Source organism: Sander lucioperca, chromosome 7 (genome assembly GCF_008315115.2).
Source record: "Sander lucioperca isolate FBNREF2018 chromosome 7, SLUC_FBN_1.2, whole genome shotgun sequence".
Lineage (NCBI taxonomy): Eukaryota > Metazoa > Chordata > Actinopteri > Perciformes > Percidae > Sander > Sander lucioperca.
In genome coordinates this window covers 14,326,627-14,398,715 of record NC_050179.1, presented here as the reverse complement: position 1 = coordinate 14,398,715, position 72,089 = coordinate 14,326,627, and the positions used below count along the sequence as shown (strand labels likewise).

Here is a 72,089-nt window from a genome sequence, read left to right as displayed (position 1 = left end):
TTTTATTAAAGCCCAAGCTAAACAGACAGAAAGCTTAGCTATCATTTAAGTCTCATTAAAAAATCACTTTATCCCTAATATATTTTTTGTTTCCTATAAGCAAGTATGTGGTCATATAAATCAAAGATTAAAGACATGACATTGCCTATATATTCTGCTCCGCTTGTTACAGCACTTAAATATAGCTAAGATACTATACTTTATAGTTGCACCCGTACATGAAATGGAATATTCTTATTCCTTGTGGATACTTTTATACACGTTTAGCAAAACTTGTAAAACCTTTGAGCAATGTTAGTCTGCACACAACAAGTTTATCGTGATGGACCCATAAAATGGTTCACAGTGCCATGGGTTCACTGCTGACCTGGCTGATCAGCATTCAGAGTGGGCAGTTACAGTATGAGTAAATTTTGAACCTTAAAGGGCAAACCACAACCTCAGCTGGCCTGAATGGGAGAGAATGGCAGAGAAGCTGAGGCAGTAATCTGGCGCCTCGTCTGTGATTAATGGGTGTAAATGTGACCCTGAACTTGATGGTGGACCTTTGTACACTGGAGGCCACATACAGAAACCAGTAAAACACACACACACACACACACACACACACACACACACACACACACACACACACACACTGCACACATACAGGAACGTGTGAAATAAATAGCTCATGTTTGAGGGAGTTGTATTTCTACTTGTGTTTGTGCTTGTGATAGCATTGCAAAATAACTTTAGTCCGTATTGCTAGAAAATGACTTATCACATACTCAGTTTTTGTTTGATATTTAATGCTAGTTTCCTACTACATAAGGCTGGTGTGTGGATAAATGTCAACTTTTTAGCTCCAGTAGTCAGACATCTCTTGTTGAACAGCCCATCCATCAGCAGGAGTCAGACTGGCTGCAAGGTTCTGGGTCACCTTACACCATGTCTCACACCACAATCCCTGTTCCTCTCTACACTTTTTTACCCTTCTCAACCTCTTTCTTCCCCATCTCATATCAATGCATAATTCCTCTCTTTCATTCTGTGAACTCTGTCCCTATCCTTACTTCTGTTCTCTCTCTCTCTCTCTCTCTCTCTCTCTCTCTCTCTCTCTCTCTCTCTCTCTCTCTCTCTTTTTCTTTCTCTGGGTTTCTGTACTTCTTTTTCCCCTCAGGCGCCATCACTCTTTCCCTTCCTCCCTCCCACAGGCTGGGCAGTAAAACAGGAGCAGGCTCATGGGAGGCTATTAACCACCAGAAATGCGGCATTAGAGCTGTGCTCTGCAGACTCTTTTACACAACCACTGAACCAAGTATGGTAGACCAGCACCTTGCAACAAATGGGACTTCTGGCCCTCCAGCTATACACTGAGAACAGTGATCAGCAATAGTAGAGACTTATGCAATTATTAATATATTTTAATGTCTCTCACCTCTGGCTAGTTTGTTGTTCTAGAATACACACAATAAAGAACAAAATTTGACTTCCTGGTTTTCTAGTTAGCATTTGCAGTTGTTTTCAGTTAAAGTGACTATATGTAACTTTCAGTTTGTGTTAATTCTAGCGGCCGATTTGGATAAAAGCGGTAGTGTTTTTACCACTTCTTTACAGTGCTGTATTGCCCACTGTATTACTGAGATAGCATTACTGGGAGGTTACATAGTTGAGATGAATGTTTTGCTCAGACAGAAAAACATTCATTTACAATATAAGAAAATAAGTTACAGATGCATTGTTGCATTTCAAGTGTTGCATACAGTAACTTAGCCTACTTTGGATGTATCATAAGCTTAAACGGGTATCACTGTCACTGTGTCACGAGCCAAAGCATTAAGCCTTTGATGTAGCAAACAATGTATTATTAATATTAAAAATAATAATAATAATAATAATAATAATAATAATAATAATAATAATAATAATTTAGATTTATATAGCGCATTTCATGAAACTCAAGGATGCTTTACACAAGTACAGGGGGACAAAAAGAAAATAGTAGGCCAACACAAACACAGACTTATAAGGAATAAAAACTTAACTTAATGTCGGCTTCTGACATACAACCACATTGCGCATTGTAAATTTATTTTATGAATGAAATAGACATATTACACCTGCAATTCTTGGTCGGTTTTGAATCATTTACAATCCCGTAATTGTCTTAATCTGTTTAAAGCCCGACCGAGATTGACTCAGGTTTTCGCCCGTTGTGTGTCACTTTCCTTTTTAGCTTTTAGTTGTTCTTTGTTTAATTTCCTTTGTTTCTCTGATGGCCTTGCAGTATCAGCCATAACTACAACAGATAACTTGTAAAATCAAATTAAAGTAGAATTAGGCATATACAAAGCAATCTCCTGCTACCTTTACCTGGCTGGATACTCATTAACACAGGCTTTTCCGGTGTTACGCCGAAATCTGTGACTGGTCAGAATGTGTTACTGTAGCCCGTCTGCCTGCTGTAAATCATTTTGTGTCTTTGTGGGAAAAATCGGACCCGGGCAAAGGCATTAATAAAAACTATAGAAAAATAGCGTTTTTTTTCACTGTTAGTCTTGTTTGCTGTTACATGTCATTTATGATCATCAGATGAAAAATTACACAGTGGGGTTTGGGTTTGATGAAAGAGCTGTTATCTGGCTGACAGATAATCACAGACCCTGATGCTGTGATCCAGTGCATCCTACATTATAGCATTATTATGGATTACTTCAAATTTGAGTCTCTTGCAAAGATTTGTTGCCAAAAGCTTTGGTAATTGACAAAGTCTCCATGACAAGAGAAGGTCATTTGATTCATCACTAGGCCTTTAAAGAGATAATATCATCAGTGAAAGGTTGCCAAATCTAATTTGGCAATAAGGCCAAATTGCTCCCTCTGCACTGCTGTTGGAAATTACAGGCAATCACATAAATAATGGGAAATTAACTTTAAAGGTGAAATGAAAAAATGTTAAGAAAAGAAACTTACTTACTACCATACTGTTAAATAGAGAACTGAGCTACAAAATGTCACAACATCCTTGGTCAGGGCACATACAGTATAAGTTCCACAAATGTCTTTAGTGCAATTTACATATCTAACTGAATTATATTTTAAACAATCTTTTATTAGAACCTGTTGCACATAGAGTGCAGTATATGTGTCAGGGTGTTCATATGTGTAATGTGTGTGAAGTTTGACTGGATGAGTGCAGAATGGCTCGGCCCTCACCCCGGTCAGGACAGCTGCACTGAGGACTAAACCAGACCTTCCTCCTCATGTCCCTTCCTCTGCCACACACAGAGACACATTGACAGGATTTTCTACCCTCTGTGAGGCTTTAGCTGGGTGCCGATCGTGCGTGTGGTCTGTAAGGCAATGCCCTTGTTATGAAGTGCTACGTGCTCAAGACGCTTACCTCAGGATTTACATGAGAGGGAAGTCTCAACTGTACTCCTGATGCAGACATGTGAACCCCCCCCCCCACACACACACACTCACGACTGTCACCAAAGGCCAGGTGGTAGTGTCTTACTAACGAACAAAGACAGGCTTATTCTCACGTAGTGTATGATGGGAGTAATACATTTGTCATAGAAAGTAAATTAAAACCACACACAGCCTGTCTAAAAGGAGGATTGAGTTACCACTATCAAGCTATCAAGGAGAGACTAGAGTTACCAAGGTTGAAAAAAGGGGCTTTTTTGTGTTGATGTGTCACATGCAGTCACCTATAGGGGCAGCTTTCTGTGTGAAGCTATAAACTAACTTTATCTTTTCTCTGCAACAGCACTGAGCAGTTTGTAGGAAGAGTGATGCTGTACAAGCACATAGATGCATTTTCACCTCATGACATAACTTACATTTCATTCACTAACTTGCCCCTCTAACCTTAAACCTTACCATCAGCACTACCACCCCAACCTAACAATATGACCCTATAGATGAGCCACAATGCTGTTGTCTTCGCTTACAAAGGCAGAGAAGAACACACACATGTTGCTACCTTACTTACATTGTCAAGCTGCAGCAGAGAAATTGGATAATTTGTTTTTTAGTGCTACTGTAGGTAATGGGTCTGCATTCTCACCTTAAATGGAAAACACAGGCTACAGAAACCTTTACAGTTTTTGCCGATTGCTTTCACACTGAAATCAAAAGTATTACACAATTATCAAAACCTTACACTCAAGGATTAAAACATTGGCCCAGATGTACACCACTATAACCACAATGTCAGCCTCACACTTTTTGCAAAACAATACACACAGTGATTTGCAAAACACTGAACACTAAACACACTCACTCAAAGTGCAAAACTACAAACCAAATCTCCAAAACCATAAGGTATTTCTCAGCCTTTCACTCAGTTTTCAATTGCATAAAACACTTTTTTCAAAACACTACACACAATTCTCTACCAAAGACACAAAAATCTAACAGGAAATGACTTGCTTTAGTTTTCCAAACACAACCAGTCAAAATGCTACACTTATTTACCAGGTCACACACATACACTCCTTACAGGTGCAAACACATTATGCTTAACTGAACACTAACCAATCACTGCTTTAGTATAAGCCTATACATAGGTCAAATGTCAGATTACCTGTTTTTAACAATGGTTGCCAACAATAGACAGAGAGCAAGGGGAGGAGGAGGGAGAGACAGGAGACGACAACGAGGAAGAGGAGGAGGAGGAGGAGAAAGAGAGAAGCCCATCTTGAGTAGCTTTACAGTGGCATCCATACTTCAAATCTTCAGAAATGAGAACAGCCATGCAACTATCTAATGACTATTTCAGCATTATAAATCAATCAGACTTTGTTTTGCCCCCCCCCCCCCACCCCCCGCCCCGACGAACAAGCACGCACACGCACACACACACACACACACACACACACATTCTTTATTCTAAAAAAATGATACCTTTGGTTTACATACAGTATATGTTTGTAGTTTTGTTTTCTTGTTTCATACTACTGTATAGAACGCTGTGCTACTCTTACAAACGTGATGTTTTGTCCAATAAATATTTTCTGTTTTACTGTAACATTACATTGTTGTTTCCAGTGCACTTTTCAGCCCCTCTCAGCAGATTACTTTCACTCTAGAACATTGTAAATGTAGATATAGGCCTATGAAAGACAAAAGAGCTTTAGATTTAGAACAACAGTGTGTACATGGTATATCCAAAAATGTCATGAAAATTTACTATTAAGAAAAAAGTGTTTGCCATTTGATGCAAATGCTTCAATTTGAGATGTGTTTATGGTATTTTGAATGCCGTGTTTCATTTTGAAGGAGATGTGAGGCATTTTGCATTTTGTGTGTGCAGTTTTGGGAATTGTGTGTAGAGTTTTTAAAAAGGAAACATAGTTTTGAAAATGTGTGTAAGCAGTTGGAAAAAACTGTAATTCAGTTGTAGTGGAACACGATCTCGTACTTAGGGGGCTGTTCTTCAAATTGGTTTCAGAGTTACAGCTTAATAATGATCAAATAGAGATGTCTCAAGACACCTGTGTGCATGTGTGTGTGTGTGTGTGTGTGTGTGTGTGTGTGTGTGTGTAATGTAACAGAGACCCCTCAACTGCCCCCCAGAGACAGGCTTGACACAGAAGCTAAGAATAGCCCTGGCTGTATTACCAGCAGGCTGGGAGAGAGGGGGTGATGAGTAGAAGAGGCAAAAAGGGGGGCAAGTGACACTATGCCGCTTGGGAGATGACTGGTAGACACAGGAGCCTCCGACCTTCATCGGACATCTCTTTTACCTGGTATGGATATATACATATGACCTAACTGATGACCCCTCCAACCTCTCAAAGAGAAACATGCACACACACACACACACACACACACACACACACACACACACACACACACACACACACACACACACACACACACACACACACACACACACACACACACACACACACACACACACACACACATGCACAAATGCTTACTGTGTCTTACATGTCAGGCATGCACGGGTTATGGCGTTTGGAGCCTAACCTATTATTTTTAGACTGAGTAAACAGTGGTGTGTGCTTGAGATGTCCATCATCACTGGGTGCGATGCCATGGATTGTAAGAGGAGGGTGGAAAAGATGAAAAGGAGGAGGTGGGAAAAGGGAAGGACAGGCGCAAGAGGAGGGAACAGGAGGAGGAGATGGATAATCATCAGGAAGTAGGATTGCCGGAGCGCTCAAACACATTCTTGACTTTAGATTCATGAAGACCTAGGGCTATTATCACTGATTAAAGGACAGAGATGCAATCTATATCACCGTTTGGTTACTGCTGTCATTTCAAAAGGATTTTTATTTCAGCATAACAGAGCCTTATTTATTGGGTTTTGTGGGGGCATGGGTTTGAGGACAGATGGATGGACAGGGAGAGGGAGAGGAGCTACAAAAACAACATACCATTGGATGTTGAACCTGTGCAACACACACGTCACATAACACACAGACACACACACACACTCACACACACACACACACACACACACACACACACACACGCACACACAGACACACAGTCTTCTCACATGTCAGGTGAAAGGTTGTGACCCTGCACTAACAGCTCTGTTTCCTTTGCCATAGAATACGAGAACTTCATCCCAGATCCCTGATTGGTTCAGAAAAGGGAAACACTGAGTGCACTGAATAACTTGTCAAAATACGCGTATGACAGCAGGCCAAGGACTAACTGCACGTGTGTGTGTGTGTTGACACAAAGAAAATAGAGACATGAATAGCTATATGCAGGCCAGCAAAACAGCTACTCTAGAGGTGGTTCTACAGCAGTATCGGTGATGATGTCTGATAATCACCCATCATTAGAAATAATTGGGTAATTGGGGTAATGGGTTTCACTGTGGTCCTCTGAGCTCATCATCACAAACAGGTATGGACTGCTATATTTATGCCATCTACACTGGCTGTCCTGTGGCATAATAGGATGAGCCAGAAGTAATTGGCTGTATTTTTAGAATACAAGACAGAGAGTGAGGCAGACAAAGACAAAACCAGGATTTTAGAAAAAGAGCAAAGAGAATGACAGACGTAAAAAACAAACCACCGAGAGGCTCTGCCAGGTGGTTAATGGTGGTTCAGGGTTGTTCAGTGTGCAACAGGGGGACAGACGGAGCGCATTACAATAGCAGCCTAACATTAAGGTCCCACTGCCATTTTAGATTTAATGACATGCTGGGTGGTGTCCAACTACATTTAATGCGCTCATCTGCATAATAGTGCTGCCCTTACAGCACTCGCAGGGGAGTAATACCCCTCTGTGATCAATCTTCCTCTCTTTATCTCTCTCTTGCACTCTTTCATTTACACACTCACACAATCACACATACAAGAACTAATGACCACTAGCATACACTTTTGCATAAACGAAGCCAGTGAAAAAGGGTACTGAGGACATTTGTGTACGTAAAATATGATCGAGCCAAATTACCAGTTGTTAAAAATTATCACTCCACCATTAAATTGTTTTTCTTTTATATTACACATTAATATCATGGGCATTTTCCTGTGACATTTTTCCTTTACACTAATAAGGAAAAAAGGCATTCACAATGTCTTGTTAAAAAATGCTAAATTGTTTGTGTGATTACAGTACAAACAGTAGTAAATTATATTCTATTAATGAGGCAAAAAAGTACAGTTGAATGAAGTTCAATTCTGTAGTCTTTTAAATTGTCACTCTCCCAACACTCCCAAAATACTGTAGATATCAGATGCCATCGACAGGAATAGTCGAGCCTTGAATCCAGCAAGCAGACCTGAACAGCTGGAAGGACTGAGACTCATGAATCTTTTGAAATGACACTTTCCACTGAGAATGTTATATCATTTATCAAGTTGATTGTGACTTTTATTTCATCTCTCTCTCCCTAACACAGACACGTGCAAGCACACACATATCTAGTGAGTAGGAATCTGAACCACCATAAAATTCACATCAGGTTGGATGTGACCTCCATGTCTAGAGTGAAATATATTCTCTGTTATTCGTTCACATATTTCAACTTTAAGCATGGCTGAAGCAGCCATAAAATGGCAGTGAGTGCGGTCATCTGTCACTTGCACAAGGCTGCTGAACATCCTCTGCCCTGATGGTAGCAGTGCCCTTCATGCTTGCCAAAAATGGTTCCTCAGTACCTCTTGCTATGCAAGCATTTCTAATGCAATCTTGTATGTCTTTGAAAATAGTTGTGAAAAAGAGTTAGTGTTGGGATAAGGGTTAAGGTTGGCATCTGCTGATCATGAGACGCTGTCCAATTCCTAATACCTGTGGCTGGATTGAAATAGCTGTAATACAATACAGTGGGATTATTATTTTTGCAAATTATGAAATTAAATAAATTAAATTGCACCAACATTTGCAAAATCCATTTAGATTTTACTGAGACATTGACTGTGTGTGTGTGTGTGTGTGTGTGTGTGTGTGTGTGTGTGTGTGTGTGTGTGTGTGTGTGTGTGTGTGTGTGTTGGGAGGCCCTCACACTGGAAGACAGGAATGCGTCTGCCATGAAACAACATGAGAACCAACATGCACATGGATTTGGGAAAGACATCAAAGACCGTGCCATATGGGTAAGCTTATCAAAACCACAGGAAGGAAGAAGGGAGGAAGTAAGCAGGAACGTAAGAAAGAAACAAAATAAATAATAAAAATACAGTCCATTTCACAGTCTATTATAAATAATAATCATAATTTACTACCATGTGTCTGGTGACGATTAAGGAAAGTAATTAGCTAGCAATGAATGTAGAATGAGTTCATTAAGACAAATGCTAGCAGACTGGGGCTTATCACACTCAAAGAAGCACAGGCAGCTTCTCCTTTATGACAGCACTGAATCATCTGTCATAAAAATCAGTTTAAAATACAAGAAGGAACTGCTGTGATCACCAGGCCATGGCATCAGTTTTATGAAAGATGATGCAGTGTGAGCCCATGGATGTCATTTTTCATTTCCAGCTGTACACAATAGGCCTCGCAAACTGGACAGTTTCTCTTCTGATGACTGGCATTCATTACTGGGACATCTGAATGACCCTGAATCTGAAAAGGAATTTCACTCAATAGGAGCATGGCCCTTCCATTTATCATTTCAGCTGAAACTGATTAATACTGAGAATACCAATACTCCCTGCATTTGCACTGCTATGCTGCCGTTTCTCCCTGTGGTGCCAGCACCAAATGTTGTTAGCAATCGTAAATAGAAATGTGACACGTAAAATGCCCGTCTATATATATCTTAGTCTGGGGATGATATTGCACTTTGCATGCAGTGGGGATAGAACCTAAGGTCACTACAAATCTGCCTTTAATTTAAGGCAAGGTTTATGTTGTTATTCAGCCTGTTTCCCTTTGTTTTGCTTCTTCTGGAAGTAAACTTTGTCCAGATTTTGTCTTATGTAATGTTGTTGTGAGTGTGGCGAGGCACCTGGGGACTTAAATCAAATACCCCTTGGTCTCCATAAAATAGTTCTGTTTGGACTTTATCCACAGTAAAACAGAGAGGAACATTGTGTGTATTATTGCAAAAGAACAACAGAAAGTTTTTGCAAACAGCCAATGTGTATCTTGTAAAACAGAAGTGACGAACCAGGGTAAACATGCAGAAATGTCTTAAGTTTTCCAGCAAATGTTTTGAGTTAAACGAAACAAGCTCTGCAAATGCTTATTCACTCAACAGAGACATAAGATTAGAGGTGCATGCAGTCTTGCCTGTGCCAGTATCAACTGGAAACCCACAGTGCTGCAGCTGTTATAGTGACAAACATTTCATCTAAGCTTTTGATCTCAGAAGCTGGCAACTCATCACCATTCACACCTCTGGAAAATACTTAGAGCATACCAAGTGTGCGCACACACACACACACACACACACACACACACACACACACACACACACACACACACACACACACACAGTTACACACATACAGTCCTAAAAGCACTCACAAGTCTCTACACCATCTTGTTTGTTAATGTGTTAAACAGGCTATGATACCTTTCCTAGGTTACACAGCTAAAGTCCCTGTTCTCTGAGCCAGCCATGAGTGTTTGAGCTTGATCACACCTTCTTATATGATATTATATTTTCAGAAATGTGAAGATCTGTTTATGTCATTACCACTGTCAATACTGCAGCTGATAATTGGAAATGGTTAAACACAACAGATTTAACTGAAGCTATTAAAAGGGACAATATTTGTATCAAGCACAAAGCCCATCCAGGCAAACAGCACGTGTCTTTTGACAGACCATGTCTTTTGACAGCATAGATAGGTATTTATGCATTTTCTCCTTAAATAAAATGCAAATTAAAGTCGAAATAACGTAATTTTCAAGCACCAGAAATTAGCTTATGAAATCAGTTTTTTGGCTAAATGCACTGCAATGTACTGAACAGTTAAGAATGACCCACAGTTAAATTCATCAAAGCATGTCAAACATTTGTGATATTGTTCCTTGTACATTACCTCATTCTAGTAAAACAAAACAACATAAACTGCTACTTCATGCCATAGTGTGGTATCTAACATGTGTAAGTAGTGAAAGAATCACAATCAATGTCAATAAAAATACAAGAAATATACTCAGTCATCAACCAAAATAAGGCAAAACACAGGAAAAACACCCTCACCTCACACACCCTCAGCTCAGTGTCCCGGAATGAGCAAGGTGAATTAGTGACCCCAAGAGGCAGGTATCTGAAAATGGCGGGGGAAATGCAACTCTTATACCCATTGTTAGTGGTTATAACGCATAACAAATCAGCTTTCAAAAGGAGAAGGAATTTCTCTCACCTTGGAGTCAAGCAGAGAGAGTCGAGTCTAAGGGCGGCGTTGGAGGGGTGTTTGGTTTCAGCTGACAAATCCTCAATGGTATGATGTTATGTGGTATGACTAGAGTAGAGTGATACTAATCCCAATCAAGTATCCACTTTTCTCTCTCATCCCTCTCTCCTGCACTTCTGCCTCCTTCTCCTCCCTCTCCTCACCCTAACATCTGATAGCCCTGACCACTTGCCAAGCAGCCTACTCTCAGATCAATATGATGAAAACCTCTCACTCTTTATCGCTGTATACTTTTTCAGCCCCCCTATCTTGGTGCCCCCTCTGTTTTGTTATTGCTCCCTGCATATGTTGCACAGATAAGTGACTTTATCGCCATAAATCACTATAAATTTGGTTTGGGTGGTGGGGGGAGGGGGGGTTTGGGCTGTGAAATCGGGGGACAGATGGACATTCTGATGGTTTAATCTCTCTCCAGTAACTGGACTGCTTCCGGACTCCATCAATATCAAACATTTTCAAACTGCTAGAGAATTTAAATGAAAAATGAAATATGACAATGATGATATGATGAAGAATATGTATGAAGAGATTGACATGGCATGATAGTCAGTCTGTGCTTCCTTTCCTTACAGTTGATATCTGCCACATGAATCAGGGACATATTTTCCAAATGAGATTAGTGCAGTCAATGTGTCTGCAGAGCAATGCAAGGTTACAGTAAAGATATGTGACCAATTGGAAAAACCGATTGAAAGGCTAAAGGTCAATTAGGTGTGGCATCAAACTGTACTGAAAGCCATATCCATTTCATGGATACGCACACTGCGTTCGCCCCTGGGATCTGTGGATGCCAGCAGCAATCTGAGACACACACAGGCACACACATGCAAACACACATACGCATACTGAAACACATACAGTTACTGTAGGAATGTGGTCTGTTTTGGTGTTGCGCGTGCACACACACACACACACACACACACACACACACACACACACACATTTGTTTCACTATCTTTGTGGGGACCCGTCATTGACATAACCCTAAACTTAACCATCACAACTAAATGCCTAACCTTAACCCTTACCCTAACCCTAACCATAACCTAATTCTAACCCTAATCCTAAAACCAAGTCTTAACCCTCAAACAGCCCTTTAACCTTGTGGGCCCCACAAGTATGCTGTATTCCCCGGTTTTTGGACCCCACGAATATAGCAAAACAAGCACACACACACACACACACACACACGCACGCACGCACACACACACACACACACACACACACACACACACACACACACACACACACAGCTATAGCAACACAGTGTAATCCCTAATGCAATAAGGCTCACAATGATGCAGACATTCAACTTGATATGCCAATTCATTAAGTACATTACATTAACTGTATCATTTTGACAGTGCTCTGCAGATCTGTGAATCAGTCACTCTACAGTTAACAACATTCAAATCTGCCTGTCAGCAGACACAAATTGTTTCTCAAAAGTCTCCAAAGTAAGTCCTCTGATATTTGTAACGTAATAAATATTTTATTCAAATTGTATAATTGACTACAAATTGAATTTGTACAATCGTGCAAATTACTATTATAAGCTGGGAATGTGAACTCTGTCAACCCTCATGTAAATCCCAACTGTCTGTAAAAGCTATTACTGTTTATTCTATTTTATTACTGTAATTAAAGTGTGGGACTAATGTGGGAGTAAATTGTATGATGCAGTACAGTCTCCACTAGGAAGATTAAAATGTCTGAAGTTTGTATGTTCATTATGTTGCTGAAAATACCCACATATATTGTCTAAGAATATGACTCAATTGTGTAGAGATAAAGGAGAACATTCCTCTGCAATGGAAAAATCTTAAAAGTTTCACTAACAAGCATTGGAATCCCTTTCAAATAACAGCAAGTGTATCAGGATTTACATGCGAAGTTTTGTCCATCAAATATTTGTTTAAATTTAATGGAATTTCCGTGACTTACCTGTAGCTGCACAAATACATCTTTGATCAAGTTAAACATGTCCTCTAACAGAGTGTAAAAACAACTGAAAACTGATACTTGAAAAAATTGACAAATCACCCATTTTAAGGGATGATTCTTCCATATCTAGGGAGTGAGTACTCTCCAAGATTATCTAAATTCAAACAAGCTTGAAATTTGAGTTAAATTTAAGAGCTGACCCAGGCAATAGGAAATAGCTGAAAATCCTCCCTGGCCCACAATGTTCTGGAAGATTTCCATGTTTACTGAGCTCATTACCCTTCATGGCTGAAGATATTCTCCTGTTGGGTTTGGGTTTCCACAATACATGGCAGACACAGGGACAGCCAGGTTGTTGCTAACATAGGTATAGAACAATATTCTATATCTATGGTTGCTAGTCTATATCCTTGACGTTCCCTTGCCGACGGAAATTCCACCAGGTTTCACTCATTTAGGCCGGATATCTGTTGCCTTGGATTTCCTTTGTGTTGGCATTTTAAACTCCGGTTGATTTATAAGGACTATGGTTAACCTTTTCTCAGATCTCTGCAGGGAAAATCCAGACAGCTTGCTAGACTATTTGTCCAAACTGAGTTTTCTATTGCAGGACTAAAACAACTTTCGAACATACACATGTTCCACCAAAACAAGTTCCTTCCTGAGGCTATTTTGCAGCGGCACCGAGCCAATTTTGCAGCGGCTTTTCCCGGTGCCTAGCACCGCCCAAGACGATTGTGATTGGTTTAAAGAAATGCCAATAAACCAGAGCACGTTTTTCTCCCATCCCGGAATGCTGTGCGGACTAGCCAGACCCTCCTCTGCAGCGCCGCGGTGGAGGAAGGTCTGGCAAAGTGAGACTAGGTTGTTGTTAATCATGCACAGAACTGTGCAATCTCTATCTCTACCGTCATTTACTAGGCCTACTCACCTGTCTGAAGGCATTCTGCGAGTCTTGAGCCCTGCAACGTCCTCCACCATCTGCTCCAGGTTCAACTTCTCTGCTGATCCATTCTCAAAACATGGTATAACCAGTCCACTCCACCTCTCTGTGCTCCTCAAAATGTTCAAGCTGAATGAGGCTGTGTAGTCACATCAGAGAGTATTGTCACAAACAGCAGAAAGGCTTTACACACTATAGGGAAAAGTTCCTCAGTAAACGCAGAAGATCCATCATGAGCATTTTAGCATTTAGCATGTTAGCCAGACACAAAATGTCCTAATGTCCTATAATGTTGGGTCACCTGTTGGTAATATTGCGTAAACATTATAGGTGTGTTTGATTTGCGTCACTTAGTTTGCTCGCCGGGCCGTGCAATAAATCAGTGATCAATTAACCTTTTTTTTTTTTATATGTCAAGGTACAGTAATGCTAACCATAACCCAAAAGGATGTGATCCTTAATTTGATTTGTACTGTTCACTAACTGCTAGGCCCGGCCCGGTGCTCGGCACCTCTCACCTCCTGAAACTCAGCCAGTGGATGTACAGTTTCAATGTATTTGTTTTCCAGAGAGTCACATCTCTGGACATGGCCCTTCCTAACTTATACAGATGCAACGAAAACACCAAAGTTACTATAGAAACAAGAAAATCAAGAGAGGAGAGGAGAGGTGTGGAGGCCAGAAAGGCTTATTAAAGAGTGTTTAAAGTTCATCTGTGGAACATTGGTACCCAGCAGACCTTCTATCAACCTGACCTCCTGACCAAAAGCAGCAGAGTGATAGACAATTCTTTCTTTGAGCATTTAGATTTGTAACAGTACTCTTTGACACTTGAAAATCAGATTGGATTCTAGATAGGAGCCCATTTTAATTAACATCTTGAAGACAGTAAAAAAATATATATATTTATTTAGTCTCATGACACGTAAACTACCACAAACACTGGATTTCGACGCTATGATTGCTATGCTGTTATGACTAATTAGCCCCGACTGTAGACCTGATCACTGCATGTGGATGTCTCCTCCTCAATAATTATTTTCACATGTCTGTAGCATGAGAGTTCTGTAGGCGACCACCTCCATTAATAAATGGGATGGGTCATGATACGGACATGTGAAGAAATGGACAGACTTTATTAAAAAAATTGTGGGAAAATTATGATTAGTTTCCTTTCAAAATAAACAAAACCAAATGCATTGGATGTAACCACAATATATTTCCTCATTCAATTTGCAGTGAGTCTATACATAAAACACTCCCAAGTTGTGCATTTCTGTAGTTGGTTCACTATCAAATAACAGACTTTTGGAGTGAAAACAATTATTAGATTGATCCTATATTTGGTAATACATTTTTTTTGTATTTTAATCTTTTACCTTCATTGGTATTGTATTTGTTTTTGCTTGTTTATTTTCTGTTTTGGATCCTACTGTATTTTAACAAATGTTTATTGTGTGAAGCACTTTGTGACTGTCTGTAAAAGGTGCAATATCAAATAAAATTATTATTATATTATTATTATTATAATTATTGAGTGAGTAATTGGAGTGAGAAAGGTAATTAGTTTATTGTCTCATATCTCACAGCTGTTAACAACTCAGCCATGCAAGCAGCAGTTGTGGTGTCATCACAATGAATGCATTTGCCGACCACAGACAGAACACATTCAATGGTTATATGATATGGGAGTTTTCACGTGTTTGAAAATATCTCATAATAAGAAACCTTTCCATGTCCCAGAAGGGAAAAACTGCATCCACGGGCCATATAAACTACCTTAAACTCAGTCAGACACTAGATTTAGCCATTTAAGTTAATTTGCATGTGTTTTATATTTGATTATACTTAAGACACGCATGTACAATCAGCATGGCTCATTATAACTTGCCAGTACTTTTAATACAATCTGAAAGAGTATTCCTTAAACTCTGGTACTTCGATACCAGACATGCTGAGCCCCACAGCCACCTTTGTGACCCTTGACCTCTAATGAGAAGAACATGGGCCTGATCAAAACCTGTGTGAAAGCGGATATGCATGGATGCACAACGCCAACTGACACCCGATATCCGATCAGCAGCAACGACCCCGCGGCCAAGAAATTACAACTTGCATCCCGCATCTACAAAGCATTTGCCACAGTGAACGGCGAGGCAAAGAGCTTTCAGAGGAGACATCTCATTTACATGGATTTTTTTAAAGCAGCTCTTCACATAACAAATGAACACATCTATCATTGGGTGTGTTCAGGTTATTCACTGCATCCTGCGTGTCCTGCCACAAATTCTGGAGCGAGGAGAGATCCTGTTCGTCCGTAAATCAGGCCGAGGGAGCACAGGTAGTCATTACTTCCGAGGGAACAACTGTTTGGAGCTTACACACATACCTCTTGCCTTCCAATACCCCCAGGCGGCCATCAATACCGCCAAGCCCGACAGCTGCAATACAACACTTGGCTGTCTCCACCAATCCCAGAAGTTCACTGTCAACACCTCACAAATACACACATCTGCACAGCTGTAAATACCCTGTAATATAGAACCAGAAACACCTCTGTGGTCTGACATCTCAATTCCGCTCTCTTCTCCTCTTTATCTCCCTCCAGTCTTCCTGTCATGGTGTTTGATATCTTGATTCTGGCGTGGTCCTGTGGAAGTTTGCTGTGGGACAGTGTGAAAACACATTAGCTTTGATTTCTTGCACCTGGGCACACTTGCATAAACACAAATATGTGCTCATTCATCAGAATCCTCATGAGCGGCGCTAAACTCCGCACAGAGCCGCTGCAAAATAGTTGTGCGAGAGAAAACTCAGATTGGACAGATAGTCTAGCTAGCTGTCTCTGAGTCTGAGGAGTGGACAACAATAGTCCCCGAATTTAAAATTCCAACACAAAGAAAGCAGAAGCAAACGGAAAATACATGCATCCGGCAGAATTTCCTGCGGCAATTAATCAATTAAAAAATTAGTCTTGATGAATTGTTTTTTTGAGGCATATCTTGAAGTTTGAGGCTCTCCCTTTAAATCAAAAGAGACACTGAATTGTGTCACTTGGTCATTCCTAAACTAACAAAGAATAACAAATGTTTTATTTTGATTTTAAAAAAAATAAAAAGCTCTTACTGACCTATGTACTAGTTTTAAAATGATTAAAATTATAGATTTCTGATGCAGGGGGGAAGTGTAAACCACTTGAAACAGCTTTTTAAACCAGACCCAGACAACATCAGTTAATTAGAGAGCCTCCAGCGCCAGTCCAACCTGTGCCACCTACTGGGAAGACCCCAGTCCCATGCACTGTATCTGATCTTGATGTGTCCACGTGGGTCACTGGACACGGAAAAAACACTTAAAATGGAGACAGTGAAAAAGGAGTATAATGTGTGAATGTGCCTTTGTCTGTGTATCCTGTAAGACCCCTACAGGGGTTCTAAGCAGACTGGCTTGCTCATTACACCAATCACATCAAAGTAAGCACTTCCTTCCGTTAAATCTCATTTATTTCCCTGAATTCTGGTTCCTAGTTCGACCCCCCACTGCCTCTGTCTGCCTGTCTTTCGCAGCAAGTCATCTTTACTCATTGTTTTTTCTCCAGCCAAATGTGAAGCTCATGTTAACTCACTGGCAACTGCCTGACCCCTACATTTGGGAAGAGCTTCAAATGAGGAAGCACAACATCTGACAATTGACTTCTTATGTAAGAAAGGACATGTACTTCAAAGCATGAGTGTAAATATGAGATTACTGTAAAAATAACCTGCAAAAATTGTAAAAATCTTGTAGTCACTGACTTGTTATTGACAATGTTTAAATGAGGACAAACACCACCAACAGGTACTGTAGTCCTTTTTTTTTTACTATTGCCACCCTCAGCTCAGTATGCAAAATGGTACCTTTACATTGCTAAATTGTGCTATTACTGTAACAGGGTGTGGCAACTGGTGATTTCCATGTGTATTATGAGGGACTTTTCTGTCTCTCAAAGTTTTCATCACCTCTCAAACATCTCATTTTGTAATATGTTTTTTGGAATGTTTTGCTTCTCCCCCTCACTATTTCCTTGACTATTGTCTGACCTCAGTGAACTAATTAGTTCATGGCATTGCAGACCCATGAAAGTGAGAGGCAGAGTGCGTAAATTATTGAGTTGCAGGACCACAAGAATGCAACAGCACTGGTTTTTGCCTAGAGATGACTAAAAAATAAAAAATAAAATTTAAGAAATGTATGCATTTGCTATTGTGCTTATCCAATAAATTATATTGTGATTATAGTGTACGTGGTTAAAACATTTGTTTTATATTTCTTGAGTAACGCTGTGCTAAAGCCTGTTCTAGCCCTTTCCTGGTGTCCCTTTGCGGTTTCCCTTTTTGGGGAGATGTAGTTTGTTCTTTGCAGCTGACTGATAAATAAACAATAGATAAGAATGAAGTTCTTGAAATATTTATTGTCTTTGTTACAAGAAACATGGAGAAATCACTGTGGAGACACACAGAATGGGAGACTTGAATGGTGTTAGTATGTGCATACTTATATAAAGGCCAAGTACAGTAAGCACAATGAATTGAGGTGAATGGTGGTTTCTGTAAAAGTTAAGGCAAAAACATATGTCTCACTAAGAGATAGTAACAGTCATGTATTAGGGGAGGCCTAAATATGAGATCTGTAAAATAATGAAATGGCTATTAAGATATTAAGCATTAGAATGAAGTTTTTCAATGCCTTGCAAAAGAGTACTAGAATACTTTATTCAACAAAAAGTAGTGTTCCTTTAAATGCATTTTACACAAGTAAAAGTAAAAATACTTGTGTAAAAATGTACTCAGATAAAAGTAAAAAGTAGGTTAGTTAAAACGTATTCTGAGTAAAAGTTACTGTGTTACAATTTAAAAGGTAAATATTCTTATAAGAATATACGTATGTAGGCTAATATAGATTATACCCATTTAATTAAAGAAAACATTTAGGCTACAAAACAAAGTCAATGCATCAATGTCAAACCACGGACACCTTATGTCCACACCAACACAATTGATTATCAATTATACAACACCTTACTCAGTGCAGCCTTAGAATAATTAACCAGGAAAGAGACAAAACCTAGACAATAGACAAAATGGCCGACAATAAATAAAAAGTGTAAGGACACCGTGGCGGGTGCAACAAGCAGCCACATAAAGTAAATAACCTGCCACTTCTTACAGAATCAACAGTAGAATAAAACATCACCTATAGCCAGACAACACAGAGATGTATAAACAATATAAACTCCACAGCAGCTGCAGCCAAAAAAACGCATATTAAAGCATAGGAAAGACTGCACTGGTTTTACACAACTTGTAATATAATGAACACACACGTACACAACGCTTTCTACTTTTGTACTAGTAACTTTGAAGTTCTACTCTGGAGAGTTAGAAACATTAGAATGAGTGTGTTGTTGTGCAGAATGTTTGCTCATGAAACTGATGATGATGCATTTAGAGCTTTACCAGGTTATTCTAGGAATTCTGTAAATTGCTTAGTTTGATCACAAACTTTCCTATTTTGCATGGTTTCCTGAAGATTCCCATTTTCCCTATATCTTTTAGACACACACACACCCACCCACACACACACACACACACACACACACACACACACACACACACACACACACACACAAACAAGAGACCAGCTGGTCCTGAATCATTTTGACATCTGCATACAGTGCACAGGGACTTGTGTTGCTATATCAGGAGAGGCTCATCTGAACTAACCCAAACCCATTCTCAACCTTGTCTGCTGTTTGCTTGAGAGTGCCTGTAACTGCACTTTAATAATAATAGATTGTCTGTATACTGATTCATCTCTTCACACAATGTAAGTAATTCATTGAACAGAGGCTCCAAGACAGATTTATTTAAATAACTTTCAAAAACAGCAATAAAGAAAACATCTATTGAACCTACAGTAAATAGGAGTAAAACGTTTGTACAAAAATATGTCATTTTGTCTGCCCAAACACGATACATGATTATCATTTGAGGTATAAAGATCAGTAATAAGACTAAAGACTGAGCTTGCTGTATCTCCTGTACATGGTATATAAATATTTACAGTCATTCAACATGAATGCATTGTCATCACCACAAGCAAACTCTTAGTTTTTTTGGTATTTTCTCAATCTCACTAATTCAACTATATGTTTCAATATCATCAAATGATCACCTCTAATAACTGTCAGTCTGTACTGCTGGGGAAACCACAGTATTTAGCTGGTGAAAGCTGCAGGAAAGACCTGAAGATGTGTCATGTTCCAATCCAGGAGAGATGAATGCAATTAGATATTCACAACCCAATACTACATAAAATTGCTTGTCGAAATCTTTTCAATACTTTTATTTTGACCTCTATATATTTCAGGGTTAGTCTTTCACGCCCCATTACTGTAACTCTGAGTTAGATTTTGCTTGCTCATGAATTGATCTGTGATTGCAATTTTGCAGTTATTTGTCATGTTCTGCTTCATCGTCCAACCGGTGAATATAGACAGCTAGCCCTGAATGTTTTTTTACCACACCCCTCACTGCTTTGCTGTCCTCACCACCCTCCCTCGCTCCTGTTTTTCCCACTCTTCCTCCCTCTATCTGTGTTGTCTCCTGTTCCTGCTCTTCTTCATTTCCTGTATATGTTTCCATTTGCCAGCTCCTAAGCCTCTTCCTCGCACCCTTGTTGGCCTCTTCTCCAGCCACAGTGAATCGCAGTACTCCTCCAGAGAGCCAAAGGGAGAGCTCATCACTCTCAGGTAGTCTTTATAACGCTGACGGGACTCCACGCTGTGGCGTAGCTCCACCATGGGGTCTTCACTGGGCTTGGGCTTCCCATCCAGTTGTCTATGTGTAACAAGTTGTAGCGTGAGATGGAGAAGAGTGTGGGTGAAGTGTGTGTGCTCTTGAGCTACACAGACATACACGCCAGCATCAGAGGTTTGGAGGGAGCGAATCAGGAGACCTCGATCTGTGTGTATGACACGATCATCCAGCCTGACCTAGGAGACAAAAAGAAACATACAGAGCTTCATCATAAAGAACAAGGTCATGTAACTACAGCTGCCTTCGCTTAGTACACAATACAGACTTATGTGATATATTCTCTTTATAATTTAAGATTTAAAGCTTTACTATAAAACTATAAAACTCCCAACTCCCAAACAATCAATCAGAATGACAGCACATTACAAAACTTTGGTTTGATACCTGCCTTCCTGTTTACACACATACATTTCCACGCCTGATTTATATCCAAGGTGTGTTAAACATGGTAATGACCCCTGAAACAGGAAACTTATTAAATTGGGTGTGGTGAGTGTCTGGGGCCAGGGGTCATTATCTGGTGTAGAGAGATCTATAGATGCATGATGAGTGTAAGCAGCAAGCAAAGGCTAAAGAAGGTATTTGACAAAGTGTGTGCGTGTGTGTGTGTGTGTGTGTGTGTGTGTGTGTGTGTGTGTGCATGTGCGTGTGCTTGTCGTTAAGGTGTAAGGGTAAGTGCTAACGTTTATGATCCGCTCTTTTCATTTAGCATCCACCATGATTCATCAGGTGGCATGGCTGATGTCAGGGCCTAAAACAACACAGCTGTGTTCAGAGGACAGAGAAAGAACATGACAGTGTGTGTGTGTGTGTCCGTGCATGTGTGGATGCTTCAAAAGGATACCTCCCACAGCTCCGACCCCCCAGAGGTGTAAATGATAAGAAAGCTTGAAAGCAGGCATAAACTGCATGTAGAAAGCAATACTGTTGTGTTTATTCTTCTATATACTTAAGGACATATATGTGTGTGTGTGTGTGTGTGTGTGTGTGTGTGTGTGCGTGTCTGTGCGTGTGTGTGCCTCTGTGGTGGTTTCTAGGTCTGACACTGATGATGTGTTGTCCAGCCAGAGGCAGACCCCCAGGCCTCAGAGGCTCTCTGGACCTTGACCCTTACCGACATTAGATTTACTAGTCTGACTCCCATCACATTTTCGTTTCATGACACACCTCACTGACTGTGACAAAACACATGGGATATATATATATATATATATATATTAGTGCTGTCAAACGATTAAATATTTAATCGCGATTAATCGCATTGTCATAGTTAACTCGCAATTAATCACAATAAATTTTTTATCTATTCTAAATGTCCCTAGATTTCTTTTTTGATTTCTTTTTTTTGTCCAATTATTTTTCTCATTTTAATGCTCTTATCAACATGGAAAAGTGGATCGGCTTGCTTTGTGCTTTTGTCGCCTGACTTTGACGAGGGGGCGGAGAATTCGCATCAGCTGTGTGCTTGGCCATCAAGTGGTATTTCAGACTGGACGTGCTGCGATGATAGCTCAGTTCACAATGACAAAACACACAGATCACTTTGGTCTTGTCAACGGAACAATTTGGCAACTTTTTAAAAGTAAACTTTCCATTCAGAATCTTATTGGCATCCATTTCGGCGTCTCACGCTCGCCATCCACTCAAAACGAAACGTTAGCCTACTACTCTTTGGCCGGCTCGCAAGCCCAAACAAGTGTGTGCGGCGTGCCTGTTGTTTTGTTTCCAGTCTAGCTAGATCCGGTGTGGTGTTGTAATTTTTCTAACGTTACTAGTTGTTGCAACAGCGTGTGAAAAAAACTACAAAGAACAAAAAGCTTTAACAAAAAGCACGTTAATCTTGCGATAAAAAAATGTACGCCGTTAAAATGGGTTTGCGTTAACGCCGTTAGCGTCTAGCCACCATTCAACTGTAAAATGAAGGAGGGAGACGAGAATGTGCTGCCTGGATCATTAACTGGAACATTTACTTGTAAAAATCTTCCTCCTGCCAACACTGGCTACCGAAATCTGGTGCCACTGATATGTCTGCACTTCTCTCTGATGCTCTGAAGACGATACAGGCAACACAAACACCGCTGCACGTGACGCTAGTTAACACTATCCTCAACAGCAGCTAACGTTAGCCTACCGCTAGCTAGTAGCTGGATTAAAAACGGTTAAAATGCTGACAGCTAACGCTAAACGTGTTTAACGTGTTTTACTGTAGAGGATTCAACACCGGTATGTAACAATCTGCAGCTGCCGTCGCAAAAACAACACAGACAGTTCAATGAAACTGGTAAACTACAGCCTCGTGGTGCATTTGAAGTTATTGTAAATGTCTTTCCCCATCTGGTGGTTGTTTTTGTCATTCAACAGCAATTTACTAGTGAAATAAGTTATTGTTATTGTTATACATTATTATTAAATCATTTAATTTTGACCATATGGCCTTAGCAATAAACAAGCCGTTCTTTAATGTCACCAACTGTTGTTTAGTACCCTTTGTTTTCTTTTCTTTTTTTACTTTCTTAAAAAGTATCGGTTCAGGCACCGTTAATTATGTATGCGATTAATTTCGATTAATTAATCACAGAATATGTAATTAATTAGATTACATTTTTTAATTGATTGACAGCCCTAATATATATATATAAATCTTACTTGTGCAAAGCCTCTGTGAAGACGGTGGGCAATTTTTAAAATCATTCAATCAGTATTTATGTGTTTTTGAGTGTTTCTTTAAAGCCATCCTCCCTCTGCCATCCAAAATCAAAGGCATCTGTGACTAAATGGCAATGCCAGACTTTTAAATTCACCCAGATGGTCTGTCTTTATTTGTGTACCTGTGTGTGCGTATGTGCCTGTGTGTGTCTGGGCACGTGATTAAGCCAACAAATAGCGATACAGCTTTTAAGTGTATTGTATGGAGCTCTGTGTTCATAGGGACACTTGCATGCACATTTGTGTGCATGTGGGAACACGTGTGCATGCATGTGGAGTAAGGTTAACCTAATGAAACTGCTTTTAATTGTTAAATGAAGCACAAGTAAGTGTGCTTAAGCTTTAAGCTATGTTTAAGTGTCAGGTTAAGAACTTCCCATGCTTCTAGGAAGGCTGTGCTTTGTTCTAATGAACACCATGAAATGTAACGTCATTCATGCTTTTCTTATTGCAAATTTTCTAATGGGCCTGCATTCCAGGCTCCAGGAGGTGAATACACACACAAGCACTAACAGACACAAACAAACATGCTGTGAGAAAGTCAGAGGAATCTCTTCCAGCTCAAATATTTAATAGCTGACTTTTTACAAGGGGATAAGAGGAGGGTAGTGTGTGTGTGTGTGTGTGTGAGTGTATGATGAGAATAAGTGTTGGGGGGGGGGGGTTGCAGGTGCTGCGAGCAGCTGCTCGAGGATGCCTTCATCAAAACCCATCAGAAGGCAGAACGTGTGGAGAGAGACGCAGAAGAGAAGAGACTGTGGTAAATTGTGGAGACGACAAACAAAGTAGACGGAGTAAGTAGCGTGAAGGCAGGAATAAAGTGAGGAGAGATTAAGGTGGGACTGATGAGGGAGGTTGAGGGACAGAGGAGGACAGGGGATGACAGACAGAAGTGAACAGGGTGGGAAGAAAAGCACAGGGAGTGAGAGGTTGACATGAGCCAGACACTTCAGAAATCACCTGCTCCAACATCACATTGTCCACTAGGCCACCTTGTCCTTCATGAGGGAAGCCCTAAATCACCACAATCATCTGGTCTATAAGAGCCACTCTTGTAGGGCTGTGTGATAAATTCATCTTACAACCAGATTTTTCTTTTTTTTAATATGGGTTTGATATTCTTTGCAAAAAGGTTTCATTTTGTAAAATGCAGGTAATCAGGCTGCAGTATTTTTTTTGTACTTGACACAGCTGCCAGTAAACGCAACTTTACCGAAGGATGGTGAGAAGAAAACATTGACTAAAACTGGAAAGAAAAAAAGCAACAGCAAGATGAGAAAATTGTCAAGTACCACCAATTACAAGAAAGCTATTTGAATATATTCAAAGTAACAAAGCTCAGATAAAGACACTCTGAAAAACATGCCGTGCTACACAGTTCAAACTAAGACACACACACACAAACACACACAGCTAATCTCTTCCATCACCTGAAAAGTACACAGAGTGTGTTTCTTTGACCTCCAGCTTGGTGTGGTTCACTTGGACTCCTTTACTTTGTTTTGACTGTCAGCCACATTGCTAGCGTTCAGCCAAAAAAACAATCAATCAAGTAAGTGCTTAATCCACATGAGAAAGAAGCAAAACAGAGTGAAAACTAACTAGCACTTGTTTTTATAGCTAAAGACATGTGGCTTGTAAGAGGAATAGAGATAGAACACTTATCTAAGCATTAGACTCACAGTCAGTATTAAGAAAATATTTCTCTCAAACTACTTCATATTTTTATTATTCAGTTTAAAAGCCATATAGTCTGACATGTTACTTAAATGCTAATTTATTAGCTCTTTAAAAACAATGTATTTTTCAGCCATGTGTAATTACTTAAATGTCCACTTGCTGCCCTGCCAAAGAAATACATTTGATATACGAATCATAACAGTTGCATCTGGTTTCAGTCATTATCAGGACATTCTTCAAGCACCAAAACCTCCTTTTTAAGTTATCATGATAAATATAAACATTAGCCGCTTTCCGACCAAGTAGTTACAGGAACGTAGTTATAGGAAAAGTCCACTTCTAAACAGATCTACTAACGACTCTCCCCCAAAACCGTTTTTTTCCAATTGCATTCGCACTGGCCAAGTGGCCATAGGGACTATAGGAGGGGTAAGGGAGTGATGTAAGCACGCCAACGGTCTTCATAGCGTTAAAATCAGAAAACAAATACACCAAAAAAAGTATGAACTAAATACTAAATCTAATGTATATAGCATATTTGTCATAATTTAAACAAATCTCCCGAAGAGAAACGGGTATCTTTCTCCCCCGCCTCTGCCTGCTGCGCTGTGGACGTGTGTGTGTGTGTGTGTGTGTGTGTGACGGCCGGCCAGCCGCAGGACACGCTTGTGGAGTTTAACTCCGAAAAGACAGTTAACCACAGGTTCCCGTTAATCTTATGATGGACATGTGTTGTGATATTTAAACAAACGAACCGTCAACGGCGAAATAAAAGCCTCTTATTTACGAGACCGGTCTGAGAGACCTCCAGCTTACCTCGGGGTCTCTGAGCATGACTGGCCGAGTGACGAGCTAGCAGCCGGGGCAGGCGCCTGCTGGCTGTCGCCTGCTGGCTGTCGCCTCACTTCATGGAGCTTCTCAACTCCGAAAAATTTGAAGCAAATTGTCAATTCGGCATCAATTTGACAAGACTGCCTATTCGAAATCTAAACAGTTCATTTCTCGCCTAAAACGTTGTCAGAAGTGAATTTAGTGATGAATAAGATGGCGAAAATTGTTAAAATTGTCCCGTTGTTGGTCTGTCTGTACCGGAAACCCGACCCTCGTTGACCTAGGTTCATATGCTGAAAAGGGAAAAGACCCTGCCCTGAAGTAGGAGCTGAAAGAGTTACAGGACGTGCGGCCAGAGGGACTTACAAATCCCCAAATTGGTCCAGTCGGAACACAAGAAAAAAAGGGTTCTAGGAATTTTATGTTCTAGGAACTGCAAAAATCCCTCCGGTCGGAAAGCGGCTACTGGTGTTACATGTGCCTCTGCTGTGTGTATCTTGTTTTCTCTCTCTCTCTCTCTCTCTCTCTCTCTCTCTCATCCCCCCCCTTCTCTCTCTCTGCCGGTTAAACACCTGAGTGTAATCAGTGCTCAGGTAGAGTGGGGGAGGTGATAAGAAGGCAGAGAATGAAGGGACAGTTGCACATGGAGAGCACACTAGTGAGGAGGAAACTCCTCACTTTTTTCTCCACAAGCAGGTTTGTGTTTCCCAACCTCCACGCACACTTAGGTGGTGGAGATTTGTTATTTTAGTTTATTGTGTTAGTTTGGGCTGGAGGTTATCGATAGTTCAGTTATTCGTCTCTTTTGTTTGTTTTAGGATTAGTTGATCCTTTTTAGATAATTTAGGGGGAGATGCGGGGCGCAACCTCCTTTTGGGAATATTTTTGAATAATTTAATAAAGCTTGTTGGTTAATTGTTAACCTTGTGTCTGGCATCTTTTTAATATGCTGCATCCTCCAATCCCTTTTTGAGCCTTGGTTTGATTCTTTAAATGGAGGCTGTAACAATTGGTCACTATAACAAACCTGTGTAAAAAAATTGGAGCTATAAAGCCCAGCCTTTGTCTCAATTATCATTCAATATGAATAGACATTTTAACCCCCCCCCCCCCCCAAATAAAAGGAATTGTAACCCAGTTAGTGGCTCTCTCTACCTTTTGGTAGAGAAGACCGTGAGATGAAATTTCCGTCATTTAGAAATGAATTGTATGTACGTTCTTGACACAGCCAAACCTCTTCACGTTATAATAGACACTGAACTTGCTGTTGATCTATTATATTCTATACTTTTTTGGCTTCTGTGTCTATCACATCACAGTCCTGAGGGAGGAAGAACTCTGGCATTCACTGCTTCATCACTTTGTCTAAAGTGCAATAGGTCACATATCATTGCATGCCTAGGCACACAAACACAGAAAACTCCCCATTGTGTTCATTACCCAAAAACACATGGCTGTCCCTGGGGAGCACTCTGTTATGATTTCTGCTGTAGGGGATCATAAAGAAACACACATTCACACACACACACACACACACACACACACACACACACACACCAAGGGAAACACAGGGCTTTCTGCTGTGCGGGCCTATAAAGGAACTCCTGGGTCTTTAGTGGCCTCTGCACCTGTCAGTGTGTTTACATTCACCCCTAAGAGAGAGGACAGGGGACCAGTCGTGGGAGTAAATAAGTGTAGCAGGAAGTGGGGAGGTAGAGGAGGAGTGAGTGGGTTGAGTGGTAAGAAGGCCACTCGCAGTGGGTAAAGGAAGGTTTTTATGTTTGGATAGGGGAGGGGAGAGCACTGAGGTGCTGAGTAAACAGGTCTCTGTTGTCTCATTCAGGAGACAAGCGTCCTCATCAATGAGTTCCTTTCCACACCTTCAACACATTCAACTCTCTGTCCCTATATGTCCTTCTGTCCACCACCTTGTCTCCCAGGATCTGAGTTTTAAAGTGACTTTGGTCCTGTGCAATGACAGCAAAAATGAAAAAGTACAAATTTGTTTAACAGTTCTGTAAATAAACATACATTTGCACCAAAGATATTTATTTTAACTTCTTTACAACAGCTGGAAAGTCTGCTTCCAATGTCTATACTCTGTTTTAAGTGATGCCTTGTTTAGGTCAGTATTTTATATATTTATATTTTCTGATCCACCACTTCATTTTCCTATCCAGAACATAACTGAAACAATCATAGTCTCCCTTGAACCTACGGTGTTGCACAGGGGAAAGCAGTTGCATTCCAATACTTGCAAAAAATGCAACAAAAATAAGAAGGTTAAATGTAGGGTAAAATGCAATTCGCATGTTTCTTCTCCCCCATTTTTCATATATGATAGATTATGTCCCATCCCCAGGTGGGTCTGGTTTAAGTCATTCATCAACTTCCTCAAAACCAGAGGAGCTGCAGAAAATTTCAGAAAGCCCTGGACACTCATAAACATCAATAATGACATTATTCAAGGATCTATTGAGAACCTGGATTGCTCCCTTATTACCTATAATTCTACAATGGATTTGACTTTTGGGTATTCAAGCTGTGAACAGTATCCTATAGGGTCAAGCACTGTTTTCTATCTTCCCCCAAATAAGCAGGACCTGCAGCAATGTGATTTGTGGCACAAACATTTGCTGATGGGTTCAAGGCTCAGGCCACATTGCCGGTAATGTTTAAGTCAGGTTGGATGCTTTGAATTACTTATGTAAGAAATGATTGTTGCAGTGAAAAATGTCTTTCTTTGGCCCTGTAACTTCCCTGCTTTGTGACCTGGCATGAAGAAAATGTAACCCCTCAGGTCTAGTAGGAAAAGGAAAAAGGACCACCTTCAGACTTTAGAGAGAGTGAAGAAAGAAAGGGAAGTAAGGAAAGGAAAAAGTGGGGAGATCATTCATGTTTGGGTGGTGTCTGACCTCCTCCCTGCGTTCAGATCCATGTCTCTGTATGTACCACCGGATCAAAGCCTGTTGAGATTTGGGAATACACTCGAGGAAGGTGGAGTTGCTCTGCACCCCATAGAGGACCCTCTCCTCCACCCGTCCCCCAGCAAGACCTAAAGAAAACAAGACGGTTATTGATCCAATGGTCTTTTCTCCGGTTCTAAAAAAAAGTATGTCCTGTGGGTATCCTCTAGCAACTTTTTAAGTGATTCATTTATTTGATCGCTGGCTGTGTGTTTACAGCTTGCAAAGAGAAAAACAGAGTCCTTACAAAGAGAGATAAAGGCTGAACTAGTACAAAGTCTACATACTGTCTTCTGTGTCCCAGCACTGACTGGCAGGGTCTCCATGCTTGATGTCCTGTCTTCTGGCTCGCCTGGAGAACAAACACACAAAGTTTATTAAGATTAGATTATGAAATGTCACCAAGGTGTTTTCTCTGATTTGGTTCAAATCTAGAATTGATTATTATATTTAGGAATTCACATTTTAGCTTCAGTAATACCGCCATCAGGGTTCAAACACAAAAATAGCCAAACTGAATGTAACACTGGACAAGCTGAAAATAATAGCTTATGTAAAATTATATTTTAAATATATGAATACCATTATAAGGACAGTGCCAATAACCATATTTTCTCATACAAAACATCATTCAAATTTCTTTTCTGTGCTTTTCAACTGGGCCAGAAGTTAATAAAAAGAACACATCTCAAACTGGGATATGTTTTCTCAAATGTCAGATTTGCATATTGGGAAAATAAATAACATAAATAACGTTTCTTTGGTCTCTAGTTTGGGGTTGCTCACTTGGGCTTCTACAGTTTGTATTGATTTCACCTCTTCCACCTCCTGTTAGTCTTGGGCGATTGGACATCTGTAGCCTACACTCACTAATATCAGCTTTCAAAAAGATGTGGAGACCAAACGCAGGGGCTCCACTTTTCCACAAACCATAACAGCTTCCCCACTGGCAAATAATATGGCAGTGTGACCTCTAACTGTAGGGTCTAGATTCTGTAGAGCCTTAGTTCGTGCAAGCAAGCACACAAACAAAAAACACAGATACACAGGCAGTACGCACACACATGCATTTCCCCTCTCAAGGACTTCACTCTATGTAGAGGTGTGAAATGACAGCAGCAATATCCGCTGAGGAACGGCATCTCTAATCAAACCCTCACATGGGCTAATACCCTCTGGCATGGAATAAATGCTGAAAACGTGACGAGAACTAACAGTTCCAAAATAAAGAACCAGCCCCGGGAACAAACACACACACACGCGCACGCGCACACACACACACACACACACACACACACACACACACACACACACACACCATGGAGAAGCAGGGCAAGGTTCAGTAGATACTAGATATTACTAGATATTCTAGTCTTTGCTTTTTTTAAATCCCACATATTTTCAGGCTTATTGCTGTAAAACATGCTATGCCGCAACAAAATAATTAAAAAATCCTAATCGCCATGACATTAATGTGCACCAGCTCTGCACACATAAGAGCAGGGTTCTTCAACGTTTTTTAAGCCAAGGACCCCTTAACTAAGAGAGACAGAGCAGGGACCCCCTACTGCATATATTGTAAAAAAAATAAGTTGCATATTAAACTGGACCAACAATAACGTGTAGGGCGGCCTAAAGCCTTCATACATAAAATACATAAAATAGCCTAATAATTGTTGGCATAATTTTATAAATCATGTTTTAATGTTAAACATACATGTGGCAGAGTGAATCCTTAGGATTAACTGTATCTGTGGATGGTCTTAGTGACTACCTTACCTATAGGCCGGTAAGCAGTGGGGATTTATATTTGCTAATAATATGTTGGATTCATGTTAAGACTTTTTAATTTTTGAAATTGCTTAAAAAAAATTAACAATAGTTTGGAGGCCCCCCTGCATTGACTCTGAGGACCCCCTACGGGTCCCGGACCCCCTGCATAAGAGAAAGTAAATGTAATAGTAAATTTAAAGTAGTACATTTTGAATTTGCATTGTGTGTTTTGTGGTTACATATGTACACATGAGTGTATGCATGTTTGTGTACAGGTTACAAATGCATATGTTTGATTTTGTAATTTCCAATCCAAATTTGTGTGAAAAATGTAACTTCTTAACATTTAACTTACAGTGCTTACTGTACTTGTTTCTAAGTGTATATTGGGTGGTGTTAAGCAGTGTACAACTGACTAACTCTGTACAATGAACTGACATGACCTGTTACCTTAAATATTTAAAAAGAATTAAACATTCTAATATAATGATTATGACTTGAAATTATTCTTGATATATTTTTCATCTGTATGTTGGAGTGTGGTCTTGTTGATAATGCCAGTACTGTGTAACTTCATCATCTCCATTCAGGAAACATTTGAGCACAAGTTGCATGGGCTGTCATTAGTATCATTGGTATGTGTTATGATCACATTATTATCACATTATATTATGAGTAAAACAATTAAATAAATTAAAAATCAACACTAGACACTCCATCCTCTACCTTATCAATGTGCAGATATAGTTACAGATTTGAGCTGCATTTTTACTGTGAATGTATGCATCTACAGGCTCTGAACAAAAAATAAATAAGTAGGTTGATTATCATGCTACATGTTCGGCAAAGTGAATTTTCAAGAGTTTAGCATACCTCTTCGATGCAGGGACGTATCGTGAGCATGTGTGTCCGTCCCATGCACAGTAAGGGTCTCGTGCCAGGCAGCATTCAGCACAGGCTTGGCCATACAGGTGACATCTACTGAGTGAAACCTGGGCTAGCCCTTCATTTGAACCCACGTAGAGCTGTTGCTATAGTGAAACACACACCACACTCTGCTTTAGGGAAGGTAAACATACAGATCAATTTCAAGTTCCAATGTATTATCCATAAAGGAAATTCCTTTGGTTAGAAGAGCAAAAATGACATGCAGTCCATAAAACTGTACATTGTGTGGTCTGTGCTAAAACAATATTACACATATACTCTTCATATATCAAAAGTCCTCAGGGTTCCTACTGTTAATTTAAGCTCAAGAATAACTGGGGGTCAAGGCTTTATAACAACAAGACTCATTTAAAATGTCAAAACCTTAAAAAGACACATGAAACAAACCACAGAGATGTAAGGATTTCTCAATGTGAGGACTTTTGGACTGAGGATCTGCTCTGACTTGTCTGAAGTTAACGAGAATCCCTAACAGAGTTTCCAAAGAACTTCCAAAAAACACTAGGGAGCATGCACACACAGCACACACGCACATGTCAAACACTGCTGTGGATTAATGGAAGCATTGATTGGGGTTGAAGTGTCTACTGACACCCCTGACCCTAAGATAATGAGGCAGAAAGGGGAGAGAGCGCTACAAGAACATGGGGAAGGCTAAAGAGAGAGAGAGAGAGAGCGAAATTGAATAGATGAATGATTTGGGGATAAAACGCAGTATGTCTTGTGCCACATCAGGCATATACAGTACACACAGCTGAATACATGTGGCATGAATGAAGGCAGAGAAATAGTGTGGGAAAGAGTGTGGGAATAACATGGATGAGAATGAGGTCGAACCTGTTTAGAAGACATCTCCATACTGAGGATGGGAGTGGGAACCTGCAAAAAATAAAACAAACATCACCAGCTTTAACACCTCAATAAATAAACATTTCTAGGGCACTGTTTGAGTAAAAACACAACTAGATTAGTTTGTTGATTAACAGCTCAGAAAAATCCATCGGTATTGCATAGTTTGTAACAATGTCATGATGAATATTTCACTGTCTGATGAGTCAACTTTCCCACCGAGGACAGCTCGAGAATCAACAACCCTCTATCAAAAAGCTTAGAGCGACTCAAAGTGTGTGTGCTTCTGTATCTGTATTTGTGCATGCGGCTGTGTTGCGCCCAGTACCTGGAAAACTTGAAGTTCTTCAAGCACCACTTCCTCTGTTGACCAGTTCTCCTGAGTGATGCTCACCACCTTTAGAATTGAGCCGGCATCTACGACATAGAGTGAGACAGGAGGCAGGAGGGGTGATTGGGATAAACCAAGCAAACCACACAACATGATTTTTTTCTGTCAGAAGTGAATAATGTAGCCAGGTATGAGTGCTGTGCTGTTTTCGTATCCAATGAAAATGAGCACTTAGGGTCCGTACACTCATTCACACTCTAGTTCTCAGACTGTGGTTTGAGAATTTCTGTGTTAAAATGAAGGCCTACAAAAGTCCTAAAGACAGGATAGTTTTTTGTTTTTTTTTTATGTAAAAGGGACAACGCACATTAATTAACATGAGCACAGAGTCCAACATGTAAATGTGCCAGATTTAGCCATTCAGGGTAATTTTCATCTGCAGTCCCTAGCAGGTTGATGGCTTAAAACAATAGATAATACACCAATACAACACATAAACATAAAACAAGAACACATAGGCATAGACAAGCAAAATGGCATGACCACTATACCAGATCACGACAGCTGGTAGGTTGATGGCAAAGACAGGATAGTAGACCCAAATGCAACCTTACATGTTTTCATCTTTCCAACTTCAAGACCATAACAGCATCGGCAAAATCTGTCTCAGGCCAAGGACAACTCATAGTGATCTACTGCCCTCTGCTGGTTAAATATGGAATTTCAAGAGACAACAGAGAGGAGGGGTGTTTGTCTCACCTGTTCCCAGAAACATGACCTCATATTGTCCATCCTCCGCCAAAACTCTGTCCACCACGATCTGAGTCAGGGTGTAGTCCACTCGGACGCGCGTGAACACGGGTCGACCAGTCAGAGGGTAGACAGAGCGATACATAAGAGGGTGGAATCGAATAAAACTGACCACCTCATCTGGGAAGTCTTTGGTGGTCTTGATCCTTGGATCATATGTCTTGCTGGGACACTAAAGGGCAAGATAAAAAATGTTGATCTTGTGCAAAAGTCTCACAGTCACAGACGATTTCACTCCCTGAATGTTTTTCCCATATTTCTTTTCAGATAACTTGACTAGTGGTTTCTATCTAACAATGTAATGGTGCATGTCTCCCTCTGGTGGTCAAATGAAGGAAAGCAGGAGACAAAGCACATCTGGAACATCTGTGTCTCTCCAGCTTTCCCTTTCTGCGTATACTATAGCTCAAACAGCTGTACACCTGAAGCATACTTTGAATTCTCTATCCGCCCCTTTCGCTCCCTTGATTACATTTTTAAAACAAAATGAAACAAGAATCTGATTAGCATGCCGAGTAACCTCATTGAAGCCAAGGTTATGTCATATATCATGTGCAGATGTGAGCATGCATACCCTACAGCATCTTGAACATTTCACCCTTGAATCCACCACTTTTAAATTAGGCCATGTTTATTATTCTGTAATTAGCAAGAAAGTTGAGGATCTAAAATCATCTTAAGCTCGGAGCTATCAAGTATGAGCTGTCGGTTTTTCTCTGTGGGAAACGCACCGTTCCAGGACGGGGATATGGTATCCTCCCCTCGTATTCTACCCATTGGTGGTCGGGCCCCTCCTTGTGGGCGTAAGGTCCGTTAAACACGGCCCTTATGTCCGCCATGCTGTACACACACACTGCTGAGCCACGGAAAATTGAGCTGAGAGGAAGGAGAAAACAAGAGACCAGGTTAAAGCTAGGAAAGAAAAGGGAGAGACCATGGGTGGTGTTGATGACGATGATAGTGTGATGAATAATAAACTTACCTGGAGGTGGTGAAGACTGCATACACTTTGGGGTTTTTGTCATCTCTGGTAGGGAGCACAAATATGTCCTCTATAAGAGAGGGGAAGCAAAACAAAGGTTATTTGTTTTTATTACGTCTATCTGCACAGAAGAAATATGTCTACCACTGTGCCACTGCTGGCATAATTGGAAAGTCTGTGCCTTTCTAAAGTAAACCCAGAAGGTTGATTCTGACAAAAATAAAACTCAGTTTATTGGCCCAGATTTTCTTTTTATTCTCACAATCACTTACGGAGCTCATCAAAGTGTGTGTCCACTCCATCTGGTCCAGGGATAGAACACACAAGTCTGGTTTTGAGGAAGGTGGTCCATTTATTGGTCAAACTTCTCAGCCCACCCACATCATTCTGAAACACAGCCACATACAGTGTAACAAAACCACAGTCAGCATAGTGTAGCTGTCCAACATGACCAAAAGAAAAACACAATTAATAACACACACTTAACCACAATCCGACTGTAATCTATCTAACGGACTTACACACAAAGACAACACACAGCATCACAGCCTGACTCCGATTCCCTGCACTAATTAGGAAAATAAACAGGTGAAGCACATGCCTCTAGTATGAATCTGCTTATTTAACCAGCACAAAGGAGGCCTTCTTGTTAGTATAATGACAGTCAGGAGTAATTGAAAAGGGAGAGGAAACAGAGAGAGAGACGGCGGAAAAACATTAAAGGAGAAGAGAAACAAATGTTAGTGCAGCATGTTGGAAGAGAGTACTAAAATCAAGTGAGGCTGCAGACAGTGCATAATGCAGGGTTTATCTTTGCATATGAATTGCTGTTTTAAGTAGCAGCCTTTGATTGAACTATGGTAAGAGCATTCAAGTGCACCTCTTTGTAACGCAGAGAAAACTTAAGAGATCCTCCCTATTTAAGTTGGCCAGTGCACTAACCTAGTGATAATAGAAAAGACTGTTATGGTTCAACACACACAAAAACACACTCGTGTTTAAGGGACAGAAAAAATGTAAGCACTTAATGAGGATGTTTCACAGTGGTAATAATCTTCAAAGAGGATTGAAGTGAAGTGCCCTCTCTCCTTTTACATGCAGGGGAAAAGACACAGATAATGAAGGAAAAATACAAAGACCAAAAGAGAGAGATGGCAGAAAGAGAGGGCTGTAATCCAGAGGAATCTCCTTCCAGTCTGCTTTACAGCTTACTCTTAAGTCATAAATATGCTGAAAGCTTTTCTCTTAGAATGTAGCAATAGGCCACTGAATGCTAATGGCAAACTGCTGTGTGGGCTAGTCCCATTTGGAATGACTTATGGCACACTGTATGGTATACAAAATGTCCCAATAATGAATCTATTCGGCCCTCAGTCAGCTGTGCAGCGCCATCAAATAGAACTTAATAGGCACTGAAACATGATACGTTTCTTAAATGTCTTGCAGCATCTAACAACTGAACAGAGAGAACGTTTGTATTACCAAAATGGTTCGGTTTGGTTATGAATTTGAAGTTTGGCATTTTGCTTCAAGCATAGACCTTTGAATGATGACTTGTAGTTCCAGTAGAGGTTCTAGTAAAGGCTGAATGCTCTCACTGTAAGTCTCATTGGACAAAATCTGCCAAACTAACATAGTCTCATGTAATGTAATGGTAATGGTACCACACAAAATATGTCAAAATATGTTTTCTTTATCACCCTTTTAATAGAGAATACATGCAAAAACAATGAGAATGAGATGGCGCGAAGATCTATATCAATCTCAGCGACAGTGTAGGCAGCAGCCCTAAGATTGCCCTGTCAGCAGGCCACAAAGGGGCTAAAACCATGATTCACTGCCCCAGACAGACTCTTTCAGATGACAACAAAAGAAGAATGTATCAGAGAGGCCTCCTTCTGGGGTACATAAAACACTCTTGTAGTGGCCGACACAATGATCTTTAGCCGATCAAATCACTGTAGGAGTTATGACTCCCTCACACTCTGTAAGAGGTATTGCACTCCTACTGTCTTTCTCTATAGTCCCACTATGTTGCACCTATCTATCTTCCAAGGATCATTTCTCTCATTACCAACTGGGTCTTGAAGTCCATGTACAAGTATCTTACAGTAGTTGGGGCTTTCATTCTTCCAACCCCTTCTTTCTCCCCTACCTATCCAACCATCTGTCATATCCTCACCTCCATTCCTCTGTATAGCTCCTACTTTTTACAGTACACTTCTGTTGTGTAATATCTCACCTTGCACACACGAGCCACTCGGGACAGGATGCTCTTGCCGTTGCCTTCCCACGACACCTCGCGGAAGAAAAAGTATATCTTATCATCATCTGGATTGTAGGTGTCTGCAATGGGATGAGCAGATATAAACCTGGCCTCTGAAGACACGGTGAGGAAAAGAGAGAGAGGGGAGAGTGTTAAAATAAGTCAGGTAATGGATTCGCCATGCGCTGCAGCCTTGAGGTGGCATTAACACTACACCTAGCACATGTTTATTTACAATCTTGTTCTATTTCTACAGAAAGGTCTGATATATTGCCTTTTCTATTTTCTAAACTAAAGCTCGGGCCGCACACTTAACCTGCCGTACAGTTTGATGTATGGATAGACAAAGTGATTGCCAGGATTTTTAGGTTAGTTTAAAAGCAGTCTTGTTTACTTTTCTGTGATTTTCAGCCTGTCTGGCAGTATCTGTTAGGCAGCAATGTGGCATAGAGATCATCTTGAGCTGGAACCAGAGGTGTCAAAAGTATTCACATTCATTCCTCAGGTAGAAGTATAGAAGACTTCTGTAGAAGTTGAAGTATCAACTCTTTACTCAAGTAAAAGTGTAAAAGTACTGGTTTCAAAACTACTTAAAAGTATAAAAGTAAAAGTAATGTAAGGGAAACAAAATAATATCAATATGCTTTTTCAAATTAGACGGTGAGTTTTGGAAACAATTAGCTTGTGGTACTTGGTGCGCAGAGCTTGCAGCGCATTCAAAAGGAGTTGTTTTTGCATCCAACCATTTCGAAAAATTCTTTCCAAGGGTTGGCTGGTCTTCCTGGCTACCAACTTCCTCGCTGGTGCTTGGTTGGGACATTTTGCTCGAGTTCTCTCGAGTCTCTGCCACGGACATCTTCGTACTAGGCTACATACGTCTGCTATTTCCTTGCTGGAGTGTGACTTGATTTGTGTCATGTGCAAGTGCGATGGATCGCGTACAAACCAATAGGGTGTCGGAATGGTATATGTTTATACTTCTCACCCAACCACAATCAAATTCACTCTATCCGGATGGCGCGATTTATCTGGATACGTTTTTTTGAATGATGACAAGCCGGAATGAAAACAAGCCGAACTGAAATAGGAGCTAGTAAGCCTATTTTTAAAATGTAAGGAGTAGAAAGTACAGATAATTGCGTGAAAATGTAAGGAGTAGAAGTAAAAAGTCTGCTGTAAAATAATTACTCCAGTAAAGTATAGATACCCAAAATTTCTACTTAAGTAAGGTAACGAAGTATTTGTACTTCGTTACTTGACACCTCTGGCTGGAACACCCAGGCTTAAACATCTACCCTAATCATGTGTCCTCTGAGTTTGACACAGTATTCAGATCCTTTAATTAAAAGTAGTCACTTAGAGGCAGCAGAACAAGCTGTAAATACAATATTGACATATTACCACCTTATAAAGCTGAACATGTTGGCAAACCGTTGCCCATTTACACTTTGAGCAGACACAGAGAAACATTAGCTTAGGAGTTGTGTTTCTTGACACACAATAAATGTAAGACCAATATAAACTCTCCGTCTTGCTCTGTTCTGATCTCCACCGATAACGAGGGGAAATGTTCCATTATGCTCACCAGGTAGTTTCTAACTTTGTCTGCTCTTTGTTGCTGGACAGTTAGCAAACAGTGGGTTTATCAGAATGTTTTTGCTAGGAACAGCTGCCTGCTGCAGCTGTAAATAAGGTTGATTAAAATGGTTTAGAGTGAACAAAAACAGTAAAGTTCCTGAAAAACTAAAACAAGGAGCTAAACGATGATAAAACATTCTGTATAGCTGAGGAGAACTGCAGCGATGGGTGATCATTTTCTGTGGTTCACTATGAGTGACATGTTACACACAATCATTTGACCTGTTGTTTAATATAAACAAGTAATAGCATTGGAATCTATCATATATATAAAAATGTATCATATTTTATAAGATGATCCTATGGTTGTCATGCTGTCAAATGCATAATAAATTAATGTGGTGCAGTTACTATTACTAATAGCAATACTATCAAAGGGTTTCTGGGCTGATCTTATGTGAATTACAGTAAGACATCAAAAAAAAACAAATACTAAGAATGATTAGTAATTACTATTTTATAATGTTGAACAGTGTGACACGAAGAACATGGACAATAAAACATGACGTAGGAAAAAGCCTGTGGGGATCAACAGCATGTTGCCATCAGTGTCTTGATTCAGGCGGGGACTACAGTCTACAGGCTTAAGTGTTGCAGTGACATTACATCAACATTAGCTCAACCTCTAGAAGCCGAGCCAAACACCAGGGTGATTCCCCAACTGGAACAGCTTAATGTACGACTGCTAACACACTCGACAGAAGGTCATTGTTAGTCCTACAGCACTGGAAAGATGTTCCACGAGGCTCACAGGAATAGAAAGACTGCAAGACGGGAAGTGCTCTTTCTCTCTGCCTGCCCTGTACCAACACGTGCACTCTATACACATACTTAGAGAGAGAGAGAGAGACATAATTACTCCAAACATCTCTGACTGTGTGGTTGTGAAATGTGGCGACCATGTGTAAGGATTTAGATCCCGGTGACAACTGTTGATACACGACAACCCATCAGTGGCTGTAAAACACTCGAGACTGGAGATGTATACAGAGAGAGTCGACTCCCTCTTCAGTGATGACTGTGCATGCCTGTGTGTGCGTGCGTGCATGCGTGCGTGCGTCCGTCCGTGCGTGTGTGTGTGTGTAAATGTGTGTGTGGCTATGGGGTTGTGTGACTAAGACCCTGCATTTTGTGGAACACTGTAAATTCCCCTGTAGGTGTGGTCCCTGTTCAGCTATGGCATTCATATAAAAGTTCCAGCTAAATGAATAAGTGGGCTGTTTCCTCCGTACTGGAATGTCAATAACCATCCTGAGGGCACAGAGGGGCTCTTTGTATCAGTAGAGAGGCTGGAAGTTTGGAGAAAAAGCAATAACAGGTTTTGAGGGCACTCAGCGTGCTAATGTGGATATGTGCAAGCATGTGTGTACCATTGATCCAGTATTCTTCAGACATGTCTGTGCGTATGTAGTGCTGGTCAGGTGGAGGGCCAAGGGAGCGTGTGAAAGTTGTGTCTTTGCCCAGGAAGTCTGATGATGTGCCCGCATACAGGTACTGATCTGGACCAATTACAGACACAGGTCAATCAGTCATGACATTACAATATGCAATAGTAAAATCAGCACATATAGAACATTATTGTACATAAAAGGTCAAATAGCAGTAGCATCTTACAATCCTATTCAACATGTACACCACAAAAACAAAAAACAGATATTATTTTTTAGCTTTTAGCATTACATAGGCTTACCTCAGTGAACCTACATAGAAAAATACAGACTGAGAAACATTTCAAGAAACAAACATATGAAAGACAGATAAGGCTCCAAAGCACTTGTGTTTACAAGGCTCTGCCAAGTGAATGTGTTGCTGACTGAAAACTGTCTGCTCGCCTCTTTCTTGAGCAAATCATTTGCAGAAAAGTGCTGGGAAAACAGACACATGAATACAAATTCACTCAAACAACTGAGTGGAAACTTGAGGAGAAGCATCATTTATTTAGCAATAACATGCTGCACAACAGATAAGGCAGGCAGAGGATTGCCATGTTGTGTGAGTGTTGTGTGATGGCTCGTATTACCTGTGAGGACTGAGGTGAATGGCTGCGAGGGATCAAAAGGACATTTCAATCTGCCAGACTCCACTGTCCTAGACAGCAGTTGAAACACGCCATCCTGGGAGACGAAAAAAGAGATAATGTGAAACTAGCTAATTTAAAGCCAACTCCTGAACTTGTGTCAAAATTATCCCTGCTGAGATTCACTCGCTCATATCTACTTTACCTCTCTGCGGCCAGTGATTTCAATGAAAGCACAGTTGGGATGGAAGGATCCTGTCCCACAGGCATAGACATGTGTTCGATTGTAGTTGTGGAGGACCCTGACAAAGTTAGCACACTCCAACTAGGACAAGCAGGGGCAGAAAAAGCAAGGATGAACAATTATAAGATGTCTGATTGAACAGGTATACTGTATATTACAACACACAGATATACTTAGAATCTAAATGACTTTTTTATAAAGAAGTGACTTTCTTTGGAAGCACTTACATTTGCATTTTTGCCTGCCAGTTTGCACATATCCACTCGGTCCCGGGGAGCAGGCCAGTGAATCTAATGACAGGTAAATAAGAAGAGAAAACATTTTACATTTCATAATGTCGTATGTGAGCTGTCACTCAATCAAAGAACTTGAACACTGCCATTTCATTAAATATCCGTCAATCTCTGCTATTGCAAAGCGCTATAACCCTTTAAGCCAATAAAATAACAATGTAATGTGTTTGAGCTGCAGTAGGTTTAGAATACAGCAGCCAGACTTCACACAACATCTGGAAGGAGAGTGCATAATACTCCTGTTTCAGCATCTCTACACTGGCTACCTGTGCACTTTAGAGTAGAATATAAGATTTTATGGATCACTTTAAAGGGTACTACTGAGTAAGCTCCTGACCCCCTAACCAGATATGAGCCTAAGTGCAGCCCAAGAGTGGCTCTTAAAAGCTAAAAACCAAAGGAGGCCAGGAATTTGCCATCGGGGCCCCTTTAACTCAGAAACCAACTGCCAGAGAAGTTCAGGCAAGCCAGGTCTTTATTCTGTATCAAATCCCTTTAAGAGACACAATATTTAGCTTTTACTGTAAATATTCATTTTCTGTTTCCCGGTTATTTCCATGTTGTATTTTAATTCCCTTTAATCTATACATTTTCCACTGTTATGTTATAAAGTTGTGATATAAATCGGAAAATGTTCGCTCCTCGACTTTATCTGTAACATTTTAAGAGATTATTGTACAATTGATCTCAGTTGTACAATAATTAACACCTACATGTGCTGGTACGAGAGAGCAATGGACGTATAACATCCATTGTCCCTGCAATGTATTCCGCCATGTTCACACATGTGTTATAACAGGCTTATGTGCTTAGCGTGTTACCTCCCTTAAATCCTACCAAGGAGAGCTATCGCCAAACTTATTCATGGGTCTACAGAGCCTGAATACGCATGCAAACACACCGGCAAAAATATCAAAACATCTCATGATTCCAAATCAGTGCATGCCACCTAGGAATTCATACAGAAAACTAGTGTTACAACGTGATGTGTTGACTGAGTACGGTGTGGGGCCTGTGAAGGGCTTAAACTGGTTTTGAAACTCAGAATATGAAGTGATCAGTGGTCTAGTTTTACCCCAGCATATGGGAATATATTAAAGACAGTGGAAAAAAGTTTATGACATAGCAGATATCTCCTGAAAATCAAGGTAGAAACAACTGGAACGTTTGTTTGCAGAATATTTGGTCGTGTTTTAGTGCCTGATGGTCCATTTTTCGAGGTATGCCTCATCATTAACTGATGAACACCAATATTGCTTTTCTAGATCAAATTCACTGTCAAGAGCTGGTCCCAGAGGGCAGAGGGAATTGGACCTTTGGTGCATATCTCCCCGGCATCAGTATCAGTAACCAGAGAGGTAACAAAAAGGCAACGCTTTAAGAGTCAGACTAAGAGTTAAAACAACCAGATAAAAATCTAATAAACACTCTGTCATCCCACTTGCAGATCAACCTCAGCTGCATAAACACACACTCAGTCCTACAAATTTGAACATATGGCATCCTTCTAAATGCATTTGTGTGTTTGTGTATTTGCATAAGGGTGAACCTGCATACTCCATAAATATGTATATACTTGTGTGAGTGCCCTATAACATGATGACCCTGACCTCGCCAGACAGACAGTTTTAGACTGCTGTTGACTGAAAGGTGAGCTCTTCTCTAAAACAATACACAGTTGAGTACATTTCAGCTTAGCAACACATGGGGGAAAAAATACCTTACACACCCCAATTAATGGCAAGACATGTATAAGTGTCAAGAGCTGAAGCGTGGGCTGTCTCTATAATAATGAGCTGCTCACAGGAAATAACAGAGGTTATTAGGGTATCTCAAGGGACTCCAAGCATGAGTTTGCACACCTGGGGATTGGGACCTTTACAGTGTGTGGAGGAGATACTTCATTCACTACTTTATTTTAATTTCTTACAGCACTATCCTCCTGTCACAGGGTGTGGAGATTCTTAAAACTGCTGTAAACACTTCGAAGTCTACCTAAACAACCTTAAAGTGCTCATATTATGCTCATTTTCAGGTTCATACTGTAAATGTATTTAGAGGATGTACCAGAAAAGGTTTATGTGGTTTAATTTTCAAAAAACACCATATTTTTGTTGTACTGCACATTGCTGCAGCTCCTCTTTTCACCCTGTGTGTTGAGCTCTCTGTTTTAGCTATCGAGTGAGGCATCTCACTTCTGTTCCATCTTTGTTGGAAGTTGCACATGCGCAATAGCTAGGTAAGGACTACCAGCCAGTCAGAAGCAGAGTATGAGGGCGTGCCACGCTAGCAGCTAGGCGAGCATTATAACGTGTGTTACAAAGTGACGAGTTTGTCATGGAAGTAAAGGCTGGACTACAATAGAGCTGTTTGGAGCAGTTTGTGAACAGTGTTTTCTCTGGAAGATGGTAAGTCCCTTTGGGGTGGACTTTGGGCTTTTTCACTTTGTAAACCTATAATGTGCACAAAAAGATATATAACACAATAAAGGAAAGGGAAAAGCCAAAAAGCATAACATGAGCACTTATAGCAAATGGCCTGAAAAGCTACAAACCCAAAAGCTGCTGTCTATTTATTGCACTAAATTCATTCTTGGCCTTGTTTTTCTGTCTGAGTTTGGATCGTTCTATATCATTATATATATATATATATAACTTGCACATTCTGTGCTCTTCACAGCATAGCGTACCTTTCTGGGGGCTCTGGCCAGATTGTCAGTGTCAAGCAGGTAGATGTGATCTCTGGCTCCCAACAGAAGACGACCTCTCTCCTCATCCAGCAGCAGTGAGTGGGAGTGGAGGCCATCGGAGGGGCCCAAAAACAGAGATACACTGCCGGCTTGCAGCAGTTCTGGCCCAGAGAGAGCGACAGACAGAGAGACAAACAAAGAGATTAATAAATCCCTGCAGTACAGTGTATGCATAGAGCTTACTTTTAAAAACACACCATCTAGAATTGAATTACAGTACATTGGAAAAAATTATGTCAGCAGGATTACACTGTTAAATTGAACTTATTCTCTTCAGTTCACTGATACAGAAATCCCAAAGACAAGCACTGGGTTTCCTCTTATAAAAAAAACCAAATGTGTCTTGGCTTGACTTGAAACTTGCCTAATCCTCTGTGGTTCAACACCTTAGCTTTACATGCTGATAGAGATGAGATACAGTAGCAGAAAAATTCAATGGCACACTACTTCAGTAGATGCATTATCAAATATCTTTATCAGGGTATTTTCATAGCTACTTCATTAACCATGAAGACATCTCTCAGTTTAAAAACAGCTGTTTAAAAGGAGGCAGGGGTTTATTTATTGTAAAACTACCTGTCTCTCTACCAGTACTTTCCTGACTAGACCTCATTTGCAGATGACTGAACATCTTCATAAACATGAGCTGTGGCTGCACGGTATGCCTGTCATGGGCAACGTGAGATTAGATCATGAAAAGGGCAGGTGGAAAATCTGTTGCTCACTTATAAGACGATGGTATCGTTTGCTGTTGACTTCAATAAGATTTATAGTGGTAACACCATAAAGGACAAATATCATGCTCATTTTCAGGTTCATACTGTTGGGGTTCTACTAGAACATGTTTACATGGTTTTATGTTAGAAAAACACATTATTTTTTTCATACTGTCTGTCTCATTACACCTGTATTCACCCTTTGTTCGAAATGCTTCTTTTTAGCGGCTGTCTCTTTAAGGCTGGCTTGTTGAATCTGATGTTTTGTGACCTAGGCAGCCCACTGGGTTGTCTTATTTCATTTGTTGGTTGGTAGGCACTCCAGGTGTACTGCACTGACAATTTGAGTTTTTCACGACATCTCAACCTTTAAATAAACTGTATATAAAGAGTTAAAATATACTGTATATAGGCTGTGTTTGCGTTGGTATCGTTTGGTCTCCCAGCTTCCATGGTCCATTTCTGGGAGCTGACACTGACTACATTCTCAGCTCAGTACTGTGTCCTTGATCTATTTGATCTAAGGAAATCTCTTCTATCACCAGGCTCTTTTCAGTGCGCCAGTATAGCAACATGCCTTGAATAAACACTGGCTCAATGTGGGGGAGTCCTGTGGGAGTCACTCTGAAAGGATTGACATTGTGATTACCCTCTTGGTGTGAAGGATTGGAGAGGTTACCAACCCTCAATATTTGAACTTCTAGGACCCCTCCACACCACGCAATCCTGCTTAATACCTCCTCCTATACAGCAGCTCACACACAAAGCACCCCCACATGCTCATATCTCTCACCCCTATACATACATCATGCCCCCAGAAAACTCACAGAGAGATTAGGCCTGCTAGCCCTTGGCTAATGCTAATCTGCTCTGTAAACACATAGCACTATGAGCCCACTGAAACAGCCTGCTTATCTGTTGCCGCTTAGCATAGTGCTCCACACATTTCTCCAGAGAAGAAAGCCCTCATCTTCCTTAACAGCTCAATTAGTTCCTCAGCTGGAGCTCTGAGGCACTCTCCTCCACACATTTATTTGAGTAAGACATCACCATGTTGGCTTGCTGCCACCAGGTTTAGGCTGATGAACTATTTAAGTTCTATAATACTATGACGTCTGCCGTTGTAGAAGTGCAGACCACCTTACACAGCTGCATCATTGCCTTTTGTCTGAATGTTGAATATAAGAGGATTAGGTCGAAAAGATACACTGCTGTAATGATGCTGTTAATGAATCTGCCATATGGGCTGGAAGAAGAGTCACATCTTTTAAGCATGAATTAGAACAATATTCATTAGAAGAACCTATCGATTGTTTTACCCTGCATTAAGCTAGCTGAAATAAGGCCGCTGTTTTCATGTTGCATGATCATAGCCCCGGCCTGCGATTATTAATATGCAGCGTAGGAGTCACATCACAGCTAGGATTGTTGATAAGAACTTATAAACAAAGAAACCAATAAAGATGAGCTCAAGAACAGCCAAAATTATTCACTAAATTGAGGTTAGGTTTGGATCAACTGTTAACAGTAAGGAAATTGTCCCTAAAATTGTCTTCTTACTGTAACTAATGAACTAGCTTTTGAGTAATACAGGCCACAAGACTAAGGATAGAATGCATGTGGTGAAACTTAGTCCCTTTGGGCACGCATTAGAAACAAAGGCATACCAACAATATGAATGTGCAGCGTATTAAAAATATTTAAACCAGATGACTTTACGTCTCATTTGGCAGAAGGCCACAATGTCTATGTTGTGACTCTGGATGAAACTTAAACTTGTCCCTCGAGATGTGTTTTTTTTAGAGGAAAGCTTATAAGTTTGGAGTAGAAGGCAGTTGTTTTTTAGGCGTTCACTCAATCAGGGATGATTTCACTTTGATCGTTTCACCCTTCACTCATTGAAGCCGTGCTTTTCACAGGAGGGCGATGCGATGTTTGAAGAGTGATCTCTGCTGGGTGGTGTTGCTTTTGAAGAGTGTGCACTGATGAAATGATGACAAGATGTGTGCATGATGTGCACACTGGGTTGGAGATGGGTTTGCTTCTGATAGATTCTTCTTTGCTTCAGTCATTCTGACTGAGAGAGCCAAAAATGGGCATTGTTCTACTGATGTTAATCTGAGGTCCAAAGGAAACCACTGCAGATTCACCTCTTGACTGAAAAGTAAAGTTTACTCAGCCGTGCTCAAAGTCAAAGCCAAGAGACACACCCTGATAGAGTATCAAAGTTGTGGTGATGGCGCAGTGGATATGACACATGCCTTTGGTGTACATACATCAACCAATGTGTCCCAGAGCAAGACACTTAACCCCTAGTTGCTCCAGAGGCGTGCAACCTCTGACATATATAGCAATTTTAAGTCGCTTTGGATAAAAGCGTCAGCTAAATGACATGTAATGTAATGTAATGTAATGTAATATAATGTCTCAGATATATGGCCCCATTAAAATCCAATCATATATGAAATGATGAACAGATTTATTTTGGTTGGTTTGGAACAAACATTAAATGAGATAAACTGTAGAGATAAATACTAGCCTAACTGCTGAGTAAACACTGTCCCTAGCAATTATTATTCCTTCAGCTACTTACATATATTTATTTTGGACACTCAAGACATACACAGGTCTCTATTTCCAGCCATAGGTTTTGGAAGCCTTTGACCAGAAGAGAGCTTTTGGAGGCTGAAGACAGAGGGAGTTTACTTTTAGGTCACAGTAGGGATTCAATTTTATGGAGCAAGACTGAAGTTCATTTGTGTGGTTTCTTGTAGCTGATACATAGCATGAGGGATGGAGACTTTGAAGTAAAGTTTGTACTGGAGTCTAGAATGGGTTTTAAAGGGAGCAATAATTCAGCTTTCCCCCCGGTGGCACAAAGTAAACAGCTGACGCAAAACTAAACACATGAACGCAGTGCACAGTTTGAACGACAGTCTGTTATGAACCAAGAGCATCCACATGAAATGTATGTTCTGCATGTGAATTAAACATATAGGACTGGACTGCAACAACATTGTATTTTATTAAGTGATTGCAAGTTTATGAAATAAAGATATGTCAATGAGTGGATTTATAGGTTGTGTTCATGTTTAAGGAAAAAGTGAGAAGGGAACATTCTTGTGCCCATCAAACATGACAAACAGAAAATTATGAGGTTGGCAAATGGATCAGCAAGTGAGTCTTAGATCTCTCTTTACAGTGTTGTTTTAAAGACCATTTACTTTAACAGTGCAACTGAGTGTACTAATCTCTCTTTTCACTTTTCCTCTTGGCTGTGTGCACAAAGCCACATGAGAAATAGAGACAAGGGAAGACAAAATGTTACAGGAAGAGAGAAAGATAAAGCGAGACATAGCCTTTGAAGATGCACACTCAATGGCTGAAAACAACAACAAATGCAAGGGCTTCATAGGTATGAGTCAACAGAGTCATAATCTCATGTAGCTATAACTATAACTCCATCTAGGTGCCAGTGCACATGCTGACGAAAGTTGTTGGCATGAGGTAAAATATCCTCAAACCTCGAATTACCCAAAATTGTATTTAGCTTTAAGACTGCCCTGGACACATACTGTAATAATACAAAAGTATCAAAGTAAATGTAAATATGTAACAACAATACAATTAACAGACAAATCAACAATATTTCAGTTCTTACCTCTGTGGCTGAGTTTAACCCTGGGGACACTTTGTTTGATGCTTGCTCCAAAAGGGAGGGTGGCCAACAAGATCAATACCACCAATGGGACCCCTGGATGGGATGGTACCTTAATTCTCTTCCCTTTGCCCTCATAATTACTGCCAGACATGCAGTGCAGAGCCCCAACTTCATTCAGACTCTGATTACCAGAGTCCCCTTTCTTCATGGTGTGTGGAGTGGTCTTGTTCAGTTTTCACTCTGTCCTTTTCTGCAACCCTGGAAAGAGACGGGAGTGAAGAGTCAAGCTAGGGAGGAGCAATCATAAGTGTGTGCGTGTGTGTGTGTGTGTGTGTGTGTGTGTGTGTGTGTGTGTGTGTGTGTGTGTGTGTGTGTGTGTGTGCACGTGTGTGTGCGTGTGTGTGCGTGTGTGTGTGTGTGTGTGTGTGTGTGTGTGTGTGTGTGTGTGTGTGTGTGTCTGCATGATTGTGTGTCTCATCTAACTTTGTGCAGGATATGTACACAGGATTCTGTTGTGACTATTCAGTCGTTTCACCATGGAGCCCTACAGGCATGTCCCCTCTCTTTACCCGTCCTACATCAGCTGTTGCCTGTCACTGGCTTCCCTTTTGTGTCTCCTTTAAATCTGTTTGCCCAAAACAAAGGTCAGGCTAACAAAACAGTCACATTCTACTATCTTTCACTCGGCCATGCCTTTTTCAGTTTCTCTCTCTCCTCTGTCTTATTTTGACCTGGATAACTCATTTAATTCTTTAGCTAAATGATACTTGCCAATAGTTTTAGCATTGGCCGATGACCCTGTCAGCTCCTCCTTTAAGTCCTGTAAAAAATGGGCCACGTCCTGTCTGGGACTTCACAGTGCATTAAAGAGGCCTGTAGCACAATCATTAGTTCACACTCAATGGAAAGTGAGACGTATGAGTTAACAGTCATGGGAATGCTCGCAAGGAGAACTTGAGCGATGTGCACTAATTGAACACGGGACAAAGTAAATTCATTCTGTAAGAAACTGGACATTTTATTGGTTATATTCTGTGGGGAACTCTAACATTTAAACATTAGAAATATGCAAATGTGACAATGTTTCAATCGCAGTCATTTGGAAATGACAAAAATCCAACTGGAATTGAAAAATTGTCCATTTAAATAGATTTGTGGTTTGGTTACTCTCTGATTTCCAATAGCCTTGCACTGTATATGTGATGAGCATATACAGTAACTACGCTCTTTCAAACATGCAAATGTGATCATAACAGGACATAGGTTTTAAAGGACGTATGAAGGAAGAATGCAACTGCCGGTTATGAGTCTGCAGAGTGGATGTTTTTTTTTTGGTAACATTTAATATCAAGAGACAAGTTAGAATAAAATCAAGAACAAAGTGCTAATTAACGAGTATCAAATTATCTATAGGTATCTATGAATATTCACTGTGATTACTTTCTTAACTTATTGTTACTGATTTACTTTGATTCAGGTGCTAATCAGCATAATTACACACACATATTGGTTGTGTGTTGTGCCACCTCAAGAAAAGTGGTGCACTCTACTACATTGGAATGCATTGTTACCTCATGTAACCTTACCCTTAATCAGAATTGTTGTGGATATAGTGCAACACTCTACCCAAAGAGCAACTGAGTATGAACAGTCTTTTTAAACCTGCATTCCTGCACATTCCACAGCCATCTAGCTACTAATTAACCAAACAATCAATGAAGAAATTAATGAATGCATCAAAAGAATGCCTCCCCCCTAAGGCCTTATTGCTACATCTCCCTTATTACTTTCCTTCCACCCCGATTTCAGATAACACACATCAACCTGTCTAGTGACAACATAAACAATGTCAACCTAAATTAATAGATCTGATGTGGCAAATTCACACATCTCAAATACTGAAACCAAGCATGTTGCTTCCTGTTGGAAGAATTGAACAGATAGAGAGAAGATCACCTTTTGGGACAAATATATTGGGACAATATTGTCTACGCAGTGCCAAGAAAATTATATACTGTAAGTTGACATTCTGAGAACATACATGCATTCATGCCTACGCACACAGATTTGCATGGCATGTTGGCAGACAGATACAAGCTGTAAAAGTAATTTCACTTTATTTATTTTCCTTGTCCAGTTTTGGCATCTGGTGTTTGAAACTTGAGTTCATTACGGAGCATCAGGACAGAGTGGCACCCATTCAAACGCCCCGTAGCTTTAAACTGGAGAGGATTAGACCCTGATAAACAGACTGCTCTTTACTTAAGATGACAAATTGAGGCACCTTCACACCTTCAGGGTTAGAAATACAGATAAAGAGCTGTGTGTGATGGATGGGCAATCGGCAAAGACAGTGAGAAAGTGAGCAGGTTTAAATCTGTGCGTTCTTTGCACACTGCGAGTGTGAGCGACAGTGATAGTGCTGGGGGTGGTGCTCATCCTCCCTGCAGTATCTTCAGGGGAGCAGTGACACGATCTCACCCATGTGAGTAGCATTCGAGTAATGTATCTCTCTTTACCGCTTGAGTGCCTACATCTATCAGCAGTACAGGCCTGTTTAGCACAAGAATACATCCCAAACAAAGAAGAAAGCTCAAATCTTAGAAGAGGAGCATTAAAAACTCTCCATCTGTTGAGAAAAGGATGTCAACAGGAGATCGTCATGCGATATAGCATGGAAGGACATAATGTGTTGCCAGTCAGTCAATACTTCGGAAAGGCTGAATAATAGAGATGAAAAGAGAGATAGAGGAAAAAGAGTGAGAGAGAGTGAGAGGTGCGAAAGAGAAGAAACAGACAGCTTGTGCCATGTGGGTTAAGCTAACACCCCTGTTTCCTGGCGGCTAGAGTCCCTGTTGTCTTTGGCAGCATGGCCGGCACACGGTGCAGGGGGTGATGGGAAACAATCCTGATGGTGATGGTGACAGATTTAAAGCTAGCAGCCAATTATGAGCTGCTGGCATCTGATCTCAGCCCAAAATATAGCATTTTATAGATGACACATCCTCAAATATACAGGCTTTTCCGATTTGGGATCAACATCAAACACTTACGGTGTACATTTGCCATAAAACAACCATTTCACCAGCAGCTGTTAATTAACAATGATCCAAAATATATTATTCAGATGCTATATAAAGTACTGTAGCTAAACTTTAAATGAAACAATATTCCCAGCAGAAGTTGTCAGCCGATCTGAGGAAGGAGCAGATGGTGAAGAAGTGCTCTGGCCATGGGCATTCTCACACAGAGACCACCCCTAATGAGGCATTTAGCAACACCCGGCTGCCCTGTAGAGTACACTATTATCAAACCCCTCCATCTCCACAGGACAGAGTGCATTAGCACAGCTATTTGTCTTTATTCCCCGACCACAGGCACTGACCTGGCAGAACAACATAGGTAATTGTTTCTAGCTCTCAAGACATTGGTTGTTTTTCTTGGCAACAGTCAATCATCTTTTTTTTTTTTGTTTAACCTTGCATTTAAGCAAGCATGTAACTCTCCTGTGAGTCTGTGTGAGTTTATGTCTCAAAGGGAAAATGCAGGACAGCCACCAGGGCAAACGTGTGTTTGTTTGTTTGTTTGTGTGTTCACTAAACACAAACTATAAAGCATATGTGTACTGTGCAAGGAGCATTAAAGTTGTTCTGTTGGCTATAACTCCAGTTATAGATGGCAGTAAAGAAGGAAACAAAACACTGTTCAAATACAGACAAGCGCAGTCTTTTGATTTCTGTCTTGGCACTGACATATACGGTATATTTTATTTCCATCACAAGCTAATAGACTTCTAGAAACAAGGTAAAATAGAAACGTCAGCACTGTTCAAAATTCTGTGAATAACAACTTTTAATATTGATCTGAAGGGTCCAACATCAATGCCTTCTAACTTCTGTTTAAAATATTTTGCCTTAATAATGTTAACACATGACACACTTGGTGCAGCTCTCATGGTGTTTAACTGTACGCAGAGAATTAACTGTTGCCAGACAGCAAGTAAATATTAAACATGTGATCCTTGTGGCGATGTAATTTTTTTCTGGACTGAGATCAAAAACCTCAACCTACATACTGTTACACTAAAGCTTTTTGGCAACTTTTATTGTATCACTTACAATTTTTTTTCTCAAATTTGTTTACCCAAGTCATAAAGTAAATATCTGGGCAGCAAGCTGTGATTCTTTTTACATTTTATCCGAAAAAATCAATTCTCCACCTTATCTGAGGAAAACACCGTATCTATCAGCATAGCATGTGTATCTCTTGGGAAATTACATATCACTCCAAAAAATGAATGCAAAATAAATTGCCGAAATATCCCCTTGCGAACAAAATGTAATCATCCAAATACAGTGATACAGACAGAGATGGGCTTTGAAGTTGAAAATGCAGCGGTAAATTATCCCTAAATAATGAATGAACGCATAGTACAAAAAGGATATCTAATACCTCTCCATGGACTAGAACAGGGATCATTTGATCCCTTGCCATTAGGAAAGTCTGTATTTCCTGCAACCGTTTACCTGCTAATAAATCCTATATATCAGAATTCCATAAGCTGTCTGATTACAGAATGCCCCTCACAAGACTAAACAACTCTGACAGTTAACTCCACTGCCCTAATAAAAGAGTTTACGTGAGGTTTTCTCAGAATGAACCATTCATGCCCTGTTCTGCATCATATAAACACATTCACAACACCACATTCAAAATAACAGACATCTCATGAAAATCACACTTTGCTTGAAACCTCTATGCATGAAATCAGTGAATGGTTTTGCCCATATGAGACAACATTCCAGTGGAATTTCTTCCGTTTTAGAGGTGAAGAGTATGTCTGTGGAGAAAATCCTAAGGATATGGATAAAATTCCAGCCCTGAGGTCCTGTCTTTCCACATGTTGTCCCTCTCTAAGCTGTTATCAGGAAGAAAAAAAACTGGTAAGAGAATGCTCTGTACAAATACACCAAAGACACATTATAGTGCTTGTGCTGCCTTTGTTAAAGACTCGCTTTATGTTCAATGTTGCTGTTTTATCCTTCAATCTTTGTAAGGGGACGACTGAGCCCACAGCTCTGGGACGGTGTCAGCTCTGGTCTGCTGTTCACACCAAGGGTGAATGGAAAGGTGGAAGAGCTGGGGCGGGAAGTGATACTGGATCTGTGGTTTAACTCATTTCAATAGAGAGGATGGTAACGGAAAACAATAAAGTGGAAACAAAGTTGAGAGGCTATTCAAGAGACAACGGCATATAGAAACACATGCCGATAGGTTTATTGATAAGGGACAACATAACAAGTAACTCTACACATGCTGAACAGGGCATGACCCGGGACTACAACTCTGAATGTGTATGAGTCTGCATGCATGAACATATGTGCGTGGGTAAGCTGATACCATCCTGAGGTAGGCAGATGGGAGCAATAAGGCATGAAAACAATGACTGACAGTTGTAAGTGCTCTCACTTGTCTCCTGATTGCCTGAGGATACAGGTACACCCATGTATGCTATGCAACAACTCCTCTCAAGAGCATTACTGTGTTTTCCAAATGTGGGAAGCAACTCTACTGCTCTTTCTCAGTCCTAGGCGGGCTTCTGTTAAGTGGTTATCTCTACACCAGCTCCAGTACAGTTCAGTAGAGACAAGGAAAACACGGAGACCACTCCACTGAAACACAGTGCCTCCTAAACGACCTGATGCTCCGAAACCGACGTTACAGGCAACAGAAGCATCGCTGCACATGACGCTAGTTAACACTTGGCAGCAGGTAACATTAGCCTACTGTTAGCTAGTAGCTGGAATAAACACGGTTTAAATGCTGACAGCTAACATTAAACGGTGTAAAGTAGAGGATTCCAACACCGGGACGTAACAGTCTGCAGCTGCCGTTGTCGGAAATACAACACAGACAATGCGGTGTGTTCACTGAAACTGGTAGCCTAAGCCCCGTGGTGAATTCAAAGTTTTTGTAAAATACCCTTTTCCCATCTGGTGGTTGTTTTTGTCATTTGTTGGTAAACCACAGAGCTGCAGGGCAGGCATACCCAGCCGGACTGTCTGTCTGCAAGTCATTGGCACCTAGCCGTTGTAGACTCTTTAAATCACATCACTGCTGCAGTAAAGGTGCCCTAGCTGCTTTGTCTGTGTGCACTGAAGGATCTCTGGAAACATTACCATTTAAGGTGAGGCTAGTGTGCAGCATGACTACAAGTATGTTTGAATAACACTTTCCACCGAAAAAACTGAGTTTTGAGAAAGAACTCTTTCAGTTTTTCATTTTCATCGCCGTCCAAGCCTCGGCATGAACGGCATGACGTTGTCACAGAGTGCAGGAATGGTGCTGTAGGCCATTCAAAACACAGCTGAACATTGTTGCTGTGATTTTTAGGGTAATGATCAGTCCAGACACGCATTACAGAACAGGAGTGAATAAAAGCACACAGGAGGCTCAGGGTTAGCACAGCATGGGTTTGAAGTGATTGATACAGTGAACAAAGGAACCCACATATGCTACATAAACCCTTCACCCAGACACACATTATTATGAAATCCACTTTCCCAACCATACTAGAGCTCTCACTGAAATAAGACTACAATACAGATTCAAAGTTTGCTGTCACTTTTCAAAAGTCCCTTCAAAGCCCTCAAAGATTACTAGCATACATTCACATCTTGTGATGTCAGCAGCAGTCCTTAGCCTGCCCCTATCCACAGTTGCTGTGTATACAGCAGTCTGCATTAAGTATGCCCAGCAGACACTACTTGAGTGACGTAACGATTGGACAACGTTTAAAGGAGAAAATCAGATTCAAGACTTTCTGAGTTGCCTTTCTGTGGCCTGAAGAAGAAATCATTTATTTACCCCAGTCATGCTGATCGAAAGCCCTGAAACGGCAAGAGCAATCAATAACCACACAAATTCCATCTCTTCCTCTCTCTGCCTCCCTTCAATAGTTTATTTGCCTCTCTCACAACACCCCCTCAACCCAAAGTGCCTTGTAGGGAGTTAGATAAACCTTTAGAAGTGCAGTAAGTGGAGAGTGGGTCCTTGAGACTGTTAGGTATACAGACAGGGGAAGGATGGTTTAATAACTACACCACTAAACCCACATGAGTGTTTTCTAATTCCTGTACGCTGCACAGTAAACCACAGAAATGCACACAGTGCAGTGAGCTCCAAAAGTAAAGTAAATATGTTCACTGCAGCACGTTTGATGTACTGTAGATCCGCAATGTGAATATTTTGAGTCATTGAAGAGGACCTGGCAGTTTAAGTGTGCGTCACATTCAATTTGAGGGTATTTGGAGCCCCCATATTCGCCCCCCTCCTCAAAAATAAAAATATTCCAAACACCCACACATTCGGTATCCTAACATCCTGCAACTCACAACTTAAATTTATATATACAGATTAATATCACAAATGTGCTTTTATTCATAGAAACCCATTAGTGTTAGCACTGTTAAAAACACATTACGGCTGTCTGATAAATAGCATGTATTGCAAAGATTTGTGATTTTTACAATTCAAGTAATTCAAAAGGATTACTTGTATCTTGCAGGTTGATAAAAATTCGTCATATAAGATCATAAAAAGTATCTGAAAATCCATTGTATTATGTGAAAAGTTAGTTGTCACCATGGTTTAAACAAAGCTGTTCAGAACCATTAAACTTTGACATTTTGGAGACACATGTATGAAATCCTGGTTTTTAAGGGTGAAATTACGGAAAGATGTTCTGGAGAACTTAGAGTCGGGATATGATAGATAGACACATCAACGGTAAAGGAAGATATGTAAATTTAGGGGGGGGGAGTCTAAAAATGCATACAAATATACAAACTGTACTGTGTCAAAAACATTATATTGCCTAAGATGAAGTTAAATAAAACGTGTAACGTTATTGATAGATGTCTGTATCGGCTAGGTTACTTTAATAGCCTCAAAAGTTAGGTTAATTACTATAAAGCAACAGATGGGAAAGGCAATAGCTGAGTAAACATCATAAACTGAAAAACAGTAGGCTAACTCAAAGTTATACGTTTTAAATCAACTGCACGTGATTTCCATTACCGTTGTTGTCGTTATAGCGTTTCTTCTTACCTGCGTATTCAACTCCGTGTCTTCTCACATGCAACACATGTCCTCGCTGTGGACAGCAGCGTCACTTTGCTCAATTGCCTGACGCACAGAGTAAAGTAACCAAAAGTGTGGATAGACACTTGCGAAACCTCGTCCCGACCGAAAGAAACGTGGATGGATAAACTGAATACTGCCTCAAAATATTTCCACTCCCCTTAATTGTAGTCAAACACACGCTAGCGCTCTTGAACTCTTGGTGCACTCTGGCTGTCTGTGTGTGTGTGTGTGTGTGTGTGTGTGTGTGTGTGTGTGTGTGTGTGTGTGTGCGTGTGTGTGTGTGTGTGTGTGTGTGTGTGTGTGTGTGTGTGTGTGTGTGTGTGTGTGTGTGTGTGTGTGTTGGGTGGCTTGTTACTCTGTGGCAGTTCGCTGCGGGAAAGACAGACGGTAAAGTCCCAATTATGCTGCTGCTGCGGGAGGGGAGGGGAGGGGCCCTCAGCATCTGTACCGCGGCCAGCCAGGACTGAGTTGTGCGATTCCAATGGCCACGACACACTCTCACATTTTAGAAACAATAGTATAGAAAAGCATTATTGAAGTGTGCAATAATGATTTTCCACAACCTGGCATCCCAAAAGTTTTTTTGTAATTGATGAGTTATAACTGATCTATAAAGCATTAATACATAATTGATTAAACATTAAATCATTACAGACATTTATAAAGGAGGTCTTATTACAGTTTTTTCTGAATGCTTAAACCCTAACCGTGATTGTCATAGCACAATTTCTAAAACTATTAATAGGCTACTTATAGCAAAACCACTCACTAACTTTGCAAAACTAAAAGCACAAACACTGCTTTGCACTCAGTTTGCAATTTTGTAACACACACTTTGCAAAACTGTAGGTACAATCCACTGCACAGCACTCTTTTTGCGGAACTGTAAACACAACTCACTGCTTTACACTCATTTTCCAAATGATCAACACACTCCTAGCAAAACTATACACATGTATGGCTATTATTTACACTATTTTGCCAACTGTGTGGCACACTGTCACATGTGAAAACTGTTTTAGATAATTTGTTCACTTTGCAATCAGCATAAGCACTATAAATAAGCCACAGGTGAGCTGTCCGTGTGGAGTACAATGGAGGGAGCAGGAAGAGTGAGAAGAGTGAGAATTAGAGGAGGCCGAGGAAGAGGACGTGGAGGTGAAGAAGTAGGAGGAAGAGGACGCGGAGGTGAAGAAGTAGGAGGAAGAGGAGGAGGAAGAGGACGCGGAGGTGAAGAAGCAAGAGGGAGAGGACGACAAGGACAAGGAGGTGAAGTCAGAGGAAGAGGGCAAGGAGGAGCAAGAGGAGGGGGAAGAGGAAGGGTAAGAAGAGTAAGAAATAAAATTGCTGATGACATCAGAGCTACAATAGTGGACCATGTAATCAACCATGGAATGACCCTGAGGGAAGCTGGCCAAAGTTCAGCCTAACTTGAGCCGCTACACTGTAGCAAGCATCATATGGACATTTAGAAATGAAAATCGGTTAGTACAGTCACTTTGCCCTAAGTTTTGTAGCACTGCCATACTCTAATGAGAAACACAACAATACCAGCCATGTAAAAATACTGAAATTGTTACTTTACAGAATTGCTAGACGTCCAGATGCTGGGGGCAGAGGAAGAATGTTCACTGCAGAACAAGAGACCCATATAGTCAATATGGTGATTGCAAATAATTCCATAAGGCTACGAGAAATACAGCAGCGCATAATTGAGGATGACACCAAATTCCAAAACATACACAATGTGAGCATTTCTGTATTATGTCGTGTACTTGCCCACAACAGAATCCGAATGAAACAAATTTACAGAGTCCCTTTTGAAAGAAACAGTGAATGTGTGAAACAACTGCAATATGACTATGTGCAAGTAAGCTATAGTATCATTGGTACTGAATCTGGAAGTGCATACTGTAGTGCTGTGCATGGGCCTGCTGTGCTGCATTTGTTTTGTCTTGTCCAGAGAGTGAAGGAGCTGGAGGCAGATGCCATGGGTCATGCTATTTGTGGATGAGGCAGGTTTTAACCTCACTAAAACAAGGAGACATGCCAGGAACATTATTGGACACCGTGCCATAACCAATGTCCCAGGACAATGTGGTGGTAACATAACTATGTGTGCAGCTATAAGTCAAAATGGTGTTGTTCACCATCATGCAACCCTAGGCCCACATAACACTGCACTCATCATTACATTCCTGGACACCTTACATGACATGCTCACTAATGTTCAGAGACCAGAGCAGACCACATACGTCATCATATGGGACAATGTTAGTTTCCATAGGGCTGCTTTGGTCCGCAACTGGTTTACAGATCACCCACTCTTCACTGTACTCAACCTCCCCGCATACTCTCCATTCTTGAATCCAATTGAAGTTGAGTTGAGTTCTTCTCTGCCTGGCGCTGGAAGGTCTATGACCGTTATCCCCGTCAACGCATAGCCCTTTTACAGGCAATGGAGGAGGCATGTGGGGATATTGACCAGGCATCATGTCAGGGCTGGATACGGCATTCCAGAAGATATTTTCCCTGGTGCCTTGGACTAGAGGACATTGCATGTGATGTAGACGAAATTTTGTGGCCAGACCCAGAGAGACGACACGATGTAGACTGATTTTTTTTTTCTTGTCAGTGAAATTACTATTTTGTGTTTTGACTTGGAAAAAAACACTTGTGTTTGTTTTGATGTGTGTAAATAAACACCAATACTTGAAGTTTGGATCCCTGTATGTTTACGGAACTATGACAAAAGTATGACCTCAAACTGACATAGCCTACCTTGTGCACAGAGAAAGCAAAAGCCAGATGTGTTCTTTATTCATGCCATCAGTGTGTAGTTGGCGCAATGTGTGCTTATTAATGTGATGGCTTGTGTTAACTGTTTACTGAAGGTTTGAAGAGTTAAGCAAGGTTTATTAGCTTTTGCAAGAGAACTACAATGTTTTGCTGATTTGGTGAAAGGTTTTCTTATTTGTGCGTAGAGTTTTGCAAAAAATGTGCCTAAGCCATCAGAAAAAACTGTAAAAGGAGGTACTAGGACATATGATGTGATAAATGTGATATATATTATAAAATACGAGCTGATTGATTTTAGTAGCTATATATTATACTAAGTATAAGAATATAAGAACGTCACTGGGTGTAATGATGAAGAGCCTTGCATGACTTATTTTTTAGCAAATGGAAGTGACTTAAAGTGCTCATATTATGCTTTTTGGCTTTTTCCATTTCCTTTAGTGTGTTATATATCTTTTTTGTGCATGTTATTTGTTTGCAAAGTGAAAAAGCCCAAAGTCCACCCCAAAGGGACTTACCATCTTCCAGAGAAAACACTGTTCACAAACTGCTCCAAACAGCTCTCTTGTAGTCCAGCCTTTACTTCTGTGACAAACTTGTCACTTTGTAACACACGTTATAATGCTCGCCTAGCTGCTAGCATGGCACGCCCTCATACCCTGCTTCTGACTGGCTGGTTGACCTTACCAAAGCCGGTCTACGGAAAGCCTTTCCACTCCCTATTAAGCCGAATTTGGTTGCAGTTCCACCAGAGTTCCACTGGGGGTGATCGCAGGCGAGTGCAAAATGAATAGGACTCTATGGAGCTAGACGGCTAAATGTGTCTCTTTCGCCTGATTGTCGTTGAGAAATCTCAGATTTGATTGTAGTTTTTGAAAGTTCAACATGGATTATAGGTCTAAAGTTGAAGGAACGAGTACTTATGTCATTTTGATTTCTTACAGGTTGAGTCCTTGTTGCACATAACACGCTAGCATTCTGCTAATGAATACTGATTGGTCAGTGAAGTACTGATTACGATCGGAGATCCCGCTTGACGGCATCCGAAGCAGAACCAGAATGTCAGAGTGAATATTTCGGCGTGGTCTTTAAAACATTAGCAAACCTCTTTCTAGCACGTGTATTGACAGGGAGAGCCATTCCTGTTAGCTGTGTTGTCGATGCCTTGAGAGAAAAAACAAAGCAACTCAGAGCTTGCCATAAAGCAATATCTCTGGCCGTATATGCGTATGACGTCATTGACATTTTAAAAGGCTTTTTAGAACAAAAAAGGCACTTTACTAGACAAAAAATGATATCCTGAGAAAAGTGGATTTTGAGGGGTATAGCTCCATAGAGTCCCATTCATTCTGCACTCACCTGTGAGCGCCCCCTATATCGATCAAGAGTGGAACTGCAACCGTGCATGTGCGACTCCCAACAAAGATGGAACAGAAGTGCAATGCCTCACTTGGTAGCTAAAACAGAGAGCTCAACACACAGGGTGAAAAGAGGAGCTGCAGCAATGTGCAGTACAACAAAAATGTGGTGTTTTTTTGAAAATGAAACCATGTAAACCTATTCTGGTACAACCTCTAAATACAATTATGAACCTGAATATGAGCATAAAATGAGCACTTTAAATGGATTAGATAATGAAAATGTGTGTCATGCTAGCCAAATAATACGATAATTGTTAAGTTTGGAATATGTGAGCATGCTTGTATAGTCAAAGCCTTATGCTGATCATCTTCCTGAACCTGGTATCTGCTCCTCATGGGTTTCCCTCGCTGGTGAGAGGAAAGAACAGCTGTATTTGGGCTTAGGCAGCAGATCCTGCTGGGTGGGATGCCTTGGCCACATGTCCTTTATACAGGAGTGTGCCATCCCAATTCCCCTGGTTGATTTTCAAGTAAACATTGATTTCTTTGGCAGTCTCATAAATGTACACACAGACATGAGTCAGTCCAAAACCTTTTTTTTCTCCTTCAGCAGGAGTTGTGAAAGGATCAGCGCTAAGTACACATTCATTTAAGATGAGAGCTGTAATATTGGACTCAGAAAAGAAAGTTGCAGTGTGTCACACTCATAAAGTGAGATGGAATAAGCTTGTTATTGCACTTTGGTGGTAATTATTCCTGCTCCGGTTCTGGGTGTGTATCTGCAGCAGATGTGACTGGGTCCCAGTTACCTAAGAGGGTTAGAGTAAAGGTTAGCAGGTTAAAATAGTGTCCTCCCTCCCTGCTGGGAGGTTCAGTGTCAGGGTGTGCACTTCCTCATGACAACTTCCACACGCACACACACACACACACACACACACACACACACACACACACACACACAGTAAAACCATTAGTGATGCAGCATTGATGACATAAATTGTGTTAAATACTGCATACTGTCCATCCCATCCCTGCCCATTCTCCTGAGAGTTGTGCTAAACATTGTGTGTGTGTGTGTGTGTGTGTGTGTGTGTGTGTGTGTGTGTTTGTGTGTGTATGTGCGCGTGTGTAAGGACAAAATGGCCATTAAAATAAAACCAAAAAATTGAGAATTTGATATTTCTCAAAACGCCCAAATGTTTATTATTTTTGGGGACATTTTTAAGGTGCTCTAAGCGATGTCACGCATTTTTTAGGCTACAACATTTGTTGTCACATACAGCAAACATCTCACTATCTGCTAGCTGCCTGTCCCCTGAACAAACTGTAAAAAATGCGGTCTCTGTAGACAGCCCAGGCTCCACAAACGTCAACAAAAACAAACTGCGCCAACCTGCACCACAAAACATAACAAACAGTGTTCCAGCGTTCCAGCCAATAACCAACAAGAAGGATTTTAGTCTCAAGAAAGAGAGTGGTGCTGACAGCAATGTACATATTCTTTTTGTTAATTGAGAAGCTGTTTTTACTGGGGTTAAGAGGATTTTGGCAATGTTCCCAGAACAGCTGTCAAGTTATTTAAAAATCAGAAGCAAAGACCGACGACAGCACAGCAAGCGGTCCATTTGTCCAATTAGGGGAAGGAGCAGTTAATCGACGTTTGAGTGAAGAACAAAATTGTGGTCATCTATTGTTCTGCTTCCTTGAAGAGAAAACTGTCCCAAGCAAATGCAACATTCAGTGAAAAACAGCAAAGTGAAAATTTTGGTTGAACAAATTCTGATTATGCACTGTAAACCCGAATGTTCAAAGTAATTAAATAGATTAAGTGGGGTATACTCAAAATTTTAGAAAAAGTTATACTAACTTAATTTTGTCAAGTTGGTGTAACATGTTCTTCATTTTTGAGTATTGTTAACTAATAATTTTTGATTAAATGGAACTATTTTGTGTATAAGTAAGCATAACTTAAAAACATAACTTAAGTGCAACTTAATAGAATTAAGTAATTACATACTAAGAATGATAAAGTCCTGTTATTTCTATTGTTTCAAATAGGGGTGATTTAAAAAAAAAACTTAATTTATATAGCACATGTTAAAATACAATAAAATCTCAAAGTGCTTCACCAAATAAGTAAAATTGATCATAATAAATAAATTGCAATCAGCAAATGGTCTGAAATGCATTAGACATTAGTGGAAGACAACATGTATTTATTTTATTTATTTTTTGTATTTTTAAAACAGTAACAATTTGATTGAGGCAAATGGTCTGAAATGCATTAGACATTAGTGGAGGACAAAATGTATTTATTTTTTGCATTTTTATTGTCATCAATTTAATGTTGCTTATATATTTTTTATTTTTATTTAAGTGTGGAGCAGCTGCAGGGATCATTTTTTATGCCGAGTTAATCTCTGATTCAACCTGCGAAGCAGAAGGTGGTGCTAATATGCATACTACCTTCCTTACCGCTCTTTGGAAAAAAACAGAAGAAGAAAAGTTTGAACAACGCAGCAAGGCGGGAAGCAACAGACAGTAGGCTTGCAGAAGTTACTACCTAAGCAGCAGCAATCAGCCTCACTGGACTTACTGTAAGTTTTGAATGTTAATATTCATTCACTTTTACTTCTTTTATACATTATACATTTTTACATGCGTTTGTCTCAGAGAGTGTAGAACTTCTCCAAGCCCCCGCCCTTCACTGGCTTATCACGGAAGTCTTGTAGGGATTGGCAACTTGTCAGATATAGGTTAGCTGCTAAAGAGCTAGCTAGCTAGCTAGCTAGCTAATTAGCGCGACCACTAACGTTACACACTCCAGCAGCACAGCTAGCGACCCACCACTACCAGACTCACTGAAGAATTTTACGACGGATGAATCTAGTAATCACACGCTCATTCCCCGCTTAAAGGTGGTGTTAGAAAATGAGTTGTTAGTAGAAGCACTAACAGACACCTCATATGCGATAGTTAGTTTTTTGTTGATGGAAACTTTCAATAGTGCACCGCTAAGGTCCAATATCATATTAAAAGAGCATAAACGAGCATAATGAGTCAAACTGAGTTCCTACACTGCAAGTCCGCGCTCCCTGTAGCTTCTAGGGACGCTCGTTTTAAATTCTGTGTGAGCAGACTGTCTGAGACACGGAGATTGCGGTTAACAGAACACGAGTCAACTGCCCGTGCTCGCCCACTTGTGTTGCGTCGGTTTTAAAACAAACGACCCTGCTGGAGGCAAGCTGCTTTTCATGACAAAGATGAATAAAGTAAAAACCCTTAACAGTAAAGCTTTGGTTTGTAGAAATGGCATTATTGTTGATTAAGCATGCAGTAAGGTTCAAGTGCTGCTGCTTTTCTTTACAGTAATGTTAATTTTGCTTGATGGCTTTAGTAACTTCACACTTTAGGGATCAAATGAAAAGATCATTAACAGGGAACATTTATAAGTATTTATAATTCGACACTCTTTGAATGCTTTTACTTGTTCAGTTTCAGATCAGTTTATGCCTTTGCATCTCTCTGTTCCAGTTTCAAAAAGTTAAGGAAGATAACTGGAGATGTGATAAAGATACCAGGTAATCCAATGAATCTCTCTCTCACACACACACACACACACACACACACACACACACACACACCTCTAAATACCAGTAACTTAAATTGTTTTTTTTTTCAGACAATGTTTTAGTGTGGTAACCCTAAATCATACACACTCCCACATACACATATCATTTGTTTATTCTACTTGCCTGTTTGATCAAAATAATGCTTTTTGCCGTATTCAAGTCAACAGTTTATGAATGTCTTCTGTTCACGAATATCATCTTCCTAATTGATATTTAACCTTTGGCACTGAACAGATCATATTTTACTTTGTATTTGCTTGCAAATATTGTTGAAGAAAGATGGTGGAGACCACATTCCCCCTATGCCGACAGACCATAGTGATATCCTGCCCACCAGTGAACGAGCTCATGGACCTCTGGCCTGGTCTCAAAATAGAGTCTGAGGTAATATGGATCAGCTCTCTCTTTTAAAGTGAAAATTGTGATTCTTACTCATTTGGCCGATATTTTTGCTTTATAAATGTGTGCTAGATTCTTCAAATTGGACTGTTTTTTTTAAGTGTTCTCCTCCTGCTGTTATTTCTATGCAGTTGTATGCAGAGTTCCAGCGGATTACAAATCAGAACCTGCCCAACACATGCTATCCTGAGCTTGACCGCCATCTTCCTCAACCGATGACCTTATTCAGACAGAAGGCATCAAAAACTGGGAAGACAGCAGATGCTCTGGCTAAAATTTAAAAAAAAATCAATGATGAACAGGTAAATAGATTTTTACACATTTCATAGGTTGACCCAGTGGAACATTGAACAGGTTCAATGATTCAAATGAGCTTTGTGAATTTTGCAATTAGTCCACTTTATGTTTGCCATTTGTCTGATTGCATTAAAGATGTGAACAGGTTAGAAAGTGGTAAACTACCACCAAGGTTGCAGACCCTCAAGAATGGCTTAATGATGTAGAAACTCATCTGAAAAAAGGCTGCAGGGTAAAGCATTATAAAAGGCTAGTTCAAAGTTATCTCCTTTTGTCTAAATAATGCCTCAAAAAGTTACTGCACTACTTTGCAGGTGTTCAGCCAATAGGCCCAAACTACACAATATGCCTTTGTTCTCATTAATATAATGCAAAAGTAACGCTAATGTTTTGTATGTTTTAATGTTTTTCTTAACCATTGTGGGCTGCACAAGATGACCCACATTTCACTGTGCATTTGATACTGGTTATGTAAAACATTTACATTTTAGAGTTTTAAGTGAAAATGTTCTTAAACAGTCTATAGAATTTTTGAAATTTCACCCAAATTGCTGCCCTGTTGCCTTACTCAGGAATTAACCAGGAAGCCAAAAGCAGTGTTTTTTTTTCTTTTATAGCTGTAGCAAACAATAATTTCATTTTGGTATTATTTATTATTGTTTTGATTACTCCGATTATTTTCCTGACTATCTGATTAGTTGTCTGGTCAATATCAGAAATTTGTGATACATATTTATTTCCTAGGGCCTTAAAGCAACACGCCTACTTATTGGGGCTTATTCCCCGTATCCCCCAGAGTTCGATAAGTCCATACATACCCTTCTCATCTCCGTGCGTGTCGTAACTCTGTCTGATGCACCCACGCCTAGCTTAGCACAGATCCTGGAGGTAACCAGCTCCATCTATGCTCCTAATAAGTGACAAAATAACGCCAACATTTTCCTATTTACATGTTGTGATTTGTATAGTCACAGCGTGTACGAATAACAAGGTCACATGAGACACAGCCATCTTCTAACCGTATACAAACTGGGAACTATATTCTCAGAAGGCAAAGCACTGCTACTTGGGTGGAGTGATTTGCTTGCAGAACTCCAGGCGAACTCTCTGCTCCTCACCACGGGGCTTCTCAGGTGCAAATCACTCTGCCCAAGTAGCAGAAGTATCAGTGCTTCACCCTTTCTGAGAATAGTTGTCAGTATGTATACGGTTAGAAGATGGCTGTTTCTCAGCAGCTAGCAGTGGGTGCGTCAGACACGCACGGAGATGAGAAGGGTATGAATGGACTTATCTAACTCTGGGGGATATGGGGAATAAGCTAAAGTCCCAATAAGTCGGTGTGTTCCTTAAGTGAACAGGAACACATTTGGAAGGCTAGAAGTTTTTCTTCTTAAAAATCTCTCAAATGTATTTATTTATTTATATACAATTTATTTAAGTATATTTTAAAATTATTTTTTTATTCTATTTATTTTAATTTATAAATGTTTATTTATTTTTGTATTTAATTTTAAATTTAACTGTTCAAAAGCGGACTTTCATGACTTTTAGATATATTAAGTTAGGTAAACTTAATGTAAGTGAGGCAATCAGTTGCCACAAAATTTTTAAGTTTTGAGTCACATGTTTTTAAGTAAACAAACTCAACATATTTGACTAATGTGTACTTAAAACAATGACAACACAAACTAATAAACATTGAGTTTGGTTAACATAAACTGGTGTGGTTGTGTACTTATTTTTTTAAAGTTCTGTGAACTTATTCCTGTGGTTTGTAAACTCAAAACTTTTAAGTCATAATAACTGAAAATAATTGAGCTGCCTTAACAGAAAACTGTAAGTCATATTAACTGCAAATATTTGAGTTGAGTTAAATGAGCACTTTTAATTTAACTGTTATCAAAAGGTACATGTAGCAATTCATCCAACCTTTTAAGTTCTGGAAAATTTTGACTTTTAAGTTAATCAACTTAAAAAAATTGTGGCAACTGATTGCCTCACATTTTTTGAGTTCTGGTAACTTATTCGGGTTTACAGTGTGGTTTGGGGTTACAATAAATCATTTTCACTCTATAGTTAGTGTGTGGATGCATATTAATGTGTGGTGTGCACAACACACACACACACACACAAAGACATGTATACACCATTATGTTACTCCCCACAATTTACACAACGGTAGCTTGTTTTGGGTTTCTTCCATCCCTTGAAATATGGAGTGTGAGTGAACTGAGGGGATTTGGCAATGCAAGACATGATAAAGCAAACCAAAGAATAGCCCCATAATCCCCAGTCATTTCTACAATGCTGATCCTCCATTAAGGAGGATCAACCGTTCACTCTGAATGAGGTGGGAAGCTGCAGAAATGTGAGATCAGTGGTTTTCAGAAGAATATACCATCTTGGATAGTGCTGATTATTCTCAGGCACAATTGTGATGGTATTGCCAAAATGTAAACAACAGAAGATCATGGGCATTGGAGGAGGAAGAATATGTTATCTGAAGTCATAGAGGAGCAGAGATTTCTCTACAAGGATGCAAAATCTTCTCCATTCGAAGGGATTAACTCTTAACAAATTGGAAACACTTACACTAGTACATTATGTGTTTGGGATATGTAAGTGGCCAGTTTATCACTTCACAGGGTTTGGTCCATATTACCTGTCTCATCTTCTTGAAGTTTTGCTAATGCACTTGGCAGTTGGTAAAACATGGAAAATGAAGATATAGTCTCCATTAGGGTTTAATGTTCTGTGAAATGAGGTGAGAGTGCAGAAATTCTTATAAACTTGGGCATTACTGTTGCATTAGTCGGTCCGCAGCCCTCAATTGTTTAAAGAAGGAAACAGCTTCTTTTTTTTTACATGCTTGTGGTATGCATGTGGGAGAAGGCCTTATGCACAACCACACAAACAGTGGATGTCGAGGGTACAGAATGCAGTGCAATCTGTGAGTAATTTCTAAAAGTAATCGTGAAGATCTCCAGCGAGAGGGCAGTCAGCCAGGCCTGGGAGACTCTACTGTACTTGGGACACACACACACACACACACACACACACACACACACACACACACACACACACACATGCAAGCCTCCAGGCTTTAGTGCCAATAGACTTGAACTGATTAACTAATCGTGATTACATGAGCCACCAGGCTCGTAGTGCTCTAACTACAACTGGAACACAGATAAATATCAATGATTGTTACTTATCAATGATTAGGGATAAGGATCTTTAATTAGATCTCAACTAGACATGTCAACAAGCAAGGAATGAATTTGAGTATGACCAGAAAATTCTAACATAGAGAAGTGCAGCAGATACACACAAAGCGTAATGTCATAAGAAATAGGTTAATGTATATATGTATATATGTACTTTATTGGTTACTTGCATAGGAGTGGTAAATGAAGAGGTAAGTGTCTCATTGTTTCAGGACACCTTAGCATATACCAGAACATCCTCACCCAGAAAACGACCGTAGCCTATAGGTTGAGTTTGCAAGCAGCTCATAACGACCCATGATTATGTTTCTCGCTAGGCAGCGACCTGTTGTGGCTGATTATTGCCAGACCAAACGAGGAAGCAAGGTAACAAAGTATAAGAGCACCAACTTTTGTGTGAGAAGGAAGGGTGGGAATGCTGGATGGCTCGTGGATGTCTCAAACAAACACAGGCCTTTTACTAAGGAGACTGGGGCTCGTGTCTGTGTGAAACCATAAGTCAACCGTCACATTTTGAAAATAACCGAGTTTTACGGAGCTTAGTCCGTTACACAAAGATGTCTGTGATGTTACGTTGCATCCTCATTTTAGTAGTTTTACTTTGACTTATTTTAAGCCAATCCCTGATGTTTTACTAACCCTAAGTATTTTTGTCGTCTAAACTTAACTAGTTAAGTTTCACTACGTGTTAGTCATTGACTAGACCTATTCTGTTGGTTAGGTATGAGGATGTGTTGGCATATACACTTCCACACAGTCCACCTTTAGCTTTTCCTTCAGTGTTTCTCGGATAGGTAGCCAAAAAACTCTTTAATGTACCGTGAAAATGATGAATGACAGTGAACGCAATACAACTAAACGGCCAACATTCAAACAGCGGTCAACATACATCCAGGTTATGGCTGTGTTGGGATGACATCAACAGAACTGTATATTACATGAAGACTGGCTGTTTTATAAACTATGGGTGTCACTTTGTAACAAATAGATCCAACTCCAGCTGCCTCTCTGCAGAGTGGAACTGGTAAGATGTAGAGGTATAACATTAATTCAGAGGTGCTCCACTCTAAACCGCTCATGTTCTCTGCTTGTTTGAAAATCTACTGAATACACTGTTAGAGATTATCACCATAACATACAGCTGTAGCAGCAGAAGTAAAAACAGAAAAATTAAGTAGTAGTTAAAACAGCAAGCAAAAAGACCTTGTCTCAAAAATAGGCCCACATTTTCTTTTAAAGAAATTGTCATGTTGACCTTTAAATGTGGATAATGTAAATGAAAAGCCTCAGGCAGAGCTCTTTTTGGCCCCTGTGTGGCCATTTATTGAAGCACCATGTGCACCAGTGTGACAAAACAACAGCAACCAAAGCTCCCCCAAATACCCTCAGACTGGACTGAACCATTAGTGAGAGAGGTCACTACAAACATATGGATTTACATACTATTTGGCTACATCAATACTGTATACATTATATAATTTGCTTCCTTTAACAATAAACTGCATGACCTAATCATAATCCTACATCATTCTAATCTTTGCTTATTTTCGACCCGTAACTTACCATAAAACCTTTCTTACACCTCAATAGTTTGTAACTTTTATTCACTGGTTTGGCGTAAAAGAACATTTTCTATGTAGCCACTCAATGGAGTGTTCTCTCTTCCTCCAATACACACACACAGTGACCCAAACAAAACACCAACAGACTGAAAGGGAGGCAAACAATCACAGCTTCAAACATCAGCGACACAGTCTAAACAATAAACCCACAGCCCAGTTAAACGCTTTTAGAAATACACACATTCAATACACACTTCAACACACACATTGCAAAATTCACCAAGCCATACTGCCAAAGGTAAACACCAAACATGTAGGCCCATTAGACTGCAACTGTAGCAAAAACATACACCCACAGAGGTAGAAAGTGAACACATGCTTAGAAAATGAGTTTTCCTCTCAGTCTCCATTTTGTTTATTTATATTCTGAGTGTGTTAGTGATTGTCAAGTGTCAGAGCGTGGGGTTATTTATTTATTTTCACCAGTAACATGCAGCTTTGTGGCTTACAGAGCAACACGCTCTACAGTAGGAGTGAAGTGACCTAAAAGTGGAAAAAGGTGGGATGTACAGCAGCTGGGAGAAGAGAAGGATTGAGAATGTGTGAGACACCAAGAGGTATGTTACAGAATGAAAGAAAAAAGGAAAAATAAAAAAGCACAAAAATGTCATACCCATAGACCTACTTGAAGAGTAAAATGAAAAGTTAACTTCCTGTTCTATGCAGCCATTAATAAACCTTGATCTCTAAGTTATTTTATAGGTGAAGTTGGAAAACACACAAAGAAAGAAAAACACATGTGATTTGTACAATATTTTCTTTATTTCTCTTGTTGCATCTCTCCTTTCTGATTATTTGCAGTCTCAGGTCTGCACTGCTGGATACCAGCTGGTGAACAGGGTATTCCTCTGTGAACAGTTAAAGAAGCATGTTGATTCTGTATCTGAAATTATTCTGTGCAAGAAATAACCGAAGGGAAACCATGAATATCTCACTCAGGTAGTCCCAAATGTTCCCAAGTGAAGAGCTGCCAATATCAGCATCACTTTCTCTCGAACGTTTATCTTTTCTGCGCAGGAGAGAGGAGGAAAGTACCGATTATGAAGGAGGGAGTGTCTGTCCTAGGAAATGGATGGCTGTTATCTTGCCATGACTTGTAAAAATGAATGTTATTCTAACAAAAATCATTTGCAGAAACGGGTGTAACAGAAATTCAAACTCACGGATCACGGAGGTCAGCCTGAGCTTCATATTCCACAGAATAGACAACTCTTAACCTTAAAACTGCCTCTACTATCAATCCAACCTGTCAAAAAAAGGTACTTTCCTTCAAGTCAAATCCAGACAAACCGTAAAACTGTCCTTTTTGTTTGCCATCGTATCCAGACTAAATAATTGAGCTGACGTCTGCCTGAGATCTTGATAGGCCTTCACATTCCTCACTAGTGAAATAAACATCTGTGGATCCCATCGGATAAGCCAATAGCACTTCTTTGGAGAAGACGAAGACAGAAGGATAGAGTGTAAATTAGATCTTCAGGGGAGGAGGCTGACATGCGGCCTCAGATGGTCTACATGTCTTTGAACAAAACACATTTAACAACATCCTCCCCTGTGTGTGTGTGTGTGTGTGTGTGTGCGCGCACGCGTGCACGTGTGATACGGAACAGCTGTGTTGTGTTGTTTTATCAGGGAGACCTCTCCTCCCTTGATCAGCTGTTCCCACTGTGTAGAATAAATCCAAAATCTACAGTGATGGTTTAAACACGGGAGGTTTTCAGTTGCTGATCTCATTATCTTTCACTGCTGAGTGTTTAACAAAGATGATAACCAATACATTTAAACTGTATACATCTCACAACTCTTTTCACTTCTTCTGTGAGATAGACATTTCAAAAGAATAAAACAAGTATGTGCTTTTTGTGATGTATAGCAACATGAATCAGACCAATTGGAACCAGATATAAAGAGACAACACAAAAACAAGACTACGAAAAGCTCTCAGTGAATAGGCTTCACGCCATTATGTTATTCACTGGTCATCAGAGAGGGTCAGATGTTGGCAGCAGGGAAAGGAAGGGGAGACAGGAGGCATGTGCACTGAGCTTCCTGTTAGAAGGCTTAATTGTTGTGTGCCAGCGGGGATGGTGTTTTTTTTTTTCTTAGCTCATTCTCGCTCTTATTCAGCTTCCCTCTCTTTTACTGCAACATATTTGACATATGATCCATATCTACACCTCCAGGCAATCAAATAGTGGGGGTAGGATAGATAATAATAATAAATTGAATTTGTATAGCGCTTTTCAAGGACTCATTGCCGATAGAAACATAGCAACGCTTGTGGCCCAACTTGGTTGAAATCACTGCAGCAATCTCCCAGCTTATCATCACAGTTCACTTATTCAAGGGTAGTGAAGGGGGGTTGGGGGGGGGGGGCTCGTCCCCTGAGGTGGTCCCACATTCACAAACATTGAGACAGGTCGCCTTTAAAAGATGGATTCAAGATTTGACATGCCAGAGTAAACAGTGTCTGTAAGTCTGATTCCAGTATTCCTTTAAGTCTGATTCCAGTGACCAAATGTGTGTGGCAACCCTATGGAGAAA

The 72,089-nt window shown here is 40.3% G+C and overlaps 1 protein-coding gene across 1 annotated transcript; it reads right to left on the bottom strand.

Annotated features, from left to right (window-relative positions):
- Window positions 1-18,176: 18,176 nt before the first annotated feature.
- On the bottom strand, window positions 18,177-56,468 carry sema3d (sema domain, immunoglobulin domain (Ig), short basic domain, secreted, (semaphorin) 3D). Its single transcript, XM_031293556.2, has 18 exons — window positions 56,173-56,468; window positions 48,064-48,321; window positions 43,627-43,787; window positions 40,872-40,934; window positions 40,606-40,725; window positions 40,404-40,497; window positions 39,754-39,882; window positions 36,722-36,858; window positions 34,752-34,866; window positions 34,480-34,549; window positions 34,229-34,373; window positions 33,447-33,669; window positions 32,685-32,773; window positions 32,345-32,386; window positions 31,433-31,590; window positions 29,074-29,138; window positions 28,736-28,875; window positions 18,177-20,779 (listed from the first exon to the last, which is right to left on the bottom strand). Exons 2-18 carry the CDS (start codon window positions 48,269-48,271, stop codon window positions 20,375-20,377), a joined length of 2,364 nt encoding a protein of 787 aa, XP_031149416.1. The 5' UTR covers window positions 48,272-48,321; window positions 56,173-56,468; the 3' UTR covers window positions 18,177-20,374.
- Between the last annotated feature and the right edge of the window lie 15,621 nt (window positions 56,469-72,089).

Bases quoted from the DNA above. Each gene is read 5' to 3' on its own strand.
- sema3d (XM_031293556.2), bottom strand. From the start codon at position 48,271: ATGAAGAAAGGGGACTCTGGTAATCAGAGTCTGAATGAAGTTGGGGCT. The intron at 32,774-33,446 runs GTGAGACAAACA...TCTATGTCGTAG, and splicing joins GGTCATGTTTCTGGGAACAG to ATGCCGGCTCAATTCTAAAG. The intron at 31,591-32,344 runs GTTCGACCTCAT...GTTTCACTATAG, and splicing joins TGGAGATGTCTTCTAAACAG to CAACAGCTCTACGTGGGTTC.